General features: G+C 40.8%; 1 long non-coding RNA gene across 1 annotated transcript; it reads left to right on the forward strand.

Moving 5' to 3' along the window:
* Positions 1 to 2,884: 2,884 nt before the first annotated feature.
* Positions 2,885 to 50,831, forward strand: LOC138753892 (uncharacterized). The gene is made up of 5 exons (XR_011351485.1): positions 2,885 to 3,157; positions 34,777 to 34,823; positions 37,398 to 37,475; positions 42,744 to 42,980; positions 47,395 to 50,831. It is a non-coding gene; the product is annotated as an uncharacterized lncRNA (long non-coding RNA).
* The last annotated feature ends 10,117 nt before the right edge of the window (positions 50,832 to 60,948 follow it).

The raw sequence follows: 60,948 nt of genomic DNA on the forward strand, positions 1-60,948 counted from the left end.
GATTCTTTCAAAGGATCACTACCTTTTTTTGGATTTACTGTAATTAAAGAACTAGAACAAGACCCAGGTAATTCATAATGTTCTCCAACTTGACGTAATACATCTCCAAACACTGTAGAAAGATCATCATTAAAAATTTTATAAAATTCAACCAAAAATCCATCGTTACCAGGCGATTTACTGTTCGGCATTTCCATCATAGCCATTTTAATTCTGAATCAGTAAATGGTGCTTCCAACTCCCGTATATCCACACCCTCTAATGTCGGTAAATTCAACTGTGATAAAAAAATCAATCGATCCATTTTCTTGTTTTCCTTCAGATGTATATAACATTTTATAAAATTAACAAAATTCATCATTAATCTCATGAAGTTTATGTGATAAAAGAATTCTGTCTACAGCATTAATAGTCCTCGAATCCTATTCTTTCTTTAATTGCCATGCCAATACCTTATGTGCTTTCTCTCCCCATTCAAAATACGATTGTTTAGTCCTATTAATCACACATTCAAATTGATAAGATTGCAAAGTATTATATTCGTGTTTCAACCTAGATAATTCTATTTTCTGATCTTCTGTAGCATCTTTCTGAAATTCCTTTTCTAACTCATCAATCTGTTTCTCTAATTCAAGACTCTGATTTAATTGATTCTTTTTTTATTTTAGAATCATAACTAATTATTTGTCCTCTCAAATAAGCTTTCATAGCATCCCATAATACAAACTTCCTTTGAACAGAATTAGAATTTTCTTTCAAAAAAAATTAATTTGTTTTTTTTCAAAAAATCAATAAATTCCATATTTTTTAATAACATTGTATTAAACCTCCAGTGATAGGCCACCTGAATTTTCTCAGAGGTGGCATTTGTAAAGTATAACAAAGAATGATCTGAAATCACCCTACTTTTGTATTCTGTTTGTTGTATTTTCCCTTGTAAATGTGCCAATACTAAAAAGAGGTCAATCCTTGAAAATGATTCATATCCAGATGAGTAAAATGAGAAATATTTCTCTGTCAGATTAAGACGTCTCCAACTATAAACTAAATTAAGATCTTTCATCAGTGTTTGAACCTGAACTGCCATTTTAGATTTCTTAACTTTCTTTGGACGTTTATCTAATAAAGGTTCCAAAACACAGTTTAAATCACCACCAACTAAAACATTATCATTAGCCTGACTCAGATATAAAAATGCATCTGAAATAAATATTTCATCATCTACATTTGGGGCATAAATATTTAGTAAAGTCCAGAATTCACTAAAAATCTTACAATTCAATTTAAGAATACATCCTGTCTTTTCCTCCATTGATTGTAATTCAGAAGATAAATTTTTATGTATCAAAATTGCTACACCTTTAGCCCTGGAATTAAATGAAGAAGAATATACATGCCCTACCCAGTCCCTCTTCAATTTCATACTTTCTTTGACATTCAAATGTGTTTCATGTAAAAAAGCAACATCAATTTTCATTTTCTTAATATACGCCAAAATTCACTTATGCTTAATTGGACTGTTTAAACCTCAAATATTAAAAGTAGCAAACCTCAACTTTGACATATCTACTAATATTACAAAAACTAATAATATCTTTATATAAAAGCTCAAATCAACATAAATAGGCCCTCCAATAGGAGAAAAAAATACAAATTAAAGGCTATTAAAAGGAAAATAAAATAAAATAAAATAATTAAAAGGAATAATTTAAAAAAAACTACCAAAAGGTAGTAATCCCTAAACAAAATTGGGCTGAGGATCACCAACCAATGGCTGATGACTAATAGAACTTAGAGCAAATCTCTCCCTCCCCAGCCAAACAAAGAATAACAGCAAAATATCATAATAACATAAAAAAATAAAATAAGAATAAGAAAATTCTTCTATTCATCCAAGAGATTCCAAACTCGGAGACCCCATTTCAAGAGAAGTTGGACTCTTTCCATTCACGATTTTCCCATTTCTACCATTTCTTCCGTTTCCAGAACAACCAGATTTTTTTTTAGGAGACAATGGTGGACTATGTCTTTGTCCTCTTACATCTGGCAATGAATCAGCAAAAATCATTACTTCACGATCATTCTCAAAAATCCAAAATTGATAGTCTCCATAAAACACCTTCAACACTGCCGGATAGCGAAAAGTAGACTTATAGCCTTTACGCCACAAAACTTCTTTAACTGGATTAAATCGACGTCGACATTGAATGACCTCTTGACTGAAATCAGGATTTTAAAAAAACTCTGCTATTCTGAATCAATAACAGAGTTTGTCATCTCGCATTTTGCACTGTTAAACAAAGTATTGCTTCTCTGTCCAAATAATTCAAACATTGAATTATTACAGGTCTCGGTGGTTGACCAGGTAAAGGTGTTCTTCTTAAAGCTCTATGAGCTCGTTCCAATACCAAGCCTCCAGAAAAGAATTCTTGCCCTAGTACTCGTGGGATCTAGTCTTTAAAAAAATGAAGAGGATCTCGTCCTCCTATACCTTCTGGCAAACCAACAATTTTCACATTATTTCTTCTACTTTGATTTTCCAAGTAGTCTATTTTCCTCTCTAACTCCTTCTCACATTCTCACAATTCTATAACGGATTTTTAAACCTTCAACACTTTTTCTGTATTAGAAGCCACTTGCTGTTTATATTCCAAAAAAGCAGAATGAATTTTTAAAAAATCTTCACAAGAGGCTCACACATGTGCTTTAACTGTCTTCAATTCTGATCTTATCATTTGAGCCAGCTCATTCATTATAGGCTGAATGACAGCATTGCACTGCTAATTTTGTAGTTCAGAAAAGCTCAGCCCTGCTTTCTCTTATGTAGTGGCAGAACCAGGTAACTGCAGCTCCTGCTGCAACTCAACAAAAGGCATTTTAACAGTTTACTGTGGGTCTGGACTCTCAGCGACGGCACCCCGACTTCCTCAGGGGGTCAACGCTAGTCTCCCCCTGTAGCTCGCTGTTTTTTTTTTAAATCACGGAGTAGATCGAGATCTTCAGGTTGGAATGCTTCCTGAAGCATTTCAGGCAATGGAGTCGTCTTCCTGCGTGCTCGCTCCATTAAAATCGGCAGGCTGCCAGAATCGGGATCCATTTCTTGGGAACATGCACCTTCCTCCAGAGAACGGGTAATTCCAGCACTGTCCTTCACTTGGTGAGTAGTAGACATATTTTTTCAGCTCCCACAGGCAATCTTTGTGGTTTAGGCACTAATGAGGTTAAACCTGAAGCTGTAGCAAGTTGTTAAGGCCCCAAATCTTCAACACTTCGAAAATGTAATTTCTTCTGCATTTAAGGTTGAATATTATTACCATTAATGGCCATAACAGTTCCTTAATATTTTAAACAAAAATTTAAAAAGTTTAAACTTGAACACAAGGGGTTAAAAACGGGTACTTAAAAATCCGGCCAGAGAGGTTGAGATCACACATCTCGATTCTTCGCCATCTTGCCAGATCCTCCAACATCAGTGTTTCCATTAAAATTTTAATTGCTTATCAAAATATTGTATATCCACTGTTTGAGTTTGAAGTTTAACTTTCTCTTTCTTCTTTTTTTTGTTTCTTCTAATACTTCTGGATCTATTTCATCACATGATATGGAGTCTGTTCCAGCAAATGTGTCTAATCTGACTTCCAATATAACTGAAATAGCCTCTTTCTTCAATGTCCTCTTTAAAATGAGTTTCACGCATGCACATCTATTTGTATATGTGTAGCAATGTTTTTTTCGTGACTCAGTGAGCTACTGATAAAGCTCGTACTATGCAGCACCAACCTGAATTTGTTTGATTGAAGACCATGCAAATGGAGTCACCTTTTCGGACAGCTCCTGGCTTCACTTCACAGGTAAGGCCTCCTTCCTTATGTTCTGTCATTTTCTTTGCTTCTTCTCTTTTGTCATTGTAGTTTTGTCTTTTTTTGGAGCTGTCTTCAAATTTTTCTCCAACTATTTAAATATCCATTTTTTAAATTGTTCTAAATAAGGACTTTATTTATTGTCCACTCTTTTAAACTTTTCTCTGGAAAGCAGACTGGACGAGTTACTATTCCATCATTTCACCCCACCCCACTTCCTGTAGTGAGGGAACGAAAACTGCACCAATACTCATAATATAGTATCACCAATGTCTTAACAACATTAAAATCACATTCCAATTCCTGTACTCATTACTTTGATTTATGAAGGCGAATGCGACAAAAGCTCTCTTTACAACCCTATCTAATTGTGATGACCGTTCTGCAAATTTTGTATCCGTATTCCCAGATCCCTCTGTTCTACCACACTCCTCAATGAGCTTCCATACATCGTCTATGTCCTTTCTTGGCTTGTCCTTCCAAAGTGCAACATTTAACACTCACAACATCCTCATACCAGCCATTCATCTCTCTCTCTCTCTCTCTCTTCTTAACCACATCCTCAATCTCCATCAAAACCAAAGTTCCCTACTCCTGTTATCTTTGCCTTTAATTCTGGCCAGAGCATAGAAGCACTTTACTGAGAATATTGTACCTTTGATGGCCCATCAACTATCAACTACAATATTGCCAGACACAAACAAGGGTTTCTTTTGTTTTCAGGTTTTTTTTTCAATTAACTAGTTCAATATGGGTTAATATGGTCATTATAGATCATAGCATTAAACAGAATATACACTGTGCTTAGATCAAGGGATAGTCTATTGTAGTTTTACAAATTTCCTATGCACGTGCATATGATACCACCTGTTATTTGTTTGATTAAAATACTTTGTATGAGGGATTTATGTGTTAAATTCAATAAAGATATTTAAATAAGAAACAACCTGGCCCAATCCATGCTTTCAACTGTATATCCTTTCTAATTTATTTAAAATTAAAATTTCTCCAATTGATATAATAATAACATTATGATCAGTGTTCCTCCAAACACACTTCCGGCACCTGGACTGTCTCTTGCCCAGTTAGGAAATCAAGTATTGTTCCGGGTCAAGGTGGTTTCTCTATATTTTGATTTCAATATCATTCTAGCCGAAGCCAGACAACAACTTTCAGACTTCTCTCCTTACATTTTCCTCCATCACGAGCCCACTAGGACTCATCAAACCATTCTATTGTGAGCTATCTCTGAACAATCGCTTCCAGTCATCTCCCTAGCATGGCAAACTTCTTGTTTTCCAAGTCTGCACTGTCTGTTGTCCACCTCCTTCCTAAGATTCACAAATACAATTGATCCGGCAGAGTTATCATGTCCACGTGTTGTTTCCCCACTGAATTGGTATTGGCTTAACTGGACTGCATTTTGTCATTCCTGGTTCAGACCCTCCCCATCTACACCCTGGATACTTCACATGTGCTCCATAACTTTAACAACATCCAGTTCCTGGAGGTCATTTGGATTGTGTTTGCCATGGACATCCAAAAACTCTACCCAATAGCAAAGGCCTGAAAGGCCTACGTTTAATTCTGGACAACAGACCCATCTAGTCCACAACTAACATCCTATCTTATCCTCAGTTTAAATAACTTCTTTGTCTCATCCCACTTCATCTTGGTCAAAATTAGCATGGGTACCAGAATGGGCCCAAGGTATACCTGCCCATCTAAGTATCTACCTATCCACCACTCCATCCATCTATCTTTCTATCTTATTATCTATTTTAACTATATATACATTTACATATCTATGGTTCGTGTCAATCATCTCGTTTGTTTAATTCAAAGTAGATTACATTCATTGTTTTCTTTTTTTTAACCAAGTACTTGTTCGGCCACAACAATAAGAACTCAGATGCATTTCACAAAATATCTGCGATCATAGTCAGTACCAATTCAAGATCAGTGTTATTGTGGCATTGTTGGATGAGGGATCTCCCTTAGATTCAGAGTATAGTGAGGAAGAAAATGGGAATTTATTTATCAATTAACTATAATTTTAAATTTGACAGAAAAGGGGCTTTCCCTTTTGAGCTACAAAGGACACAAGACAACATGAAGAAGTAAATAACATTACAGGACGCTGATACAACCATTGATTTTTTTTTCGATAGTAAGAGAAAATCTCAGAGAATAAGTTGAATTGAATGCAGTTTAGTGGTGAGGTCAAAGATAACAGTCACAGGCATGTAAGAAAAACTAGAGGGTTATTTGTAAGTTGGAGTAAAAACTTAGATTGTTGAGTTGGTTGGTTTAAGTCGGCACATCATCGTGGGCAGAAGTCCTGCTGTGCTGAATTATTCCATGTTATTATCATGTGACCGTATATGTACAAGCAGATGAAGGTGCATTTCTCTCCACCACGGTGCACTCATATTCGTACATAATAATCATATATAAATAAACATTATACAATTTAATTTATATGAATATTTTACTACAAATTAACCATTTACATTGATGAGAGCAGATAACATGTTAAAAATAATTCCAAAAAATAAATTGGGGATTGTTATGGAGAACTTCACTTTTAACACAAATAAAATTTCACATTTAATGATCATGAAAGATGTTGGAGAAATATTTAGTTGACTTCTCTTGAATTTTGGAAGTTTTTCTAAAATATTATGCCACTGATTTCCATTTGTCCTCAGCATTTGATGCCTCTCGTGTTAGTTTCCATCAATAGTCATCCAACATTGATGGATTCCTGTGCCCCAGATATGCTATTTTATGTTCACATGATGACAGAAGACTCCATTCTTGCAGTCTTGAACCAAGTCTTTTGTCTCTGACCAGATCATTTCAATCTGGATGTATTATCAGAGAGGATAACCAAGCATAAACAATCTAAAACATGGATCAGTGTCTTATTCCACATCTGGTTGGTGCATTGTGGCATCTTCTTCCTCCTCATCTTGGCTTCAAGTTTCTGGTTGCTTCTGAATTGGAAAACTGTAGTTATCCAGCACTGGTCTCATGGCTGAAGGCAGATTGGAGTATTCAATAGATTTGTTATTGTTAAGCAGAAAAAGCAGATACTTCGGTCAGACATAAGTAACACTCCATCACCTGATCCCTTTGTTCTCACGAGATCATTAAAACTGCAAGTGGCATTGACTTCTGAATACTTCTGAGCCAAGCTACATATGTTGCATAACAAATGTGAGGTTTGCCTTGGTCACAAATTTTACACAGACATTCCTATTAAATGCACGTCATTGACGCATAAGCGTATACATGTCACAAATATAACAGAATGTATCACAGATGTTCCAACATTGGGGAGTCATTTCTGCTGTATTACATTTTCTTGGAGGCCCTAAATTCTATTGTTAAATACACTAACTATGTTATTGCCTGTAGAACCTTCGTTCAATCTATATCAGTATAATACACACCATCTGTAATTGTGAGCTGCTTTTATAGACGCTCTGCATCTACTTTGATTAAATATTCCCAGCTGTAAGACAACATTTGCATAGCGCCCACACTGAGTACATGCCCATGCTTGCTTTGTCTGATCAAAACAGCTTGCATCGTGGGCAATATATATGTCACGGCCTATTCCAGCAGCAAAAGAAATTCACCAAGACAATGAGGGGTATTAAAAAATATTTTTATTATTTGCAATTAATAACATAACACTTCAGGTGGCCATGCTGAGGCTCTACTGCCTCACACTGGTAATTCTGGAGCAGGTCCAGAAGTCTGTCCTTCCCACACTACAGACCCATTGACCTGTACCAGTTCCCATGGTTGCAAAGGAGCCATCTGTTTTGAGAAGGAGCACAAGAATTCATAAACAACCGGATAGGTTGACATATTCAAAAAACAGCTCATTATATTTTGATTGCTTGCTAGATACTGGCATATTTTGGCTGTATTCTCAATGCTGTGGTGAATGTCTGCCAAGCTGCCTGTCACCCCACCTCTGGTGAGCCTTGCTGTACTAACATTGGCTTGGCATTATATCTATTGTTAAGGACACTCCCCTTGGGTATAACTGTATATGAACCTATTGTCTTTCATTATTGCACCATGAGTTTCTGCTAATAAAAGCCATGATTATTGTTTGATGACATCGTCTTTCTCTACTTCATCAACTGGCACTTCAAAAAGCTCCTTCAAAAGCTATTTTCTCTTTACAGTCAAAATGGTTCTTCCTTGCAAATTCACAATTATCAATTTCACTTTTATGAAATGGAGGAACTAACCACACCCCTGTACTGGCTATAAACTTCTCAGTTCGACTAGAAGATAGAATTCTGCTTTGTCTTATCTGCCTTATACCACCTTTGCTTCTCTGCAACCTTACTCCATTTTTAACTCAAATTTTCTTTGCCTTTCTTTTTTCTCTAACACCACTTGCATTCTTTTTTCCCTCTGCCTCAATTTTTTGCTCACTCCTTTCAAACATGAGCTTTGCTTTAATAGGTTTACACTCATAAATTTCTCTAATTCTGCATCTTCAAACTTACCCTCTTCTACATATTTCCTTGCTATAATTTCCTTTATCTCCACCTTTCCCAGGGATAAATTTCCTTCAGAAAGTCCCAACAATTGAGCAATATTCACCAAATCATCCCTTTATGTCTTCTGCAATTGTGCAGGAGATGGTGAGTCGAAAACCCATTCAATATCCATTGCAGCTTTTACACACACACACCCAAGACTATCAATTAGCTTGGAAAAAGGACTGTATCAACCTAATCTAAATTTAATTTATTACAAAGCTCCAAATTCTGTGCTGCCTTCTGTAGCACATACATTATAAGCTCCCCAATTTGGTTAAGCTATATTAGCTCCAAATGTGGTTAAAAAAAAATCTTGGATGACAATTCCCCAATTTTATTGTGAACCGCACATAAAGAAACCAATAGAAAATTAACCAGACAGTGTTAAATTTTAAAACACTAACTTTGTTTCTAACTCTTAAAATATAATCATAACTTTTAAACTATCCTTATCTACTTCTTTGGCTTGGCTTCACGGATGAAGATTTATGGAGGGGTAATGTCCACGTCAGCTGCAGGCTCGTTTGTGGCTGACAAGTCCAATGCGGGACAGGCAGACACGGTTGCAGCGGTTGCAAGGGAAAATTGGTTGGTTGGGGCTGGGTGTTGGGTTTTTCTTCCTTTGTCTTTTGTCATAAGGTGGGCTCTGCGGTCTTCCTCAAAGGAAGAACTGTGAGGCGCCAAGATGCACGGTTTGAGGTGATATCAGCCCACTGGCAGTGGTCAATGTGGCAGGCACCAAGAGATTTCTTTAGGCAGTCCTTGTACCTCTTCTTTGGTGCACCTCTGTCACAGAGGCCAGTGGAGAGCTCGCCATATAACACGATCTTGGGAAGGCGATGGTCCTCCATTCTGGAGACGTGACCTGCCCAACGCAGTTGGATCTTCAGCAACGTGGATTCGATGCTGACGGCCTCTGCCATCTCGAGTACTTCGATGTTAGGGATGAAGTCGCTCCAATGAATGTTGAAGATGGAGTGGAGACAACGCTGGTGGAAGCGTTCTAGGAGCCATAAGTGATGCCAGTAAAGGACCCATGATTTGGAGCCGAACAGGATTGTAGGTATGACAACGGCTCTGTATATGCTAATCTTTGTGAGGTTTTTCAGTTGGTTGTTTTTCCAAACTCTTTTGTGTAGTCTTCCAAAGGTGCTATTTGCCTTGGCGAGTCTGTTGTCTATCTCGTTGTCGATCCTTACATCCGATGAAATGGTGCAGCCGAGATAGGTAACCTGGTTGAGCGTTTTGAGTTTTGTGTGCCCGATGGAGATGTGGGGGGGGGGGCTTCTAGTCATGGTGGGGAACTGGACATAACTAATGGAGACTGTGGATGCTGGAGACGGGTGTCAATGGATTTCGATACAAAACCGTGGACTGCTGGGGACCAGCTCGAAACTAGCTGAAGGGGTACCATGTAACAGAACCAGGTACAAGAGGGTGCAGAGGACTTTGAAGGGTTCCTGATGATATCAGAGATTCGAATCTGGACTCGAGCTCAGGAAGCCAATGGTTTGGGTTGCACTCTGCGTTGCTGCAGAAGCGATGGAGCAGAATCCACGGACACTCGGTGACACTGGGAGGACTCTCTTTAAAAATGTTGCATCTCTTTCAGGAAATTTCTACTGAAGCAAAAACTGTCTGCAACAATTTCTTGTAATGTGGTCCTGTTTTTAAATACATGACAATAAATTTAATCTTGAATCTTAGATCTTGAAACTTAAATCCTAATTTCTTTTCTACGAGGGTCAGTGCCGCCTTTCGCTATGTCCATCTTCTCCAACTGCAGTCTCTTCACTTTTATCTGTGTTGCATCAAATCCACTTGACTACGGTGCCAGAAAGAAGAGATCATCATGAACACGAAAGGGTCAGAAATACTGCGGGTCAATATAAATTGTCCGGATGTAGAAAAGAATTGGATTATGGTGAGGGTGTGGAACAAACTGCTTCTTTAATAGTAAAAATCCGGCTGTATTTGTCATTTTCCATTTAAAAAAACGGTACCGGTGTGGTCTGGAAGGGTATGGTCAGGGTGCAGATCAGTGAAACAAGGCAAGATAATAATTAGGCCAATAGATTAGCAATTCTTTAATACCTGTTGTCTTTTAAATTATATCTGTTTGAATGAGCAGATAGATTTCGCGGTTTGGATGTGTAACCAGCACTCGATAGGTGTCTGTCTGCTAATGGTTAACATTTCTTCACGTACCTGTTGGTACACTCAGATCTAAGTTTTCATACATTTGGCAATGAGCGTCACCGGGCATTTCACCACCTCCATCAGCTCCTTTCGAAATGTTCTCAGGGTCAGGACATAAATCCCCATCTTTGTGCAGGTACTTAGAAGCGGGACCATGAATGCGATTGCTGGAAAATCACTGCCAATGAAGTACTCAGCGCCTAAAGCATGCTCACTCACAACGTATACAACTAAAATACTCCACAACAATATGAAACTACCAGATATGCTGAAAAGTGAAACAATGGATTTCTTCCGTTTCCCGATCTCCGGGTCATTCTCTCCATTTCTGTGGCCCCTGAGCTTCTTGCGGGCCTGACCAGAGAGGAAAATATATCTGCCGGTCAGTGCATTGAGGAACAAAATCAATATGAATGGGAGGAAAAGTGTTAAAGATAATATGAACAACTCAAATGAAGCCCACGCGGGTGAAGTTAAAAATGCTTTTTTCCAGACACAGCCTAGCAGTGTACCATTGATGGTAAAACCTGGGTCCATTGTAAAATACCAGGGACAGTTTGTAACACAGCTCCGCACAGTCACCGTGCCAAGAAAAATTGTCGCCATTCTCTCGGTGCAATATTTTATTTTCCAGTTTTGACAACAAATGGCAACAAACCGATCAAATGTAAAGCCCAGCGTGAACCAGAACGACATCATTGTTGTTGCCCATATCAGTACCCAGTTAAGAGAACACATGGGGGTGATGGTCAGGAATGAAAGTGAGAAATATATTTCAACAATGCTCCTTAATATGGTGTCATTGATGTTCAGCAGGAGGTCAGCCGCTGCAATCCCCACAAGGTAACGAATGATACAATTGGAGAGGCCGCACTTTCCTCGTGCCAAGGTCACAATCGCCATCAAGTAAACTTGAAGGAAAGAGAAAAAGAACATTATACTGGGATTGCAATACACTCCTGTCCACGTACATTTTTCGGCATGGAATAACTGATTTTCAAAAATTAAACTAATTTACAATAATTAATGGAAAGAATCGAGGAAATCAAAAAATGTTTTCAGCACAGCTCCATTTAACAAGTGACTGACACCAAAATCCGGTGCAAAATATGTGGAATGTGTGAGTTCTCTGTGAGGTGAGATGTCTTGTTTTTTTTGTTGTCTATGTCAGTGATCTGGATCTTATTTTTTGATAAATTGGATTGGCAATTTTGCTGATTACAGGAAAATCGGAGCCATTGTGGACACCAATGAAGATTCTCAAAGGGATTTGGCCTAAATGGGAGAATAGTCAAAAATGGCAGATGCAGTTTAATGCAGACATTTTGGAAGTGCAAACCAAGATAGTATTTACACAGTAAAGGGGAGGGCACTGAAGGTCGTGGAGCAGCAAAGAGATATGGGAACATAGATACATTGTTACTCGAAGGTGGTGTCGCATGTGGACAGTGTTGCAAAGAAACTTTTTGGCATCTTACACTTTATTGATCAAAATATTCAGTATAGGAGATTGGATGTTATATTCACGTTTGTTAAGACTGTGAGACCAAATTTGCAATATTGTGTGGAGTTCTGACAGCCTAATTACAGGAAGAATATCAGTAAGATTGAAATAGTGCAGAGAAGCTTTACTAGGATGTTGGCTGGTCTTCAGGAGTTGAGTTTCAGGAAAAGACTGAAGATGTCAGGAGGACTTTATCCCTTGGAGCAATGAAGAATGAGTGGAGATTTGATAGAGGTTTACAAGATTATGGGAAATATAGACATATTGGATGTGAGTAGGCTTTTTGCACTTAGATTGTGGGAGATAAATATGAGATGTCATTGTTTAAGGCTTAGATGGGAAAGGCTAGGGGGAACATTAGATGAAATTTATTCACACAGTGTGTGATATGAGCTGCCATCTGATTTGGTGAACGTGGGCTCGATCTTAAATTTTAAGAATATATTTGAAATTGGAAAAAACATGGATGGGAAAGGCCTGGAAGGATATCAAATGGGAATATGTCAATGGAAGTAGCAGAAAAATGGTTGGAGGGGTCTAAAACGGTCGAATAACCAATCTTCTGTGACCTAGCATTCTACGTTTCAATGGTTCTTCCATCGAATTCACAATTCTTCCTGTACATTCACTAATATACCAGTGATGTATATGGATATTCTAAATTGCATTTAAAATCATGTTAGCTGCACAGTCAACAGCTGAGAAAGGATAAGATGGCAAGTAAAAATATTATGTATTTAAGTAGTTCATGTGATGAATATGATGATAGCATCTACTAGATGGTTTGCATGTGCATCAACATTTAATTTCAATGTGAACAAAGCAATGTAAAAAAATTGGTGCAGAGGGCAGAGGTTCAGATTTCTGGATCATTGCGATTTCTTCTGGTGAAGGTATGACCTGTACAAAAAGACGGAGGTGGGGGGGTGGTTGGTGGCAATATCCTGGCAGGCAGGTATTATACAGCAGTGGGGGAGGGTTAAAAGTAATTTGGCAGGGGTTTGGACCATGAGAAGCAGAAAGTGAGTGCAGAGATTAAGGTAGAAAGGGTTAGGGTATGACCAAAGCATGATACTAATTGCTCTGAGTTGGCGAGAAAGGACAGGCAGTGGGCAAAACATAGAGATAGTCTAGTTAGAGGGGTTGCAATGTGCCTTTTTCAACACTATGAGTATTCGGAAACAAGGAGATGAACCTAGAGCATATATCGAACTATGATATTGCAGCCATTACAGAAGCTTGGCTGCAGGAAGGGCAAGATTGCCTGATGCAGGTACCTGGGTTTAGATATTTAAAAAAAAATTAATAGGATGGAAGGTAAAATAAAATAGAGGATTGGTCAGGGATAGTATAACGGTGATAGAACTGAAAGATGTTGCAGAGGGAGTGTCCATTGATTTGGTGTAGATGGAAGTTAGAAATAGGACGAGAGCTACCACTAGGCTGAGTGTAGTCTATAGGCCCTTAAATAGCACTCAGGACAGCAAGGAGTAGATAAGCAATCCTATTTTGGAATGGTGTGGGAAATACAGAGTTACAGTTTTTGGATTATTCAACATCTCTCATAATTATTGGCATAGTATGTTGGCTGGCCAACTAAAGGAGATGCCACACTGGATCTGGTCCTGGAGATGAACCTGGTCAGATAGTGGATGTCTTGGTGGAGGAGCATTCTGGTAGCAGTAACCATAATTTCCATAATTCCATCTTAGCCACAGAAAACGATATAAACAGTCAAACTGGAAAAGTGCTTAAAAGGAGAATTGTAAATTTTAAAAGGATAAGCCAGGAACAAGTGAGAGTAAATTGGAAACAGATGTTTAAGGGTGAAAGCGCAGAGGTAATGTAGAGGACTTTTAGGGACCATGTGTGCAGGGTTCAAGATAGTTTTGCTCCCCTGGGATAAGGAAAAGGTTGTAGGAAAAGGGAACCATTGCTGATGAAGCAGGTGAGGCAGTTAATTCAAGAGGCAGAAGGAAGAATACATTAAATATAGGAAATAGGAAACAGAAGGTCCTCATGAGAAGTGTATGGTAGGCAGGAAGGAGCTTCAGAAAGGACATGAGAACTTGAAAGGGGCAAAAGAAGGCCTTGGCATGTGGAATTAAGGAGAACCCCAAGTCAATCATGTATACATAAAAAACAGAAGGATTACGAGAATGAAGGTGAGGCTGATAAAGAATAAGGGAGGCAAGATATGCCTGGAGTCAGAGGATGTTGAGAAGACCTAAATGGATATTATGTGTCAGTTTTCACAAGAGAAAAGGGTAATCATCACAGTGAGGTTGAATTTGAACAGCCCTGCGTGCTAGAGAATGTAAAGTTTAAGGAAGCAGATGTGCTGGATTTTCTTAAAAATATCAAGATTGATAGGCTCCACGACTGGCCGATATAGACCCAGGGTCGAGAAAGCTGGGACAGTAGCAATGATCTTTTAATCCACTTTGGCTACGGGAGAGGTTCCAGAGGATTGGAGAATGTCAAATGTAGTCCCCTTGTATATCATAATAGGGAGAATCCAGGGAATTATAGATCAGTGAATCTTACGTCAATCATGAGCAAACTAATGGAGAAGATTCTTAAGGATAGGATCTTTGATCATTTGGAGAACTAGAGTCTCCTCAGGGATATTCAGAATTGCTTTGTAAAGGGAAGGTCATGCCTCACAGGTATAATTGAGCTTTTTGAGGAGGTAGCAAGAAATTGATGAGGGTAGTGCGGTAGATGAACTTGTATGCACTTTAGCAAAGCATTTGGCAAATCCACAATGAGAGACTTATTCAGAATTTCACGAGGCATGGGATCAGTAGAACCATGGCTGTGTGGACAAATAATTAACTTGTATGAAGAAAGCAGAAAATAATAGTTGAAGGAATGTATTCTGCCTGGAGGGTGGTAACTGGTGGAGTGCTGCAGTAAACTGTTCTGGGGTCTCTGGTCCTGGTGACTAGTATAAATGACCTGTAGGAAGAGGCAGAAGCATATCCAGTAGGTTTGCAGTTGACATGAATGTTGGAGAAGTCGTGAATGAAACTGAGGATTGCCAGAGGTCACAAGAGGATATAGACAGAAAAGTTGAAGATGGGTTTCAATCTGCAGAGTTGTGAGTTGCTGCATTTTGGAAGGACTATTCAGAATGCTGAGTGCAGGGTTAATGGTCAGTTGCTTAAGAGTGTGGATGAAAAGAAGACCTTGGGTTCCAAATCCTTGCATACCTCAAGATCCCCGTACATGTATATAGGATATTTAAGAAGGCCTATGGGATAGTGGTATTCACTAATAGGAGGACTGAATTCAAGAGTAGCGAGCACACTTTGAGCATTGTGTTTAATTCTGATCACCTCATTATAGGAAGGACTTGGAAGCTATGTAAAGGGTGCAGAGGAGATTTTCCAGGATGTTGCCTTGATTGGGAAACATAACTTGTGAGGCAAGGTTAGCAGATCTGGTATCTTTCACTTTGGAGCATAGAAGGATTAGAGGAGACTTGACAGAGGTCTACAAGATAAGTTGGATGACAAGCATCGGTTTCCATGGGAAGGATGACAAAGACAAGATCACATAAGTACAAAGTTAAGGGAAGGAAGTTTAGGGGAGACATCAGGGGTAAGATTCTATTTATACAGAGAATTGTGGATACATGGAATACCTTGCTGAGGATGGTGCTGTAGGCTGAAACATTGGGGGCATTTCAAGACTCAGAGACTGGTGAATAAAAGGCAAATAGAGGGTTATGGGGTAGGGAAGGATTAGCATTTATTTTTCGAAGGAATATATGGTCACTGTGCCCTAATGTGCAGAGGGAAAATTAGGGGTGACGCCATGGGTTGAATTTTTACAGCGAGAGTTGTAGGTTCTTGGAACACCTTGCCAACAATTATGGTTGGTGTTGAATATTGAGGGGATATGAGGGGATCCAAGCAGCAAGGATGAAAAAAAGTAAAGGTTTGCAAGGTATTCAGGATTAAGTATTTTTTATGGTTGGTATATGTATATGCATAACATCAAGTACTGTGTTCTCTGATTGAAATATCACCAGTTAAAACTGAATGGATAGATTTAGACTTCATTGGAAAGAGGTGTAAGTTATCAATAGGGATGTGAGGCGGGTAAGTTGGCTCGGGCGATGAACACGAGATGTGACTAGTTGAGATTGAATAGGGAGGGGAAATATAAGAAGGGGATCTCACAGGTTGTTTTTCATGTCTGGATATTACAGGGTGAAGTGATCGTGGGTCTACAGAATGTCCTTGCCACATATCCAGAATGTGGTAACGAATGAACACAGCACATGAAACTTTATTCCGAAAGGACAACATTATTTTCCAGAAAAGAGAGGCTTTACTGTAAAATACAGGGGATTGGTGGGGTCGTGTCTGGAATAATGCTCACAATTCAATTGACACCGAAAAACCCAAATGTAGCATGGTCAGAAGCTGTCGAGATAAGGTTCAGCAGACGATATATTGATATGATAGAGTAATTCTTGCAACAGACTCGAGAAAAGTTGTGTCTATGTTCGTTGGGATTCAGAAACATGATATGTTTAAGCAATCAAAGGATACCCACACACACACACACACTTCAGCCAGACAACACACGAGGTCAGGATTGAACGCTGATTTCCTGTGCTTGGAGGCAGCCGTTCTTGCTGCAGCTGCTCAACTGTGCAGCCTGTGGGAGAGGGGAAGCTGAGAATCGGACAGGGGTATCAGTAATGAGGAACAACGAGCAATACAAGGACCGTACACAACGACCAACAGATGCCACACCACCTGAAACAATAAACATTGGCAGAAAAAAAGAATGCGATTTAATGAACGTCGAAGTTCACGGTGAACTGCATTGGAAGATCTGTGGGGTGAATGAGAGGCAACGTTGATTTTCAGTTAAAATAATTGAGGGCTGCGACCTGAACTCTAATTCCACTTGATTATTTTTTATCCACAATCTACACGACAACACATGCAGTTCCCTTTCCTCCACTTTATCCATGAGTACCCTGCAACAGTAGATTCACCTTCAGGATCGATGTCTCGCAGCACATGGACGTATTCCCAATCATAAAAGCTATCGCTTTTCTCCAATTATGTTCGATCACAGACACCGGATTCCCAGGATGGAAATCCATACAACAGGGCAGCACTTCTCTGGACAGGAATTTAGTTAAACCAGCAATAGCCGGTCCCAGACATTCAGAAAATGAAAAACTGCACCAATCCTTGAATGGAACCACAGATGGAAATATACAAACACACTCTGGATGTTGGAAATATGAAATTAAACTGAACATAACGGAGAACTTGGAAATATTCAAATATGCTGTGCAGGTCCCAGTCGGGGACAATAAAGAGCATCGCCTATTTTTTTTTTGGAATATTTTATTTATAGTTTTCAAAATTGAACTCATCTATCACCAACAGTTTTTAACAATTCTGTGTCAATTACAGCTTATCCTAATCTCGTCTATGCGTATTCTCTGTAGAGTCCAAGGCTAACACTCCTTTCCCTTTCTCCCTTCCTCACCCCATTCCTCGACCTCAAATACTTAACACAAAGAGGAAAATAAGAAACATTAAAAAAAAAACACTTAAGACATTAAAAAGTACAAAACACAGGACTAAATCATATCTAGGATTTATGGTTCTGGCCTGTCACAGCGGCAAGAGATTGGGGCGATTTCATTTTGTTTTCCTGACATTTCCTGGCTGGACTGAGGCGGTCACCGAATCCCCAACCCCCACTCCAGCCATTGGGAAGGAATCGTAGTGAACCAGACCACGAGGCAAAGATGTCTTTTTTTTTCACAGCCGTCCTCCTACATATCTCAGATACGGCTGCCATTTTTTATGAAAGTTGCCATACCTTCCCCTCAAGTTATAGGTAACTCTCTCCAGGAGAACTCAAGCTTGCAGCTTCCTGCTCCATTGTGCTCAGGCAAATGTCGGATTTCCATGTAACCGCTATGCATTTCCTGGCCGCCGCCAACGCGATCACTAGGAATTGAATTTGGAAGCATCATTTTAAGTCTTAGGTCCATTATATTAACCAGCAGAAACAGGTCAGGGTCCTGTGGGAATTCTTTACCAATAGTTTTCCTTAGGAATTCACGAGTTCTCGAGTTCTGTCCTGAAGTAACTCACTATGGTACATATCCACATCGCATGCACAAATGGTCCTATCTCAATGCGGCATCTAAAACAAAGATCCGACAGATCAGTTATTGACCTGCATATTTTTTGCGAATCATGTACAACTGATACAAAAAATTATATTGCACTAGCTTGCATTGATCACTGCTGTCATGCTGGGCTGAGCAGCATCGTTCATCAATTGTTATTCCTAAGTCTGACTCCCACCTCTGTCTGGATTTATGGTGACCGTTTGGGTCCTTCTGCTTGGAACAGGGAAAACATTGGCAAAATGAATTTCCAGGTGATCCCCTTTCGAATCAATGTCTTGAAGTCAATGCACTTTGGTGGGCATAGTTGGACCCAATTTGACCTGCAAAAAAACGATACTCTCTGAAGGTAGCAGTGGAATATCTTATGTTGCAAATTGTAATTCTACCTAAGATGTTAAAATGACGTTAATTGTCCTTGATTGTAACAATCGTCCATGGACCTGATGCCATTCCAGCACCAGGTGTGTAGGATCCTGTTACCCATTGTCAAAGGTATTAGCCAGTTTGGAGTAAGGGGAGTTTCTGGAGAGAGCCCTAGTTTTATTCCTAAATACAGATTTATGTCATCCAATATGTGAATAATCTGCTTTAGTATGGCACTGTCTGTTTTCCAAGATAGCAATTTGGCATCCCACTTGGAAATAAATCCTCTGCTCCTCTCAAGCCAACCAAGCGCAGACCAATTTGTACCAAGAATTGTACGTCTTCCCCCACCTGCAAAGAGTCAGGAGATGAACATTGATTGGACTGCCCAATAGTATTTTTTAAAGATTGGCATCCGTAATCCACCCAGATTAGAGTCTCAAGTTAATTTCTCCATAGAGATCCTGGCTACCTTCCTGTTTCATAAGTTTTTTTTTATCCATCTGAAAGAAGCCCCTGGGCAATGTCACAGGCAAATTCTGAAAGAGATATTGGAGTCGTGGAAACACATTTCTTTTTCGTGCAGTTGACCCTGCCCATCTGTTTAGGTCCTCCTCGAATTTTTTCCAGAAATGGGAATTTGATTAATGCAAATTATTTAGATTATTCTCTCTTTTAATTCCCAGGTACTTGATACCATTTAGGTAATTATTTTTCTGACATTGTAATCCTCTCCATAGGTGACATGATCTCACACTTATCCCAATTTATCTTATACCTGAGAATCTCCCCATGGTCTTCTCGGGTAGAGGGCAGCTTTGGCAATGGGTTTATTGGGCCTGTCAAATATATCAGTACATCATTTGCAAATAAACTGATTTTATGTTCTTCATGTGCCACTTGGAACTGCTTAATGTGTGGATCCTGATGAATGGCCTCAGCCAAAGATTCCATGCCAGTATGAACAGAGCTGGTAATAGTGAGCATTCCTGTCTGATTCACCTTGTGAGCGGGAAGGCTGAAGAAATTTGCCCCTTAGTCACAACTTTTGCTTTGGGTGCATAATAGAGCACTCTTATCCAAATAATCCTATCACTATTTTGTCCACGATTATGAATAAAAAAGTTCCACTTTAAACTGTCAAATACCTTTCCTGCATAGAGAGGAATGGTGATCTCCCACCACCCCACACCTATTTCTGGCTTACGTCAAGTGTGTTCTACTTAGCAGTCTGCCCAACTTGTCAGTCGCCTGCTTTTTTGCACAAAGCCAATTTGATCTTTCTTGATTAGTTCTGGCAAATGCTTCGCCAATCCGCCAGATAAAGTTTATCTGGAGTGCAAGTGCAGATAGACTCACAAAACAGATCTATCTGTGCTCTTACAAATCTCCAGTTTCTTTAACAGCAATATATTAAGATGCCATCTGTATCCTGTTTCCTGTTTGTCCGGCATCTCGACCCTGACTACAAAAGGTGAATGATCTGAAAATTGTCTCGCCATGCACTCAGTGACCTCTCTATGGGCTAAAGCCAGAAAAAAACATCTATTCTAGAGTAGAAGTCATGCTGACTCAAGTAGAAGGAATAATCGGGTGCTTCTCTCTCTACACATCTATCAAGTTCACCTTCTTCAGACTGCAAATAGGGCCAGTGGCCATCTGTGTTTTCACTATTATTTTCATTGACTTGTCCAAAACAAGATCCAAACAAAAGAAAAATCTCCCCAAATTAGAATATTCTCTTTTGCTTCTGCCAATCAGGAAAATGTCCTGCCTAAATTCTTCATCATCTATATTGGGGTCGTATAGATTCTCCAGGGTCCAGGACTTGGAATATATTTGACAGTGCACCACGACAAATCTACCATCTTTATCCATTCATTAGAACACTTCGTGATCAAAATTGCCACCTCCTTGCTTTCAAACCGAATGAGAAAGCCGGTACCTGGCCCACCCATCTTCTTTTTAATTTTTGGTGTTCGAGTTCTGTGAAATGAGTTGCTTGGAGGAAGGCCAGGTCCACTCCCAATTTCTTTATGTCCAGAAAGTCTCTTTTTCTCTTATTTTTTCCATTCAAACCATTCACATTGAAATTCGGAAATGTAATACATTTAGCCAGTTATTGTACCAATATTTCCTTTGTACCTTCGTCGCTCAAAGATCCTTCCTCATTCAGCCCCTTATTATAGGACATCCCGAGTCAACAGCCACATCATTTCACTGAGTTACAGACATCCGTTTTCAATCACCTAAATTGTCCACAACTCAGTCAGATTTGTATTCTCTTTAGGCTTTTTCAGGTGCATTCTACGCTAAGAGCGTCCCTGAAGAAGCAGAAGCGGCCCTTTAAATTGCCGTTCAGGTGGCAGCGTTTAAAGCGCAACGCTGGCCACCTGAAGGACGCCGCTGCACAGGATGCGGCTCTGAGCACAATGGGTCTCCTGCCCAGTGTCAGCTGTGATCAGCAGCCTGACCCTTTAATAGCTGCATTCAAGCGGCTGGGGGAGCCACTGAGCTGGGATGATTTTCCCTCTCGCAGGAGGGAGACGTCGATCGCCGCTCCTGCACATTCAGCTGGCCTCAAAACAGCCGAATATTGCCTAAACATGCGGCTTTACATGCGGGGCAATTGGCCACCTGAAAGTGCCTTCTGTTTCACTCCAGACGAAGTCTTTGACTTGATCCAAGAAAGGGTTGCTGAAGGATATCTCCAATTCAGCCAACATCCATGCGCAGAAGTGATCAAAGTTTCGGGCTAACGAGACCCAAATAGAAGAGTAAACTTCCTATCAAAGAGGAAAGAAATAAGGCAGGGGCCCAGAGCTGATGGAGAATAGGACAGAGGATGAGAGAGGCGGAGAAACAGTGAAGAGTCAGATGGGAGAAATAAAAATGAGGAAGTCAATGGGGAAAGAAACTTTGGAGAGTAAAAATATATGCAGGTGTAAAATCACGACCGAAGGGGAAACGCGCAATCTGATTCACTCAAATCTAAAAGAAATCTGTCGACCGGTGACTGGTGATCCCTCCAGAAACAATGCAGAATTTTCATTCTGGTTGTGGAAATATTCAACGACTTCAGTGAATCTAGAGCTCGGACGGATGTGAAACTGAACAAGTTCTCAGTCAGCTGAGTGACCACCGCGGAATCACACCGTGCCAGAGAATTCACATCCAATTTCTGGCCCGTCAATGAGAAATAAAGTCGTTGAGAGCAGGTCAGCGTCGTTCAGTTCTGCAACAGCGTCCAGATCCAGGAACACCAACCCCACCGCCCTGCATTGGTTGACCATGAATTTCGCAGATCAAGCTCATCAGCGTGTGATTCCACTTTGGCCACAAACTCAGCCTGTCAACTGCTGTCGTGTTCATGGGACTTGTCCGCACATTGAACTGTCAAAAGGAAGCCTGGCAACTTTACCGAGATAACGGCTTGGACTGAGACACCGGGTTAATTTAAAGGAAACCCCATCATTCAGCAGACGTCGCTCATCGATATCATAACTATTAAACCACATCCCATGAATGCGGTCCACATCCAACACCAGCAACTGGCTGACTGGGAAAAACACGCCGGGTATATTTGCTCACCTGGAACACCGACAGCTGCCACAACAGGATAATAAATGGCAATGATTTGACTTAGTAACCAGGCTCCCATGTTCTCAGAGAAGTGACAAATCAAACGTCAATGAAACACATTTTTAACAGCATCTCTTCTTATAGAAGAGAGAAATCTCCAGCCGCACGGATCTCTTGGCAATTGATGTGAGTTTCATTCACTGAACAAACTAGTTATGTCATCTGCTCCCAGAATAACAGCATGTGGGGATTCCAGACTCAAAGTGGAAGATCCACCATCAAAAGGCATCGCTTGGATGCCATGTCAGAGAGCAATGATGACATGTATCAGGATTGTGAGAGGGTTGATGTACACTCATTGGGTCACTGTATTTCCCATGTTTCTGCATCTGAAAGTGCTCTGCTCTGGTCGCATGAATGTGTGGATCCATAATAACTGACGGTAAACCGAGAACTGCACAGTACTCGTTAAGAGGCTAGAGGACCCCAAATCCAAGCAGCAATACCTGTCAACCACGAGAAAGGGTTACTTAAACAAAACTTGCTTTTACTTATCTTTGAGTATGAAAATGCTATCATACTTTAACTTATCTCTCTTGACTCACGTATCCTACTTAATCCCCTTCTAATTCTAAACGCACGTGTGTGTAATGTATTTGTCAGTTCAGCAAAGTGCTTTGGTTCACAGTCCAATCTCACTGGTTGCAGCCAATTCTTGTACTGTGCACAGAAGTTAACTTTAATACAGTTCACCAGGCTTTGGATCTCAACAGGAAAATAGTTACCACTCAGAAGGCTCTTGTTGGTTATAAGAGAGAGAGAGAGAGTTTTTCTTGTTCCAGAACATCACCAACTGCTTCCTTTTTAATCAGCCAATCCAGTGTCTTACTGACGAAACATGCCCACCTTTACGGTTCTCCAGTTGATAACCTCTTTCTTTCAGGTCATCACAGGGAAACACTGGACAGCCAGTCCTCTTCTTTGACAAGGCCATCTTTCAAAGCTCACCAGCTTGACCCTCTGGAACCAATGTCTCTCCTCTCTCACTCTATCTCTCACTCCCTCCAACTCTGAGAGCAATGCCTGTTTATTACTGTTCTCTGGCTGTAAAGATCACATTACCTTCCAAACAGTAAATGCTCTTTTCCAGACAAAGCTGCCACTGCCTGTTGTTACATTTATTGCCTTTTGCAAATGACCGTCCATCATGATCTAAGCATCTTGCAAAAGCACCTGCAAAATCTGTGTTTTAATGTGTTTGTGTGTGACCTATTCTAATAAACCTTTCGCCATTTATTTCCCAAATACCTCTACATATTCTGTAAAAGTAGCTTCAATCGAGTGAAGAAATCGGAAAGTGGTGCAGTTTCATAATTGCAGTTGAAAATTGCAGCCACCTACACATTGAAAACTCAAATCAAACAAGTCAAAGGATGTAACCATGATACTTCTCAAGAACAATTGAACAGAATGACAGGAATCTCAAAAGGGCTATCTTCGACGTCGTCCTGTTTAAAATTAATGGTTAAACTGTGAATGACTGTCCATTTACATCACTCCCTTTCCTGACATGTTCAGGTGACAATCTCCCTTTAGATTATTGCCACTGAATTGGCTATCCCCACATATACCTGCATTACACTGCGACAGCAATGCATTTGTGTAATTTCCTAATCTATTCCTGTTACCCTTCACTGGTCTGGAATCCACCTTACAGATCAAACTGCCACTCTAGGCTCATTTGACAACCTATTCACTTTCCGCTGATCGATCGTAAATATTTATTGTAAATCTCCATTGTACCAGCGCTCAACATTTTTCTGGTGCTCATAAATGGACTCACTTATTTCAGAGGTTTGCTTCCACCCTGCCAATCAGTTCTCCATGCAATACTCTCTGATTTTACACAGCAATTTCTTGTACAGAACCTCAACAAATACAATTAAAAAGTCCAAACACTCCATGCCAACAGGTCTACTTGAGGAAGAAAGGAGTTAAAAGCCAGTGAGAATAAAAGCTAGATTTTGGTGCATTCTTGTAAGGCAGGCAAGTTAATTCAAAAGGTCAAATTAGTACCAGAACAAACTATAGGAATTTTTTCTGAACCAATCAATGAGCAGGTCTGATAAGAGGCTGTCAATCTTATGTACTTAGTGGGAATTGCATTGGGTAAGAATGTATTGTATAAACTTTTGATTGGTCCAAATGTAACCCAACTCATTTGTAAACTGAACAAAGGCAAGCTGTGAACATTAGGTCAGTCCCTGCCAGTCTTTATAGAGAGAGTGTGGCGGTGTAAGCAGTGGAAGAAACACACCCACTACTCCGTGACCATCTGCACAGTTTTCCTTACTGCTGGGTGAGCAAGGTTGTGCATCAGATTGAATCCTTTCACCCTCCAGTGCAGAAGGTCCAGCGGGTGCGGAATTCCTGTTGAGACGCTGCAGAGCAATGTGTCCGGGCTGCTGGGGACCTGGATGTCCTTGAGTTTGAGGCCCAATATTGCTGTCCACAGCACTGGTGGTAGAAACAGCAGGTCATCTGGCCCTGGTCCATTTGTTTTTTTTTCAAATTCAGAACGGTCCTTTAAGGGCAGCATGAGCTCATTCACCTAGTGCATTGTGACTTCATAATCGCTGCCCAGGGTGCACGCTGGAAGGGATGCTGGAGTCAGAGAGAAAGTTCTGATGAGGTCATTTCCCCATGGCTACCCTGCCATGTGGTGCTACAAGTGGGGCCGGTTCACCATGAGGGTGCACACCACCACACAACCTCCCCCCAGAACCGGCTACGTGTCCTTTCGCTTTGATGGCCAGCCCCAGTGCTTAGGCATTTATGTCAGTTAGTGGGGAAACCTAAACAGGGTCCTGCAGTGGCTGCATTACAACCTATTCCTCTTTTTAGGGAATCTTTCATTAGAGATATTGTGGATTGTGTAGGTCCCTTGATGAAAACTAAGTCTGGAAATCAATACTTGTTAACAATTATGTGTGCAGCATCAAGATTTCCAGAAACTATACCATTAAGAAATATTAAAGCTAAAATGATGGTGAAGGCTCTGGAAAGATTTTTCACAGTGTTTGGATTACCAAAAGAAATTCAGTGTGATCAGGGATCTAATTTTATGTTTGAATTGTTTCAACAATTGATGAGTTGTAAATAAAACAGATCACTTCATCTCCATATCGTCCTGAAACTCGCGGTGCTTTGGAAAGATTTCATTCTACTCTTAAAAATATGATGAGGATTTATTGTTTGGAGAATGGGAAAGATTGGGATGAATGTTTTCATTTATTGTTGTTTGCAGCAAGAGAGGTGTGAAGGGATCAGTAGATTTTCGGTTTTGAAATTGTGTTTGGGCATCAGATTAGAGGTCCTTGGATGTTATTAAAAGAACAATGGGTGAATGAGGATGAGCAGTTGGACTTGCTGGATTATGTTTCTAAATTTAAAGTAAGGCTACAAAAAGTGGGGACTTTTTAGCTCGAGAATTTAGAAATGGCTCAGGGTAAAATGAAGTGTTTATTAAATGAAACCTCAAGTGAGGAAATGTAAAGTAGGAAGTAAAGTTTTGATTTTTTTTCCAACACATGACAATCCTTTGAAAGCTAGATTTTCTGGTCCATACACAGTTAAATCAAAATTGAATGATATTATCTATGTTGTTAACACTCCAGATAGAAGGAATAAAACTCAGGTTTATCACATAAATATGTTTAAACCTTATTATGAGAATCATGTTAGTGGAGAAGAATCTGATTCAGAGGTGTTGGCTGTTGACAGATTGGAGGAAGTGGTGGGTCATGAGATTATGGAAATAAAATCTTGTGAGGGTAACCTTAAAGAAACCATGGTTCCTGTGTGCTTGGCTAACTCAAAAATGTTGAAAACTTTAGAGAAAAAGTTAATTCATCTTAATTCACAAGAACAGATACATTTGAAGTATTAAATTTTAAAGAACACAGATCTCTTTTTCCTGACATTCCAAAAAGGGCATCAGTGATTTATCACAATGTGGATGTTGGTGAGTCAAATCCGATTAAACAACACCCATATAGAATAAACGTTCAGAAAAGGAAAATTGTGGATCAGGAGGTGGGATATATCTTGAGAAAGGATATTATTAGACCTTCAAACTCAGATTGGAATTCTCCTTGTATTCTGGTATCGAAATCAGATGGAACTGTTATGTTTTGTACAGATTGCAGGAAGGTTAATGCAGTAACTAAAACAGATGCTTATCCTATTCCAAGAATAGATGATTGTATTGATAAGATTGGAAAAGCTAAATTTCTTACTAAGTTGGATTTGTTGAAGGGTTACTGGTGTGGGCCTTTAACTGAGAGAGGAAGGAATATTTCAGCTTTTATTACTCCATCTGGCTTATATGTGTACAATGTGTTACCTTTTGGCATGAAAAATGCTCTTGCAACATTTCAAGGAATGATTAATTCAATAATCGAAGGGTTAACACATACAGATGCCTATATAGATGAGTTGGTTATAAAATGTGACAAATGGGAAGAACATTTGAAGGAATTGGACAAATAGTTTGCAAAATTATCAAAAGCAAACTTAAGTTAACTTAGCAAAGAGTGAATTTGCAAATGCCATTGTGTCATACTTGGGTCATGTAGTTAGTCATGGCAAAGTTGCACCTATTCAAGCAAAATTGAATGAAATTTCTGAGTTTCCTATTCCCAATGGCAAGAAACCAGTGAGAAGGTTTTTAGGAATGGCAGGGTATTATAGGAAGTTTTGCAAAAATTTTGCTGAGGTTGTTCTTCCTTTAAGCAACCTTTTGAAGAAGGAAGACAAATTTGTGTGGACTTTAGAGTGTCAGGCAGCTTTAGAAAATTTAAAGGATAGGCTATTACATTATCCTGTATTAAAATCTCTTGACTTTGATAAATCTCTTTCTTTAGCTGTGGATATGCGTGAGGGAGCAGTAGGGTCAGTTTTATTGCAAAAACATAATGAAATCGACCATCCAGTTGTCTACTTTTCAAAAAAATTAAATGTTCATGAAAGGAACTATTCTACTATTTAGAAATAATTATTGGCGATTGTGTTACCTTTGCAGAATTTTGATATGTATCTCAAGAACCAATTGTGGTAATTACTGACCACAATCCTCTGGTGTTATTGAATAAAATGAAGAACAAGAACAGAAGATTGTTAAACTGGAGTTTGATATAACGAGAATATAATTTGCAAATTGTTCATATCAGAGGTTTAAATAATATAATAGTGGACTATCTATCAAGATGTTAAATTTTATCTTGTATAATATGCTGTCAACATATTTATTATGACATGTATATATTGTGAATTTTTATATTTCTAGATATTTTAAAGACATTATAATTATTACTGAATTTAAACTCAGTTAAAATTGCTTTAAAGAAAGAGAGGTGTAATAATATTAATATTTGTGGAGAATTTATAAGATTTAGATTAGGTCATATACATACACACATCTTATTTGAAAGACTGAAGAATTCATATGGCAGGATCTCTGGAGAATGTAAGCACCCTTCACATGTAGGTGGTAATTTAACTGACATCATAAAATGCTTGACTGTTGTCTTGCTGGAGTCATGCTATCTATCAATACCATTTCTGCAAAGTGCTCACAGAAAGGTGAATTCTGGATTGTTTAACTAAGATAATAACTTGAGAAGAAGAAAGAACACCTGTTGTTTGCTAGAGAAGGTGGGGGTCTTGCAAGACATAGGTCACATGCTCTTTTTGCAGTTGCAGTTGGAAAAGAGAGAGAGTTGAGTTAACAGCTCAGTCAGTCAGTCAATGTGTGGACACTGACAAGGAATTGAGAAAGGCAATCCAGGGAGAACTATTTGAAAATTATGAAAGCAAGTGTCTTGGGTAAACTTATACCTCTCATTTTGTTCATTTTAGATTGGTCACAGTGTTTGAGCTACCGAAAGAAAATAGACACACACACCGAGAGCAGTTCAGTTTATACCAATGTTTATTACTAATTCAAAAGCTGATTTCACACTACAATATGCAAGCCCTTCCCAACTATACTTATCAACGCTTGGACTGGTCCCAACTGCTGAAGCGAGGCAACGACTGCACACTTGTAGTAGGTTGTCAGGGCGCTGGTAGCAGCTTCTCCACCTCCCCCGACCGGGACGTTGCTTGGACTCTGGCTGTTCTTCCTTCTTGACAAGGGGTGTTCCCACCCCTCGGAGAATCTAAACTTCAGCAGCAGGACCACAGGCTTATATACCCCAAAAACAATTAATCATGCGCCTACTCCTTCTAATATTTGTCAGTCAAAATCAAAACTGAACATTACATTCTACAATTTAGAAGATTAATTATTATGGAACCAGGATGTTATAATTTCCTGGTTTATCTCGTAGATATAAAGACTTATTAAAACTTCTCGAGCAAGACAGGTTGTGACCAATTCGTCAATTTCAGAGTGTTGCATTTGACAACTGCTTTCCCTGGGCCTCACAGTGGAATTCCATTTCAAAGTGTATCTTCAGATAAGTCCCCATGGTTGAATTTAATTACATCTGCTAGTTCTGAAAGTAAGGTGACCTGCGTGTGGACCCAGTGTCGTCAGTTCCACATAAGCAAAAAGCATCTGGGTACATGGTTTTAATCCTCCATTACATCCCACCCCTTGGTCACAATCTGTCATTTGCGAGGCCTAACCAGTATTTGAGTACAGAGGGAGCGAAAAAAGAGAAATCAAAACAACAATTACAAAGATAAGCAATGACGCGAGCAACCAACGGAGGATAGTGTGGCCCACCCCCCCAAATGTAGCAGTTAGCCATGAGAAAGGATTCCAACCAAGGCTCAAATTATCCTTGTTGGCCACAATACCCAGGTACTGGAGCTCACGAACAGATTTTGAAACATGCTGAACAATAACATATTTATATAAGCTGCACTTGAGGCTGGTGACCGAGGACTTCCTTGGTGTAATGCATCGGACCGTGTTTCCCACGGGTAACTCCCTTGGAACGTCCTCGACATTACAAATCCAATTGCTGGCATCAAAGCAGCTGTTAAGCCAGATCACCAGGAGTGTAAAATGGAGAACCTGGAACAAAGAAGCCTGACACGTCACTCATGATACCATAAGCGTTCAGTGTTTAAACAGACTAAATCATCCTGTCCCTCAATAGCTACCCAGTGAGTGTTACCCTGGGCAGGTGTCACTATTTCCCCTTTTACAGGAGGGCCACTACCTGGTGGTGCCACCCATACCTTTTGTCCAACATTCTCTAGTTCGGGGATGGGGGGCAATGACTGTTTTTCCTCTGGAATAGGCTGTAATTCAGGAGCGTGAAGAAGTCGGTGGAAAGGTGTACCTCCTTTTAAAGGGCGATGATTCAAATTGTCGACTGCCTGCTGCAGCACATGGCACCATCCCTTCTGGGTCCCCAGTGATGTTTCCAAACGAATTTGTTCCTTCAGTAAGCCGTTCATTTGTTCAACTAACCCGGCAGCCTGCGGGTAATAAGGAATATGGTGGATCCATAAAATACCGTTGTCATTTACCCAATCACAGATTGCTTTCCTGGAGAAGTGCAAGCCATTATCAGAGTGAATCTCCTCTGGAACATTATAACGATAAATCAAATGGTTTAGTCCTTGGATAGTGCTAGCTTGGTCAGCCATCTTGGTGGGAAAAGTAAAAACCAGGCCCGAAAAGGTGTCAACCATTACTAGGATGTAATATTTACCCATACAGTCTAGCATGGGGCCTATGTAATCAATTTGCCAGACCGCAGCTGAGTGAGCACCCCGTTTTATTCGGCCATGTGGACCAGGTGGAATGGTATGGAACTTCACAAGCTGACATTCTGGGCATGTACGTACGACCATGCGGACATCATCCTGATGGACGGATAAAGCATGTGTACGGGACCACATAGCTGATCCCTTCTCCCCCAAATGACCACTCTGTTCATGTGCCCATCGAGCCAGGGGGACGGTATCAGCACAGCTGATAGTGGCAAGCTGATCTGCTACTGCATTATGTTGAGCCATGTTAATCGCCATATTGGTATGGGCATCAACGTGATAAACGGTTATCTCACGATGGTGGGAAGCATCCCACAACAGCTGCCACAACTCTTTGCCCCATACTGGGCGGTCAAGTATCATCCAGTTGTTCTTTTGCAAATCAGGCATCCATACCACAAGTCCATTAGCCAAAGCCCAGGAATCAGTAAACAGGCGAAGAGGGTGATCATGGGGATCTAGTGGTAAAGTGACTGCCTTCAACTCAGCATACTGACTGGAGCCACCATCCCCCTCCTCCGATAAGTGAGTTCCTGACCTGGGATGGTAAGCCACCTGTTCGTGTACGTGGCCCACCCCTTCAGGCCCTCTGGTCGCATGACTCTGAATATACCACTTCCATTTAACAATAGAAGACTGCTGAGCCCGCCCGATCTTTAGATTAGCATCATTAGCCAGGACCCAATTCATTATAGGAAGTGCAGGTCGCAATTGAATATCTGCATCACCTGTCATTCTTTCAGTCTCTAGCAGGGCCCAGTAACAGGCTACTAACTGTTGTTCAAAAACAGAATAACGAGTAGCAGCCTCGGACATGGTACGTGACCAGAATCCCAGTGGGACTCGGCGACCCTCTTGTTTCTGCCAGAGGCTCCAGGAGGCCACATCATCAATATAATGGTGAATTGAGAGGGAAGGCGATACTGGAAGGTGGATGAAGGTATACTGGCGCCCCTTCCAGGTAAAGGCGAACTGATCCTGTGAATCCTCAGCTATAAGAATACTGAAGAAGGCGTTAGCGAGATCAATGACAGCATACCATGTTCCTGAGTTCCCAGTAGCAATGTTTTCAATAAGGGTGACAATGTCCGGAACTTCTGAAGCAAGTGGTGGGGTATGTTTGTTGAAAAAACGATAATCAACTGTCATTCTCCAGGAGCCATCTGGCTTCTGGACCGGCCAAACAGGGCTATTAAAGGGCGACGTTGCGGGCCTCACTACCCCTTCTTCTTGCAGAGCATCGATGGTGGCAGTAATCTCTTCCTGCCCCCCAGGGAGACGATATTGTGGAATGCACACTGGTTTCATGGGGGCTGGCACCATCACAGGATCCCACTTAACCTGACCCACTACTAGTTTTTTTGTAATAGTTCGAATTCCAAATTCAAATCCCCCTTGGCTAGTATTAAGGGCCATACCGGCCAACATATTAATACCCAGGATACACTCGTCAGTAGCAGCCACCAGGGCATGTAACCAGACAGGGGAAGGGCTATCACCCACCATGGCACAGACTTTTATTTCCTTTGCCAGGGTGACCGCTCCTCCCAACCCCTCTATTTGAAAGGCCGGTCCAGTCCAGAGGTCGGGATTGCCAGGAATCACCGAGTGCTCTGCACCGGTGTCGACCAAAGCCAAGTATTGGCGATCATTACCCCCACCCCAGTGGATTGTTAACGGTATGTAGGGCCGCGGATCCCCGTGTGTGCGCCGTGTCTCGATGGAGTAGACACGGGAATCCTGCCCACACCTTGAGGCTTCAGAAGGGTTCGGGGGCTTCCAGGACCACATGCTATTGTTATCTTTAAGAGCCTGTTTAACCCATTGTTTTACCTCATCATGAGTAACTGGAGCAGGAGAAGCCAGCTCGATAGAAGCAGCAGTGGGAGCAGAAAGCACAGCTGGGCCAGGAGGACTCAGCAGCTGGGGATGATGTTCCCCTGCTTTTTGCCTAAATCGATCTCCAATGGCAGCCAGCTCTTTTACAGAGAAATCACGGATCATTGACTCCTTCCGACCCCTGTTCCCACTTTGACTCACAGGGTCCTCCACCCAGTCTAGGGGAGGAGGTGGAGGCCATCCAACAGAGGGAGTAGGCCATAGAGCATAAGCAGGGGTTTGGGTATTTTCCCCTGGGTCCACATGGGAAACCGGGGTATCTATCCCTTCCATCTCTACCCTTACATCATCCCCCCTTCTGTCTGTTTGGGAAATCTGCTGCCTTATAGGGCGGGCGTGAACAGCAGATGGAGAGGGTAGTATGTTAGACACATGCTGAGGAGTATCTGCATTATTACCATTGTCATTCCAGATATTCCCATCCCAATCCTCAATTACATCAGGATCGTTACCATTCCTTATCATGGCATGAATACGATATGGATCGGGTTCTACTCCATGCCTTTCCTTATCTGCACAGAGCTGCTGCCGGAGTTTAATATTACGGCAAATCATTTGGACATGCTTATCTTCCCATTCTTTGGCTCTGTCCTGACTGGTGCGAACAATCTCGCTCATCATGGAACAGCATTGTCGCAGGACTTCTAGCTCCTCCTCTAATTGCTTTCTTTTGCACTGAGATTCTACTTCTCTTTGAATTAATTCTGCTTCACGCTGAACGGAGTGGCGTAATGCTGTGGCCAGCAACCAAAAACCATTCATCAGCGTTCCCTTTTTATCAGGAAATTTACTTTCTCGAAGGAGAGTGGCAACCCGCTCTCCCAGAGGTGCACTTGATGAGTCTAACTTCTCATCCCAGCTAATGGGTGGTCCCAACAAAGACAGGGTATTGGCCAACATGCCAAACCCATCGTCTTTGGAAGTCCATCCAGGAATCAAGAACTGCTCAGGGCTCACCTCTTTCTTTCGGCGAAACATCTTGAGACCAACCCTGCTCGCAGCGCCAATTGTCTTGGGTAAACTTATACCTCTCATTTTGTTCATTTTAGATTGGTCACAGTGTTTGAGCTACCGAAAGAAAATAGACACACACACCGAGAGCAGTTCAGTTTATACAAATGTTTATTACTAATTCAAAAGCTGATTTCACACTACAATATGCAAGCCCTTCCCAACTATACTTATCAACGCTTGGACTGGTCCCAACTGCCGAAGCGAGGCAACGACTGCACACTTGTAGTAGGTTGTCAGGGCGCTGGTAGCAGCTTCTCCACCTCCCCCGACCGGGACGTTGCTTGGACTCTGGCTGTTCTTCCTTCTTGACAAGGGGTGTTCCCACCCCTCGGAGAATCTAAACTTCAGCAGCAGGACCACAGGCTTATATACCCCAAAAACAATTAATCATGCGCCTACTCCTTCTAATATTTGTCAGTCAAAATCAAAACTGAACATTACATTCTACAATTTAGAAGATTAATTATTATGGAACCAGGATGTTATAATTTCCTGGTTTATCTCGTAGATATAAAGACTTATTAAAACTTCTCGAGCAAGACAGGTTGTGACCAATTCGTCAATTTCAGAGTGTTGCATTTGACAACTGCTTTCCCTGGGCCTCACAGTGGAATTCCATTTCAAAGTGTATCTTCAGATAAGTCCCCATGGTTGAGTTTAATTACATCTGCTAGTTCTGAAAGTAAGGTGACCTGCGTGTGGACCCAGTGTCGTCAGTTCCACATAAGCAAAAAGCATCTGGGTACATGGTTTTAATCCTCCATTACAGCAAGTTCCAGTGCAGTCGATGGCTGGAAGTGCTATCTGTCTGATGTTTCGCTTGAAATAGAGGAAGGAATGGAACTCTGTGGTAGTTTGAAGAAAGAGGTTACCATCCAGAAGACCCTGATGCGGCAAGTTTAATCATCAAGAGGTGACTATTAATGTTATCTCAGTTGTGGAAATCCTGGAGCAACAAATATCTCTCTCTCTGCAAACCTTCCTGAGCGATAAACATCTAACTTTCAAGCATCAAACCTGGTGAACTTTATAAATGTTAAACTCTGTGCACAGTGATTGCCAGCAAGCAGAGAACTTGGAAGAAGGAGAAGTGAGATTGAACTGTGAAGCAAAGGACTTTTCTTGAATTAACGCACACATTACATACACGTGCACTTAAAATGAGAATGGGGTAATTTGGGTTAGTATAGAGGACAGTATAAGAATAGAGTTAAATTAAAGTTTGATTCTATTTTCACATTTGAAGTTGATTAAATATAACTTTTGTTTTGAAATCCACGTCTTGGTGCATGTCTATTGCTGCTGGGTTTTGGGGTCCTTTGGGCTCGTAACACAAGCTATTGGGCTGCTCCAGTATCCCACAGGATTCTAACTGTCACTTGATTGGATCCTTCTTTAACCAAAATGAAACCTTTGGTCAGGAATGGTTTAAAAATATCCCTAACTTTCTCACTCTGAACATAGGTGGTTCGTAACACCCCTTTCGCTTTCTTCCTTTTCAGTACAGGACAATTTGCTCTTATGTGCCCTACCTTCATAAAATAGTGGTGAATAACACTCAAAAATTTTTCCTTCACCCATTTCTCTTCCTCACTTCCTTTAACCTCACTTCTAGATTTTCTCTCTATTCTACTTGGATTATCAGAAGTATTCCTTTGAAAGGTTTTCCCTGGTGTCCACTTAGCCAATTCGTGCCAAGGTTTTATATTATTCTCTTGAATATCGGCAGGAACACAACTTTTAATCTCCTGAATCAGAATGATTTCCCTAAATAAATCAAAGTTATGTTCTACTTTCATTTAGGCACACCACCGATCAAACCACACAACCTTCCTAGAAGCAAAATCCAGGTAAGATTGGGTTGGTGCATTTTTTAAACTCCTGAACTTTTGTCTAAAAGCCTCTGGGACTAGTTCATTGGAGTATAGCCAGCTCCACAAATTCATAATCAGCTGCTTGTTGTACCATGAGACACGAATACACCTGTTGGGATTTCCCTTTAAGAACACTTTGTAGCAGGAGTGACCACTGGTCTGGTGGCCATTTTAAATTTACAGCTACTTTCCCAAAATGCTGAAAATGATGGTCTATTTCATTTTCCTCAAATGGAAGAACTAACCTCTACTGATTAGAAACCTCTCCTCCTAACCAGCATGTGTGTTTTGGGCTTCTCCCTCTCCTTGCTTTAGGGTCGGCTTCAATTTAGCTACTTTTAGCTCATGCTTCAGTTCTTTCTCTCACTTTTTCCTTTCTGCCTGCCTTACTGCTTCCCGTTTGGCTTTCATTTCTGCCTCTCTTTTTCCTCTAACTCTTGTTTTCTCAAAGCCAACTTTACTTCCTCTGAAGTTTTCTCCTTTCAAAACTGTTCTGATGCAGTTTCTTCAAATACCCCCTTTCATACATTGGGCTTAACAATTTTTCAAGCAATTGCCTTTTTTTCATCCCAGTTCTTACTCTAAGAAGTTTAACTTGCCAACTATAACCATCAGTTCTTACTTTTCACCCATTTTCCAATTAAACACTGAAGGGTTCGCTATGAACTGGTGAATATTCATAGTTGCTGAGTTTTCTCCTGGTGATTTATACCCTCACTGTTTATTTTTAATTTGAAGCTGGAGGTTGAGTTAAACTCAGACGACTGATAACTAAGCACAAGTCAATCGGCCCTAAAGCTTCCAAATTGGTTTGATCCTTGAGTATTTCATAAGTGTAAAAAAAAACGTACATAAATTTCTTATCATCACATCTTTAGGTGGATATATATTAAATTATATCCTAGGTTCCGAATAAATGTGACGGTACATCATGATATATCTACCCGTTGGATTCGTAATTATTTTTTTTCTCTTTTAATGTGTTATGTTTTGTTGATTAAAATAGCTTTTGAATTATAAGATGAGGAAAATGCATTACCCACCCCATCTCTCTTCAATTTAAAATGATGCGCCTCAGTTAAATCTGTTTCTCTTATAAATGCTCTATGTATTTTTATGTTTTTAAGTAGTCTTAATCATTTTTCCTTTTAACCTGATTCTGTATTTCATTAATATTAATAGTTATAAATTTAAATGTCTTCATTATATTAATTTCAATTTATTTGTGTATCCCCATTTCAAATGCTCCAACTCTATTCCTCAAAAAATATCTATTTGAAGATTATTCTTTTTGACTATTCTTGATGACACAAATGACCACAAAACTTTTAACATATTGGATTGCGGTATAAACATTAATAGTGACTTGATCCTGCAGTGTACTAACCTCGCTCCCGCAGAGAATTTATTGACATATTTTCAAAAAACCTAAAGACTTAATACAATCAAATCTTTACCATCTATAATAATATATACAGTCCAATATTACTTTGACTAAACACCAATTTATGCATATTAACATCAGATGTCCTTTTGTTGCATTAATTCCACATTTTCCAGTTGATGTTCTCGCAACTGTTCAGCAAACTGCCTAGCTTTTACTGGGTCAACAAAAAAATCTATTATGTTTAAAGTGCCTGGATAATGTAAATTATAGCCTTTCTTCTATAATATTCTCTTTGTTGAATTAAATGCTTTACGTTTATTTTAATATTAAATGTTTATCTGGATAAACAATATTTAACTTCCATTATATTCCAGTATTTATGTCTTTCAGTGGCTCGTCAATCAGCCAGTTCCCGTTTTGAGTAGCATGACAATTTGACTAAAATATATTGTGGTTTTTGATTTGTATGAGGTATCGGTGTCAAAGCTCTGTGAGCTCTTTCAATTTCAATATTGTCTTGAAATTCTTCAGATCCTAAGACTTGTGGGATCCATTTATTTTAAAATTCTTTGATATCTTTACCCTCTTTGCCATCATTCAAACCTACTATTTTTATATTTTTATGTCTGCTGAAGCTTTCTAAACATCAATTTTTTGAGTCAGTATTTCTTGTGTCTTTGTGACGTTTATTCATAATATCTGTTTTTTCCTCCACATCACCCATATCTCCCTCCATACCTTTTCTCTTTCTTCCACTTCTTCAAATTGCTTTTCATGACCATCATTGCATTCTCTACAGGTTGTATTTTAACATGCGTTTCAAATACACAGTTTCTATTAACTTTAATTTTCTACATCAGTGTTCCCAGTAAAATTTTTAATTGCTTACCAAAATATTGTATATCAACTGTTTGAGTTTGAAGTTTACCTTTCCCTTTCTTATTTTTTTTTGTTTCTTCTAATACTTTTGCATCCATTTCTTCATGTGATATGAAGTCTGTTCCAGCAAATGTGTCTAATCTGACTTCCATTATAACTGAAATAGCCTCTTTCTTCAATGTCCTATTTAAAATGAGCTTCACGCATGCACATCTATTTGTGTATGTGTAGTAATGTTTCTTTACGTGACTCAGTGAGCTACTGATAAAGCTTGTACTATGCAGCACCAACCTGAATATGTTCAATTGAAGACCACGCAAATGGAGTAACATTTTCAGACAGCTCCTGGATCCACTTTACAGGTAAGGCCTCCTTCCTTATGTTCTGTCGTTTAATTTGCTTCTTCTCTGTTGATCATTGTCTTTTTTTGGAGGTATCTTCAAATTTTTCCCCAACTGTTTAACTTTCTATTTGTTAAAATGTTTTAAATAAGGACTTTACTTATTGTCCACTCTTTTAAACTTTTATCTGGAAAGCAGACTGGACCAGTTACTATTCCATCACTTGACCCCCCCCCTCCCCCCCTTCCTGTAGTGAGGTAACCAGAACTGCACCAATACTCATAATTTAGCCTCACCAATGTCTTATCAACTTTAAAATCACATTCCAATTCCTGTACTCATTACTTTGATTTATGAAGGTGAATGTGACAAAAGCTCTCTTTTCAACCCTATCTAATTGTGATGACTGTTCAGCAAATTTTGTATCCATATTCCCAGATCCCTCTGTTCCATTGCACTCCTCAATGAGCTGCCATATATCGTCTATGTCATTTCTTGGCTTCTCCTTCCAAAATGCAACATCTAACACTCACAACATCCTCATAACAGCCATTCATCTCTCTCTCTCTTCTTAACCACGTCCTCAATCTCCCTCAAACCCAAGTTCCCTACTCCTGTTATCTTTACCTTTAATTCTGGCCGGAGCATAGAAGCCCTTTACTGAGAATATTGTACCTTTGGTGGCCCATCAAATATCAACGACGTCATTGTTTCCATTTTTTTTTCAATTAACTAGTTCAATTTGGGTTAATATGGTCATTATAGATCATAGCATTAAACAGAATATACACTGTGCTTAGATCAAGGGATAGTCTATTGTGGTTTTACATATTTCCTATGCACGTGCATATGATACCACCTGTTGTTTGTTTGATTAAAATACTTTGTATGAGGGATTTATGTGTTAAATTCAATGAAAAATATTTAAATAAGAAACAACCTGTCCCAATCCATGCTTTCAACTGTATATCTATTCTAATTTAATTAAAATTAAAATTTCTCCAATTGATACAATAATAACATTATGATCAGTGTTCCTCCAAACACACTTCTGGAACGTGGACTGTCTCTTGCCCAGATAGGAAATCCAGTATTGTACCGGGTCAAGGTGGTCTCTCTATATCTTGATTTCGATATCAAGCGGTCTGTCTACATTAAAGATCAAAACTCCTTCCCTTTTCAATGATTTATCCCCTGAATGTCAGCCAATTGCCACTCAGAGCCATTCTTACAGCAGAGAGGATCATGTGCTTCTCAAAGCGGAGACCCAGAGACTGCTTAAAGAGGGAGTAATTGAACCAAGTAAGAGTCTGTGGTGGTCCCAAGTGGTAGTTGTAAAAAATCACATTAAGAGAGGACTGACTATTGACTACAGCCAGAGAATTATCTGTTACATGAACCTGGATGCCTACCCACTTCCATGCATCAATGAAATGATTAATTAGATAATGCAATACAAAGTGTACTGCACTATCGACCTCACAGCAGCTGATCATCAAATCCCCATTAAGTAAAGAGAATGGCCCACAGCTTTTGAGGCTGATGGGGGGGGGTGGTTATACCAGTTAAAAAGGGTACCTTTTGGGGTCTCTAATGGTGTGTCTGTGTTTCAGAGGGAAATAGATAAGATTGTTAGGATGTATGAGTTACAGGGTACATTTCCCTCTCTGGATAATGTCACTATCTGTGGGAAAACACAGGCTGAGCACAACAACAACTTAAAGAAATTTTTAGCAATAGCGAAGGAAGTCAAACTTACATTTAACGAGGACAAATGTGTGTTCAACGCAACAGAGCCATCCATTCTGGGCTACATTGTCCGCAAGGGTGAAATCCAACCTGACCCAGAAAGAAAGGCCCCACTTAAGAAGTTACCACCCCCAAGCTCAGAAAAAGCCCTTCAAAGGTGTATGGGATTCTGTTCATAACTGCAAATGGGTTTGGGATTATGCCACGAAGGCACATCTTCTGTTTGAAACTAAATCTGAAGGCTTTCATGATGATTAAATCTGATATTGCCAAAGCTGCACTCACATCCAGTGACAAGGATGTCCCATTCCAAGTGGAAACTGATACCTCAGATTGTGCCTTGGCAGGAACCCTTAATCAAAAGGGCAGACCTGTGGCATTCTTCTCCCGCACATTATGCAGACCTGAACTTAAACATCCTGCCATTGAAAAAGAAGCCCAGGCTATTATTGAAGTTGTTCGCTACTGGAGACACTTTCTAGCCAGCGGAAAATTTACTCTTGTTACTGATCAGAAATCTACAGCCGATATGTTCAGTACTAAATGTAAAAGTAAAATCAAGAATGGTAAGAACTCTCAACTTATAATTATGTGATCCAGTACAGGCCGGGCAGGTTAAATGATCCCTCTGACGCATTGTCACGATCTGCTGCTGGTGCTCATCTGGATGGGCTAAAGGAGATCCATAGCAGACTGTGACACCCACGAGTCATGAGGTTCTTCCACTACATAAGTGCTAACAACCTTCATTCCTCTCTGGAAGAAGTCAGGAAACTGATTGAAATCCGTCCCGTTTGCGCAAACTGCAATTCTTCAAAGTTCCAGAGGTCACTCTAATCAAGGCAACCCGACCTTTTCAAAGGATTAGCTTAGATTTTAAAGGACCGTTACCTTCCAACAACAAAAATGTATATTTCCTTACTATAATTGACAAATATTCCAGGTTTCCCTTTGCGATACCCTGCCCTGACGTCTTGTCAGCATCTGTCATTAAGTTACTTGACAGAATTTTCAGAATTTTTGGATATCCCAATTACATTAATACCGATAGGGGCTCAGTATTCATGAGCGCTTAACTGCGGTGAGCCCTGCTACGGAAGGGGATTGCCACAAGCCGTACCACGAGTTACAACCCGCAGGGTAATGGGCAAGTCAAAAGGGCTAATGCTACAGTCTGGAAGACTGTTAATCTTGTTTTAAAAACACATGGTTACCTTGTTACCCGATGGCAGGAGGTGCTGTCTGAGGCGTTACATTCCATTTGGTCATTATTGTGAACTGCAAGAAATCAAACACCTCGTCAACGTATGCTTGCCTTTCCTAGGAAATTAGGAACTGTTATTGACTGGCTAGCCTGTTTATCTGAGCCTGAACCGTGCTGCTGAAGAGCCATACTCGGGTGTGTAAAACAGACCCACTAGTCCAACCAGTTCAGCTACTGCTTACCAACTCCAACTATGGTCATGTTAAAATCCCAGATGGGTGTACTGACACTGTATCCCTAAGAGATCTGGCCTTGCTTGGTTCACCCCTTCCTCACACCCCTACTCAGAGTGAACCTGGGAGATTGGACTCATTCCCCCAGCCTGTGACACCTAGTAAGCTTTCAAATGGCCATGCTGAGGCTCCACTGCCTCACACTGGTGATTCTGGAGCGGGTCCAGAAGTCAGTCCTTCCCACACTACAGACCCAAGACCTGTACCAGTCCCCAAGTTTGCAAAGGAGCCATGTGTTTTGAGAAGAAGCAGCAGAATTCATAAACAACCTGATAGGCTGACATATTCATAAAACATCTCATTATATTTTGATTGCTTGCTAGATACTGGCGTACTTTGGCTGTTAAGAGTATTCTTGATGCCGAACATGGTGTCCATGTATCGCTTGCTTCAGTCTTTCCTAGAAGCTGTCCTTTTGATTTTAACCCTTCTTCTGCTGGGGAGTGGGGGAGACTGTGGTGAATGTCTGCCAAGCTGCCTGTCTCCCCTCTGGCGAGCCTTGCTGTACTCACATTGGCTGGGCATTATCTCTACTGTTAAGGAGACTCCCCTTGGGTATAACTATATATGAACCTATTGTCTTTCATTATTGTACCATGAGTTTCTGCTAATAAAAGCCATGATTATTGTTTGACCACATCGTCTTTCTCTACTTCATCACTGGCATTTCAAAAAGCTCCTTCAAAAGCTATTTTCTCTTTACACTCAAAATGGTTCTTCCTTGCAAAATCTCAATTATCAATTTCACTTTGATGAAATGGAGGAACTAACCACACCTCTTTACTGGCAATAAACTTCTCAGTTAGACTAGAAGATAGAATTCTGCTTTGTCTGCTCTGCCTGATACCACTGCAACCTTACTCCATTTTTAACTCAAATTGTCTTTGTCTTTCTTTTTTCTCTAACACCACTTGCATTCTGTTTTACCTCTGCCTCAATTTTTAACTGACTCCTTTCAAACACAAGCTTTGCTTTAATAGGTTTACACTCTGAAATTTCTCTAATTCTGCATCTTCAAACTTGCTCTCGTCTACATATTTCCTTGCTCTAATTTCCTTTGTCAAAATTTCCTTCAGAAAGTCCCAACCATTGAGCAATATTCACCAAATCATCCCTTTATGCCTTCTGCAATTCTGCAGGAGATGGTGACTTGAAAACCCCTTCAATATCCATTGCTGCTTTTACACACACACCCAAGACTCTCAATTAGCTTGGAAAAAGGACTGTATCAACCTCATCAAAATTTAATTGATTACAAAGCTCCAAATTCTGTGCTGCCTTCTGTAGCATATACATTATAAGCTCTCCAATTTGGTTAAGCATTATTAGCTCCAAATGTGGTAAAAAAAATCTCGGATGACAAGTCTCCAATTTTGTTATGAACTGCACATAAAGCGCACCAATAGAAAATGAACCAGACATTCAGTGTTCAATTTTAAAACACTAAATTAATTACTAACTCAAAATATAAACTTAAGTTTTAAACTCTCCTTAACATTAAATCTATCCACATCTATGTGCATTTGTGTGCGTGTGTGTGTGTGTGTGTGTGTGTGTGTGTGTCTGTGTGTGTGTGTGTGTGTGTGTGTGTTACCCGAACCATTAACATCCAGACTGTAGAAGTTCTGAAACAGTTATAGAAGGTAGAAAGAAAAAGCAAGAAAAAAGCTAAAATGTTCTTTGTGTAAAATGGCGCATGAAATACAGCAGAACAGAGTAAACAAGATAACCAAGGAAATTAAGAAATATGCACGTACACACACAAAGAGCTTGTTTAATAAGGGGTGGGGAACGGAGGTGTGATCATGGGATAAGAGAAAGTTGGAGTCAATCAAGTGTCAGACGAATACGGAAAAGTGCCAAACCAATCCAAGAAGGACAAACGTAAAACAAATAAATGTAAGGGGAGGTGAAGTAAAAATTGTATAAAAACAAAGAAGCTTCCCGCCCTTGCGGTACTTTCCCAAGGTAAGGGGAGAGTACCCAACCTTGCAATGTTGTAAATATAAATAAATGTTCTTTGTTCTCAACTTTTGTCTCAAGCATATTTTGTGAACGCGAAGGCACTTCTCACAACTTGTGGAATCGTCCGGGATCACACTCCCTCCACTGACTGGTGCTTGTCTGAAAGGGGGTTGGTGCACCCCGGCTGATTTAGCTGGACTCCTGGTCATCGAGTGTCCGGCCAGTGGATGTAGCGAGTGATATCCGAGAAGAGACATTGAGAACAAAGGACGGGACAGCCATGCGAGTGACGTGCTATGAAGGCTCGACAGCCGGGTAAGACTGATTTATTCACCCTGGTTGGTGGAGGGAGCAAAAAAAAAGGTCTTAGTATAGGACCGATTGGTAGAATTCCCCCGGGAAGCCCATTGGGGAGGCAATTGATGAATTGGGGTGCGGGAATACCAGCAGGAAAGATAAAAAGAAAATTATCCAGTACTGTTGCCACGAGTGGCCTGAGAATCCAATTAAGGGGTCTTCAGTATTTTGGCCAAAATACGGTTCGGATGAGGATTTGGTATGTCAGGCATTGAATACGTGGCTTTATGAAAATAGACCCGATGACTCCGAGAGCAGGGATTATTCTGCCGGTGGTTTATTTGTAGAATCGAACCAAATGGTGATGACGACAAGGGATCCGGCAAAACGTAAGGAACTGGAGCATTACTTCCTCCATATCCCGAGCCGGCTCCTCTGCTGCCCCCTCTTCCTCTCCACCCACTTTATCCTCCCCTCCCAATGTCATCCACTTCACCCCCCCCCCCACACCTTGTTAACGAAAATGAACAGAAGAATGTAGTTAGGACCAGATCACAGGCTAAGTGTCCTCCACCACCCCTTACTCCCCAGGTAGGTGACCCAGATTGTACGGGATTGTCGGAGGTACAGTGTGAAACCCTCCGTGAGGAGGATGCCGGGGAGTTTGATTTGAGTCCTTGACGACAGAAGGGGGACCCTGCACTACCAGGGGCTCGGGGATCGGACCCGCACCAGGCGCGAATGTGTCCCCTTCGTGGTGGCCCTGGGAGGTCTAGGAGGTGCGATGGGATTTGTTAATGTTCCACTAACTGGTACAGAAGTGAGGAATTTTAAACGAGAAACGAATTCTTTGATAGAGGACCCACAAGCCTGTGCAGAGCAATTAGATCAGTTTTTGAGACAAAATATTTACACCTGGGACAAACTAATGTCCATTTTTAAGGTTTTCTTTACTCTAGATGAGAGTGGAATGATTAGACAAGCGCGAATTAGAGTATGGGATCGGGAACACCAAGGAGGTCCAGGAGCTGCGGCGGGTGAAGATGTTTCCCTTGGTGAATCCAAATTGGGATAAAGGAACTGCTGAAGGCCGAACTCGAATGGAAGAATATAGGGTTAATTTAATAAAGGGAATGAGAGAGTCGGTACCCAGGGGGAAAAATTTTAAAAAGGCATTTGAAGTCCCTCAGGGCCCAGAGGAGACTCCTTCAGCTTTCTTGACGAGATTGTGTGCGGCAATACAGCAATATGTGGGGTTAGATATAGATTCGCCGGTGGGGGAACAGTTAGTTTTGACAGGATTTGATACAAATTCAGCCCCAGACATAAGAAAGAAACTCCAAATGACTGAACATTGGCATGAACAGGGATTATCACAACTTCTACAAATAGCACAGAGAGATTATGTTCAGAGAAGTGAGGATAAGCAGAAAGGAAAGACAAAGATATTAATACAGGTAATAAAGGAAGTCATAGATGGACAGCAGGGAACTCAAAGACGCCGGACCAACGGTCTGGGTGGATGGATGGGAATGAGAGAAAGAGGAGGACCAGTATTTGAAGGATGGGACGAACTCCAAGGTCTTCATCCACGAGCGGGGCCCCCAAGAGGTGGTTCCAATAGAGGATGGCAGACAGGGCCCAAGGTTTGTTACTATTGTAAAAGAGAGGGGCACTTTAAGAGGGAATGTCCCCAGAGGATTAGGGACACGCGGTCCTATGTTTTGATGGAAGAGGAAGATTAGGGAAGTCAAGGTTCTCTTGTAAGGAGTGCCGTGGGGCTGCATGGAGAACCATTAGTAAACTTAAGCATAGGACCCCCCGAAGAGGACATGATCTTTATGGTAGACTCAGGAGCAGCTCGTTCTAGTATTCGAACCAAACCTAAAGGAACCCTGCCTAATGGGAAAGTAGTCATCTTGGGAGTCAAGGGATCTAATTTTGAAGTTCCAGAGTAAGGGGTCTCAGGATACAAATGGGGAGAAAAGTATAATGGGAGACATTCTACTGGTTGCCCAGGCAGGAGTCTGCCTGCTGGGACGGGATTTGCAGGATTTATTGGGTATCGGGACCCGGCCTCAAGAAAAGGGAATTGGGGTCCAGTTCTACACATTGACACAAGAAGATCGCGAGTTGATCGACCCCAAGGTGTGGACCAAGAAGGGAAATAGAGGGGGGTTGGATGTTCCCCACTTCGGGTCATGCTAAAAGACCCCAATCAGATTGTCAGACGAAAGCAATATCCAATCCCAATGGAGGGAAGAAAGGGACTGCAACCCGTAATTGATCAATTATTATTGGATGGGTTACTCGAACCCTGTATGTCCACCTTTAACACCCCAATACTGCCAGTACGAAAACCAGACGGTACTTATCGGCTGATACAAGACCTACAATAATTAAATAAGGTGATTTTGGCCCGATACCCCATTGTGCCTAATTCTTATACAATTATGGGAAAAATAGATCCAAATAATAAATGGTTTAGTGTGATAGACCTGAAAGACGCCTTTTGGGCTTGCCCTCTGGATGAGGGTAATAGGGACATGTTTGCCTTTGAATGGGAAAACCTGTATACTGGACGAAAGAACCAATATCGCTGGACAGTTTTCCTACAAGGCTCTACAGAGTCCCCTAATCTGTTTGGCCAGGGATTAGAACAAGTGTTGGAAGAAGCTCCAAAAAGATTAGACTGTCAACTAATACAATATGTAGATGATTTATTAATCACAAGAAAAGAACAAGAGGCTGTCAAACAATATACGGTGGATAACTTAAACTTTCTGGGAGAAAAGGGGCTGAGAGTAAGTGAGGCGAAGTTGCAATTTGTGCAGCCAGAGTTAAAATACCTGGGCCATCTAATTTGTCAGGGGTGACGGCGAATAAGCCCGGAGAGAATACGTGGCATTTTGCAGGTCCCACCTCCCAAGGATGACCGAAAGCTCAGGAAGTTCCTTGGTCTGGTGGGATATTGCCGAATTTGGATAGAAAATTATTCTAGTTTGGTAAAATTTTTGGATGATAAGTTAGCTGGCCTAGATAATTCTCTTGTTGTCTGGACAGTGGACAAAATGGAGGGATTTAAGAGGATAAAGAGTTGTCTCGCCAAGGCTCCAGTGTTGGCATTACCTGATTTGAATAAACCATTTGACTTATTTACTAATGCAAAGAATGGGGCAGCTACGGGTGTATTGACCCAGGAGCGAATGGGGCTCCGGCAACCAGTGGCGTTTTTGTCCAAAGTATTGGACCCAGTTTGCCACGGAAGGCCAAAGTGTATCCAGGCTATTGCTGCCACCACTGTCCTTCTAGAAGAGGGTCGAAAGATTACCTTTGACGCCCCCATGACTGTCCATACCCCGCACACCATCCGAACGATTCTGTTACAGTGTGCAGGGAGGTGGTTGACTGATTTGAGAATTCTAAATTATGAGGCAATTTTGATGGACCGAGATGACCTGACGCTGGTTACTAATCGGGACCAGAACCCAGCTGCATTCTTAGTATCTCCGTCAAGTGAGACAGCCTATGATCAGATGGAATATGAGTGCTTGGAAATAATAGATTTGCAGACTAAGATCTGGAGTGATCTAGGGGATGAGCCTCTATGTGAAGGAGAGAGATGGTTTATAGATGGTTCTTCTCGTTGTATAGAAGGAACTCGTTATAGTGGATATGGCATAGTGGATGGAAAAGATGGTTCTGTTATTGAAGCTGGTCGCCTCCCCAGTCTCTGGTCAACTCAGACATGCGAATTATATGCTCTGTGTCGATCCTTCCAGGACTACAGGGGAAAATAGGAACAATTTACACAAATTCTAAATAAGCTTTTGGAGTTGTACATACCTTTGGAAAAATTTGGAAGGAACGGGGGTTAATTACAGGAAAGGGCCCAAAATTAGTCCATGAAAATTTAATAATGAAATGTTTGGATGCTTTAATGCTGCCTAAGGAAGTGGCCGTGGTCCATGTCTGGGGACATCAGGTAGGGGAAAGCCCCGAAGACCGAGGTAACAGACAGGCAGATAAGTTTGCAAAGGAGGCATCCATAGGAGTAAACTTCAGCTCACCCGCCTGTGTGCTGAGACAGGTCTCTCCTGGTTTAAATGTTTACCCCTGGCTTTGATTCGTATTCGTACCGCTCCCCGTCGTGATTTTGACATATCCCCGTATGAAATGATGTTCGGCCTTCCTTATCTGGGCTCCCATACAGACCTCCCAATACCAGAGGCAAATGATCAATTTATATCGAGGTATCTGCAGAAACTTTCTACAACGTTGGGTGATCTGAGAAGAATGGGGATTCTAGTGCAGACGCCGCCTTTGGAATTCCCCATACATACCATTCAACCCGGTGGCTGAGTATCGATAAAGAGTTGGAAAGATGTTAAGTTGTCGCCAACCTGGGATGATCCTTTTTGTGTCCTTCTAGTTACAGATACTGCTGTACGAATGTGTGAAAAAGGGGTGGACTCATGTTCAGAAGGTGAAACATGATCATCAGCCCCTCGAGAATATCTCCGCTGACCTAGAAGGATCATATTGTCAGTCGAAGCGACATCCTAGCGACCTCAAATTCACCCTGCGATGAAAATTTGATTTGTGTACAATAATAATGTCCTTGTTTGTATTTTTCTTTATTTTCCCCATTGCTTTTGCCTCCACTCCATCTAGCTCCCAATGTGTTAAGTCCTTTTGGAAGAGGGGCAGCACTTTCGATACTGATGTTGAGCTTAGGGAGATTGAGTATTTTGAGAAATGGACGGGGATGAAGGAGGGTTGCGTAGTCCCAAGAAAGAATGACAATTGTTCTTTTGCCTCCTAGACATATACCATGCATTTTACAGAATGACTGGCCATAGAGCAGCTTCAAATAGTTGTTTAGTCTCCAGCAGTTAGCATGGCCCTCCCTTGAAAAATCAGTGTCTTTGCAAATGTATCAAATCTGGAAGAGACTGTGACAATCCTTCCCTCTGTTCTTTCAATGTATCAAATTATCATTGGACTGTCTTGTGCTTGGAGCTTGTGTGAAATGTTAAATGTTAACTGTGACCATTCAGGCAAGTTATTCCGATAGTGAATACATCTGCCGTACAGCAGACAAAAGCAATTTCGTGTAATATGACACTGTTGTTGGTACATGACAATAAGTTTAATATTTAATTTAGAAATCTTTTTGAAAGTCCTCCACTGGTATTCAACAGTCCCTCCATCTAGCTTGTGATCCCACAACTCATTCCCTTCGAGTTTCCCTTGTTTTGGCATAACAAACTGGTTATGTTATTATATGATATTATGTGAACTATTATATGATAAACAGTCATATTTAGATCACTCTTTCCAAGTGGATCCCAATCTAAAGATTGATAATTTTACCTGCATCATTGTACAGGAGCAGATCCAAGATAGCATGTTCCTTTGCAGGTTCAGTAATATGATAATAAGGAAAGCCAACCACTATGAATTCCTCCTCCAAGCTGCCTGGACCAACCTGATTCGTCTAATCTATATCCATGTTAAAGTCCCGCACGATAAGAGCTGTTCCATCCTTGAATGCCTTTTATATTTCTTGATTTATTGCCCGTGCAACTGTAATAATAGGTGGCCTCGAGACAACTCCTGCTTTGATTTCTTTCCAGTTACGATTCCTAATCTCAACCCAAACAGACTCGACATTTTGCTCCTAATATCTTACATTACGTCTCACTATTACCCTGATGTATTCCTTAACTAAGAACATTAGCACACTTCCCAATAGCTTCCTGTTTGGCCTTGTTATGTCCTGATATGTTTGGATATTTAATCCCCAGTGCCCTCCACTCTGGAACCACAATGCTGTAGTAGTGGCCATAAAAATCATACCACTTTGTACTGATTTATGCCACAGGTTCACTGACCTTGCTTATAGCACTACATGTATCCAGAAACCCATTGAGCTTACAAAATCCAGTCATCTTTGCTCTTTTGCACGGCAGGTTCTGCTGAGAAGTTATGTTCAACAAAATTAATTGTTTCTCTTTTAATAGGAGTCAATAAGCTGATCATAACATTATTGGATCCTATATTGAAGAAGAGAAAATGGCAGCGCCCCTGGAACTGCTGTACGGCGCGGTCTAGGGAAGAGTAGGGAGTGGAGATCCAGCGCTCCTGAGGGGTCCACTCCATTTATGCATTTAATGGCCAATTATAGAAGATGACGGTAGTTTGATTAAAATCCATTGACCTCAGGGGACACACAAAAAATTGTGGGTCCTCTCCTGGACAGAATCCACGAGGGGTTGCAGACTGAGGGAAGCGCAGAACAGACGCAGGGTACCAGACGGCAGGGAGACCACCCCTATGGGAGAAAGGAAAGCAGAGGAGATGGGATGGTGACTACGGCAGCAGAGCTGTGAGGGTTTATTTGGCTGAAGAACCTACACAGGTAGCGGTGACTTGAGGCGAATAACCGATGGAGGCTGTGAGATCCTGGAGATAACTAATGGAGACTGTGGATGCTGGAGATGGGTGTCAATGGATTTCGATTCAAAACTGTGGACTGCTGGGGACAGGCTCAAAACTAGCTGAAGGGGTACCATGTAACATAACCAGATAAAATAGGGTGCAGAGGGGTTTGAAGGGTTCCTGATGGTATCAGAGATTCGAATCTGGACTCGAGCTCAGGGAGCCAATGGTTTGGGCTGGACTCTGCGTTGCTGCAGAAACGATGGAGGAGAATCCACGGACACTCGGTGACTCTGGGAGGACTTTCTTTAAAATGTTGCATCTCTTCAGGAAATTTCTACCGATGGCAAAACTGTCTGCAACAATTTTTGAAATCGGGTCCTGTTTTTAATTACATGGCAATAAATTGAATCTTGAATCTTAGATCTTGAAACTTGAATCCTAATTTCCAATCTATGAGGGTCACTGCCACCCTTCGCTACGTCCATCTTCCCCAACTGCAGACTCTTAACTTTGATCTGTGTTGCATCAAATCCATTTGACTACGGTGCCAGAAAGAAGAGATCATCATGAACACGAAAGGATCAGAAATATTGCGGGTCTAGAAGATCATTTTTGTTCTTTTGTAGAATTGCAAAAGAGATTTGATATAAGTGGTCATTCTATATTTGTGTATTATCAGTTAATATCTTTTGTAATACAGGTATGCGGTCATCAAATGAATTTACTGTCTGAAACTGATTTTGAGAAATACGTGTTCTCATTTCCAAAAAAGCGTTATATATCAGGTTTGTATCGTATTTTGTTGGAAAGTGAAAGTAAAATAGATTGGGATAAAGATAAAATTAAATGGGAAAAAGATTTAAATTTAACAATAATTGAAGAAGATTGGTCTGAAATTTGCTGTAATAGTGTTCGAAAATTGATTAATGCTAGATTGGCGATGATTAATTATAGTTTTATACATCAATTATATTTAACACCCGAAAAATTTAAAAAATTTGGTTTTAGTAAGTCAGATCTTTGTTTTCGTTGTGATCAGGTTTCTGGTACTTTTTTACATGCTGTTTGGTTGTGTGATCGGTTACAACAATTTTTGAAAGGTATTCAATCTGTATTTAATAATCTATATAATCTTCATATTGTATTAGACATTGATATATTTTTATTAGGGAATATGCAACCATTGATTGATTTAGAATTAGATATTTACTTAGCGCTGGCAGTGGCCAAGAAATGTATAGGGATTAAGTGGAAGAATAGAAATGTATTGTCTTTCGATAGGTGGTATTCAGAGATGAAGTTTTGTTTGGTTATGGAAAGAATATCTTTTTCTATACAAGATAAGATGTATTTTTATGAGTTAAAGTGGATCCCATTTATTGATTATATACAATTTAAATAAGTTTGAATTAATCATTTTCGTTTAACGTCTTTTGTCATTGTTTTTTCATATATATTTTTATATAATAAAAAATTTTGGATTAATAATTAATACCTAATTAATACCTTTTTTGTTTTTTTTTCTTTGTTTTTATATTGTTTATTGATCTTTTTTTAAGACAAATATATTTTTAATTATTATACTAATAGTATTAATTCGTCACTCTTTATCGTGGGGGTGGGGAGGGGGGGTTTAGGGGTTAAAAATAGTTTTTTTTCTTAGTCTTAGTTTTTAGTTGTGAGGGGGAGATGCCAAGATTGGTATTGTATTAACTATGATATTTTATACTTGTATTCCTTTATTTTGTATTTTTTCTGTACGTGTATTACTTACTTACTTTATATGTTAAAATTAATAAATAAAGTTTCGAAAAAAGAAATACTGCGGGTCAATAAAAATTGTCTGGTGTAGAAAAGAATTGGAGAGCGGTGAGGGTGTGGAACATGCTGCTTCATAAATGGTAAAAAGCCGGCTATATTTGTCATTTTCCATTTATAAAATACGGTACCGGTGTGGTCTGGAAAGGTATGGTCAGGGTGCAAATCAGCGAAACAAGTCAAGATAATAATTAGGCCAATAGATTAGCCTAAATGTCTATCTATTCTGTCATGTCCAGTGGATTGTTGTTGGTCAGTTGGCCCTTCTACTTTGTGCGGAAACATCATTCCCATTTTCCCACTGACCTGCATGCATTGCAAGAGCAGAAGTGAAACGTTGATCTCAAGAGCCTTTATCCAGCTCCGCCCATAGAGGCGGAATTCACTACCGATCAGTGGGCCCAGGTATGATGAAACACCACTCTCATCCATGCCGCGGCTGCATGGGCATCTCCGATTGATTGCTCACTTAGCCACCTTGACTGTCCGTCTATCACTGGGCAAGGTGCAGCAAGCAAACAAAGCGGCATGGAAACGGATTTATACATTTATTTCCAGTTTCATAACTGTCGCTTTTCCTCATTGACTCACACACGGATGATGCCAAGCTCTTGCTGGATCACCTACACCAGAAAGCGGCAGAAATCATCGAGGATCCAACCCACCCAGCACATGCTCTGTTCTCGCTGCTGCCCTCAGCAATGAGTTGTGGGTGCCACAAGACTCACCCCACCAGGTTCAGGAACAGCTTCTCCACCTCCACAATCAGAGGCCTCAACAACAAACTCAAATCTGAGACTCATTGAAGACACCTTACTTGTGCAATTTATTGATTTTTAATTCTCTCTGTACTGGACAGATAGTTTACATTCGTTATCTGTTTACATTTCATTACCTGCACATGTTGAGAACAGTTTTTGGCACTACCATTAGTTGGTAATTCTGAATCGCCCATAGGTAAAAGAATCTGAGGGCTCCATGTGATGTGTGTACTCTGACAATAAATCTGATTATCAGATTTTCCAACATTTCTTTAATACCTGTTGGCTTTTAAATTACATCTGTTTGAATGAGCGGATAGGTTTCAAGATTTGGATGTGTAACCAGCACTCGTTAGGTATCTGTATGCTAATGGTTAACATTTCTTCATGTACCTGTTGGTACACTCGGATCTAATGTTTCATACATTTGGCGATGAGCATCACCGGGCATTTCACGGCCTCCATCAGCTCCTTTCGAAATGTACTCAGGGTCAATACATAAATCCCCATATTTGTGCAGGTACTTAGAAGCGGGACCATGAATGCGATTGCTGGAAAATCACTGCCGACGAAGTACTCAGCACCTAAAACACGCTCAGTCACAACGTATACAACTAAAATACTCCACAACAATATGAAACTGCCAGATATGCTGAAAAGTAAAACAATGGATTTCCTCCGTTTCCCGATCTCCGGGTCATTCTCTCCATTTCTGCGGCCCCTGAGCTTCTTGCGGGCCCGACCAGAGAGGAAAATATATCTGCCGGTCAGTGCATTGAATAACAAAATCAATATGAACGGGAGGAAATGAGTTAAAGAAAATATGAACAACTCAAACGAAGCCCACGCGGGTGAAGTTAAAAATGCCTTTTTCCAGACACAACCCCGCGGTGTACCGTTGGTGATAAAACCTGGGTCCATTGTAAAGTACCAGGGACAGTTTGTAACACAGCTCAGCACAGTCACCGTGCCGAGAAAAAGTTTCGCCGTTCTCTCGGTGCAATATTTTATTTTCAAATTTTGACAACAAATGGCAACATACCGATCAAATGTAAAGCCCAGCGTGAACCAGAACGACATCATTGTGGTTGCCCCTATCAGGACCCAGTTAAGAGAACACACGGGGGTGATGGTCAGGAATGAAAATGGGAAATATATTTCAACAATGCTCCTTAATATGGCATCATGGAGGTTCAGCAGAAGGTCAGCCGCTGCAATCCCCACAAGGTAACGAATGATACAATTGGAGAGGCCGCACTTTCCTCGTGCCAAGGTCACAATCGCCACCAGGTTAACTTGAAGGAAAGAGAAAAAGTACATTACAATGGGATTGCATTACACTCCCATCCACGTACGTTTTACTGGGCGTGGAATAACTGAATGTTGAAAATTAAACTAATTTACAATAATTACTGGAAAGAATTGAGGATATCAAAATATTTTTTCAGCACAGCTCCATTTAACAAGTGACTGACGCCAAAATCCGGTGCAAAATATGTGGAATGTGTGAGTTCTCCATGAGATTAGATGTCTTGTTTTTTTGTCTATGTCAGTGATCTGGATCTTATTTTTTGATAAATTGGATGAGCAATTTTGCCGATTACCGAAAAATTGGAGCCATTGTAGACACTAATGAAGATTCTCAAAGGGATTTAGACTAAATGGGAGTATTCTCAAAAATGGCTGGTGCAGTTTAATGCAAACATTTTGGAAGGGCAAACCAAGATAGTATATACACAGTAAAGGGAAGGGCACTGAGGATCGTGGAGCAGCAAAGAGATATGGGAACATAGATACATTGTTACTCGAAGGTGATGTCGTATGTGGACAGTGTTGCAAAGAAACATTTTGGCATCTTAGACTTTATTAATCAAAATATTCAGTCTAGGAGTTTGGATGTTAAATTCACGTTTGTTAAGACTGTGAGACCAAATTTGGAATATTGTGTGGAGTTCTGGGTGCCTCATTACAGGAAGAATATCAGTAAGATTGAAATAGTGCAGAGAAGTTTTACTAGGATGTTGGCGGGTCTTCAGGAGTTGAGTTTCAGGAAAAGATTGAAGATTGGATGTGAGTAGGCTTTTTCCACTTAGATTAGGGGAGATAAATATGAGATTTCATTGTTTTCAGATGAGAAGGGAAAGGCTACGGGGAACATTAGGTGAAAGTTATTCACAGAGAGTGTGCTATGAGCTGCCATTTGATCTGGTTAATATGGACTCGATCATAAATTTTAAGAACAAATTTGAAATTGGAAAAAAAAACATGTATGGGAGAGGACTGGAGGGATATCAAATGGGAATATGTCAATGGAAGTAGCACAAAAATGGTTGCTGGGGTCTAAAAGAGTCAAATGACCTATCTTCTGTGACATAGCATTCTATGTTTCAATGGTCCTTCCATCGAATTCACAATTCTTCCTGGACATTCACTAATGTACCAGTAATTTATATGAATATACTAAATTGCAATTAAAGTCATGTTAGTGGCACAGTCAACAGCCGAGAAAGAATAAGAGGGTAAGTAAAAATATTTTGTATTTAAGTAGGTCATGTGATGAATATGATGGTAGCATTTACTAGATGGTTTGCATGTGCAGCAACATTTAATTTCAATGTGAACAAAGCAATGTACAAAATTGGTGCAGAGGGCAGTGGTTCAGGTTTCTGGATCATTGCGATCTCTTCTGGTGAAGGTATGACCTATACAAAAAGAGGAAGGTGGTGGTGGTGGAGGGGAGGGGGCGGGTGGTGGCAATATCCTGGCAGGCAGGTATTCTCCAGTAGTGGGGGAGGGTTAAAACTAATTTGGCAGGGGTTTGCAACATGGGAATCAAAAAGTGAGTGCAGAGATTAAGGTAGAAAGGGTTAGGGTAGGACAAAAGCATGATACTATGTGCTCTGAGTGGGCGAGGAAGGACAGGCAGTGGGCAAAAGATAGAGAGGGTCTAGTTCGAGGGGTTGCGCTGTGCAATTTTCAACACTATGAATTTTAGGAATGAAGGAGCTGAACAGAGACCATACATGGAACTACGATATTGAAGCCATTACAGAAATATGGCTGCAGGAAGGGCATGATTGCCTGATGCAAGTAGCTGGGTTTAAATATTTTAAAAAATAATAGGATGGGACGTATAAAATGGAGGAGTGGTCAGGGATAGAATAACTGCTATAGAACAGAAGTATGTTACAGAGGGAGTGTCCATTGAGACGATGTGGATGGAAGTCAGAAATAGGAAGAGAGCTCCTAATAGCCTGAGTGTAGTCTATAGGCCCCTACATATCACTCAGGACACCAAAGAGCAGATGAACAGGCAGATTTTGGAATGGTGTGGGAAATACAGAGTTACAGTTATGGGTTATTCAACATCTCTAATAATGATTGGCAGAGTATGTTGGCTGCTGACTAAAGGAGATGCCACATTGGATCTGGTTCTGGAGATGAACCTGATCAGATGGTGGACCTCTCGGTGGAGGAGCATTCTGGTAACAGTGTTCACAATTTCCATAGTTCCAACTAAGCCACAGAAAAGGATATAAACAGTCAAACTGGGAAAGTGTTTAACAGGAGAACAGTAAATTTTGAAGGGATAAGCCAGGAACTAGCGAGAGTAAGTTGGAAACAGATGTTTAAGGGCGAAAGCGCAGAGGTAATGTGGAGGGCTTTTAGGGATCACGTGTGCAGGGTTCAAGATAGGTTTGCCCCACTGGGATAAGGAAAAGATTGTACGAAAGGGGAACCATTGCTGATTAAGCAGGTGAGGCAGTTAAGCCAAGAGGCAGAACGAAGAATACTTTAAATATAGGAAAGAGGAAACAGAAGGTGCTCATGAGAATTGTATGGTAGGCAGGAAGGAGCTTCAGAAAGGACATGAGAACTTGAAAGGGGAAAAAGAAGGCCTTGGCATGTGGAATTAAGCAGAACCCCAAGTCAGTCTATGTGTACATAAAAAACAGAAGGATTATGAGAATGAAAGTGAGGCTGATATAGGATAAGGGAGACAAGATGGGCCTGGAGTCAGTGGAGGTTGGGAGGTCCTAAATGAATACTATGTGTCAGATTCCACAAGAGAAAAGGACATTCATGACAGTGAATTTGAAATTGAACAGCCCTGCATGCTAGAGAATGCAGAGGTTAAGAAAGCAGATCTGCTGGATTTTCTTAAAAACACCAAGATTGATAGCCCCCAGGACTGGCTGATATATACCCAGGGTCAAGATAGCTAGCTGGGACAGTAGCTATGATCTTTTAATCCTATTTGGCTCTGGGAGAGGTTCCAGAGGATTTGAGAATGTCAAATGTAGTCCCCTTCCATAAAGTAATAGGGAGAATCCTGGGAATTATAGATCAGTGAATCATACGTCAATCATGAGCAAACTAATGGAGAAGATTCTTAAGGATAGGATCTTTGATCATTTGGAGAACTAGAGTCTACTCTGGGATATTCACAATGGCTTTGTAAAGGGAAGGTCATGCCTCAGAAGTCTAATTGAGATTTTTGAGGTAACTTAAGAAATTGATGAGGGTAGCATGGTAGATGTGCTTACATGGACTTTAGCAAAGCATGTGGTAAATCAACCACGAGAGACTTATCCAGAAATTCACGAGCCACGGGATTAGTAGAACCGTGGCTGTGTGGACAAATAATTGACTTGTATGATAAAAGCAGAGAATAATGATGGAAGGAAAGTATTCTGCCTGGACGATGGTAACTAGTGGAGTGCTGCAGGAATCTGTTCTGGGGCCTCTGGTACATGTGACTGTTAAAATGACCTGGATGAAGAGGCAGAAGGATGTCCAGTAGGTTTGCAGTTGACATGAATGTTGGAGAAGGTGTGAATGAAGCTGAGGTTTGCCAGAGGTCACAAGAGGATATAGAAAGAAAAGTTGAAGATGGGTTTCAATCTGAGGATTTGTGAGTTGCTGCATTTTGGAAGGACTATTCAGAATACCGAGTACAGGGATAATGGTCAGTTGCTTAAGCATGTGGATGCATACCTCATGGTCACCGTACATGTTGATAGGATATGTAAGAAGGACTATGGGATGGTGGTATTCACTAATAGGGGGATTGAATTCAGGAGTAGAGACCATTGTGTTTAATACTGGTCACCTCATTATTGGAAAGACTTGGAGGCTATGGAGAGAGTGCTGAGGAGATTTTCCAGGATGTTGCCTTGATTGGGAAACATATCCTATGAGGCAAGGTTAGCAGAGCTGGTATTTTTCACTTTGTAGCATAGAAGATTGAGAGGAGACTTGAAAAAGGTCGACGAGGTAAGGTGAATGACAAGCATCAGTTTCCATGGGAAGGATCAACAAACACAAGATGACAAAAGTACAAAGTTAAGGGAGGGAAGTTTAGGGGAGACATCAGGGGTAAGATTCTATTTATACAGAGAATACCTTGTTGAGGATGGTGCTGGAGGCTGAAACATTGGGGGCATTTAAAGACTCAGAGAGACACGTGAATGAAAGGCAAAGAGAGGGCTATGAGTTGGGAAGGTTTAGCATTTCTTTTTCGAAGGAATATATGTTCGGCACAACATCGAGGGCCGAAGGGTGTGCTCTGTGCTGCATTGTTCTATGTTCTATGAAGTGGGAAATATTAGGGGTGACGCCATGGGTTGAATTTTTACAGCGACAGGTGTAGGTTCTTGGAACGCCTTGCCAATGATTATGGTTGGTGCTGTATAATGAAGGGATTTGAGGGGATTCTAGGAGCAGGGATGAAAAAAAGTAAAGGGTTACAAGGTAGTCAGGATTAAGTATTTTTTATGGTAGGTATATGTATATGCATAACATCAAGTACTGTGTTCTATGACTGAAATATCACCAGTTAAAACTGAATGGATAGATTTAGACTTCATTGGAAAGAGGTGTAAGTTATCAATGGGGCTGTGAGGCGGGTAGGCTGGCTCAGGCGAGAAACGCGAGTTGGGTCTAGTTGAGATTGAATAGGAAGGGGAAATATAAGAAGGGGATCTCACAGGTTGTTTTTGATGTCTGGATATTACAGGGTGAAGTGATCGTGGGTCTCCAGAATGTCCTTACCACATATCCAGAATGTGGCAAGGAATGATCAAAGCATATGGAACTTTATTCCAAAAGGACAGCATTATTTTCCAGAAAAGAGAGGCTTTATTGTAATATACAGGGGATTGATGGAGTCATGTCTGGAATAATGCGCACAATTCAATGGACACCGAAAAAACCAAATGTAGCATGGTCAGAAGCAGTCGAGATAACGTTCAGCAGACGATGTAGTGATATGATAGAGGAATTCATGCAACAGATGCGAGAAAAGTTGTGTCTGTGTTCTTTGCGATTCAGAAACATGATGTGTTTTAGCAATCAAAGGATACCCACACACACAAACTTCAGACAGATAGCACCCGAGGTCAGGATCGAACGATGATTTCCTGTGCTTGGAGGCAGCCGTTCTTGCTGCAGCTGCTCAACTGTGCAGCCCGTGGGAGAGGGGAAGCTGAGAATCGGACAGGGATATCAGTAATGAGGAACAACGAGCAATACAAGGACCGTACACAATGTCCAACAGATGCCAGACCACCTGGAACAATAAACATTGGCAGAAAAACGAATGCGATTTTATGAACGTCGAAGTTCACGGTGAACTGCATTGAAAGATCTGTGCGGTGTATGAGAGGCAACATTGATTTTCAGTTAAAATAATTGAGGGCTGCGACCTGAACTCTATTTCCACTTAATTATCTGTTATCCACAATCTACACGACAACACATGCAGTTCCCTTTCCTCCACCTTATCCATGAGTTCCCTGCAACAGTAGATTCTCCTTCAGGATCGATGTCCCGCAGCACATGGACATATTCCCAATCATAATATGTATCGCTTTTCTCCAATTATGTTCGATCACAGACACCGGATTCCCAGGAGGGAAATCCATGCAACAACGGGGCACCACTTCTCTGGACCGGAATTTAGTGAAACCAGGAATAGCCGATCCCAGACATTCAGAAAATTAAAAGTTGCACCAATCCTTGAATGGAACCACAGATAGAAATATTCAAACACACTCTGGATGTTGGAAATATGAAATGAAACTGAACATAATGGAGAACTTGGAAATATTCAAATATGCTGCGCAGGTCCCAGTCGGGGACAATTAACAGCATCGCCCAGATAATTTTTGAATAATTTATTTATAGTTTTCAAAATTGAACTCATCTGTCACCAACAGTTTTTAACAAATCTGTGTCAATTACAGCTTATTCTAATCTCGTCTATGCGTATTCTCTGTCAAGTCCAAGGCTAACACTCCTTTCCCTTTCTCCCATCCCCACCCCATTCCCTTGACCTCAAATACTTAACACAAAGAGGAAAATAAGAAACATTAAAAAAAAATTAAGACATTAAAAAGTACAAAATCATATCGAGGAGTTATGGTTCTGGCCTGGCCCATCGGCTAGAGATTGGGGCGATTTCACTTTGATTTCCTGACTTTTACTGGCTGGACTGAGGTGGTCACTGTGCCCCCAACCCCCTCTCCAGCCATTGGGAAGGAATCGGAGTGAGCGAGACCGCGAGGCAAAGAGGTATTTTTTTCACAGCCGTCCTCCTATATGTCTCAGATACAGCTGCCATTTTTTTATGGAAGTTGCCATACCTTCCCCTCAAGTTATAGGTAACTGTCTCCAGGAGAATTCATGCTTGCAGCTTCCTGCTCCATTGTGCAATACTCAGCCAAATGTCGGATTTCCAGGTAACCGCTATGCACTTCCTGGTCACCGCCAACGCGATCATTAGGAATTGAATTTGGAAGCATAATTTTAAGTCTTAGGTCCATTATATTACCCAGCAGAAACAGGTCAGGGTTCTGTGGGAAATCTTTACCAATAGTTTTCCCTTTGAATTCAACGAGTTCTCGAGTTCGGTCCAGAAGGACCTCACTTTGGTACATATCCACGTCGAATGCACAAAGGGTCCTATATCAATGCGGCATCTAAAACAATGATCCGACAGATCAGTTATTGACCTGCATATTTTTTGCAAGTCAGGTACAGCTGATACAAAAATATTACATTGCACTAGCCTGTACCCGTACCTTGCATTGATCACTGCTGTCATGCTGGGCCGACCAGCACCACTCATCAATTGTTATTCAAAGTCCAACTCCCACCTCTGTCTGGATTTATGGTGACCATTTGTGTCCTTCTTCTTGGAACAGGGAATACATTGGCAAAATGAATTTCTAGGTGATCCCCCTTCGAATCAAGGTCTCTTAGTCACTGCACTTTAGTGGGGACAGTTGGACCCAATTTGATCTGCAAAAAAAGATACTATCTGAAGATAGCAGTGGAATATCTTATTTTACAAATTGTAATTCTACCTAAGAAGCTGAAATGACATTACTTGTCCTTCATCGGAATAATCGTCCATGTACCTGATGCCATTCCAGCACCAGGAGTGCAGGATCCTGTTACCCATTGTCAGAGGTATTGGCCGGTTTGAGGTAAGGGGAGTTTCTGGAGACAGCCGTAGTTTTATTCCTAAATACTGATTTATGTCACCCAAAATGCGAAAAAACTGCTTTAGTATGGCACTGCATGCTTTCGAAGATAGCAATTTGGCACCCCACTTGGAAATAAAGTCCTCTGCTACTCTCAAGCATACCAAGCACAGACCAATTCATACCAAGGATCGTACCTCTTCCCCCACCTGCAAAGAGTGAGGAGATGAATGTTATTGGGCTGACCAATAGTATTTGTTAAAGACCGGCATCTGTAATCCACCAACACTAGAGTCTCAGGTTAATTTCTCCATAGAGATCCTGGCTACCTTCCTGTTCCATAAGTATTTTTTTTTTTATCCAACTGATTGAAGCCCCTGGGCAATGTCACAGGCAAGTTCTGAAAGTGATATTGGTCTTGGCCACACATTCTTTTTTCATGCAGTTGACCCTGCCAATCTCTTTAGGTGC

Source organism: Narcine bancroftii, chromosome 2, assembly GCF_036971445.1.
Source record: "Narcine bancroftii isolate sNarBan1 chromosome 2, sNarBan1.hap1, whole genome shotgun sequence".
In the NCBI taxonomy this organism is placed as follows: domain Eukaryota; kingdom Metazoa; phylum Chordata; class Chondrichthyes; order Torpediniformes; family Narcinidae; genus Narcine; species Narcine bancroftii.